Source organism: Heterocephalus glaber, unplaced genomic scaffold, assembly GCF_053883595.1.
Source record: "Heterocephalus glaber isolate CG9 unplaced genomic scaffold, H.glaber_assembly_v1.0 deba00001472, whole genome shotgun sequence".
NCBI lineage: Eukaryota > Metazoa > Chordata > Mammalia > Rodentia > Bathyergidae > Heterocephalus > Heterocephalus glaber.
In genome coordinates, this window is record NW_028258315.1 from 4,294,835 (window position 1) to 4,366,608 (window position 71,774).

Below are 71,774 nucleotides of genomic sequence, written 5' to 3' on the forward strand. Positions count from 1 at the left end.
AGATATTGCACACTGTTACATACTCATCAAATTGTAATATTTGACATTTATTAAGTACTGATTATGTATAAAGGCACTGGGCAATGCATTATTACATGCATTATTATTCTCTTAGCAATCCTGTGAGCACAAGCTTATGCCCATTTTATAGACTAGGAAACTAAATTTTAGGTTGTTACACATCTGAGGTCATTGGGAGCCATGACTTTAACTTGAGTTGCATTGGCCCACAAATGAGAATACCAAGCCACCCTGTAAGATAAGATGCACAAATACCAAGGCCAAAGAAAGGAGACAGGGAGTGTCAGGTGAAGGAAGAATTCATCTGTTTTTTTCTGAGAGAAATGCCAGTAAAAATACTAACTTCATGGGTACTAGAAAGAGATGCCTGGTAACCTAAATTATTGTGTTAAATGGAGAATGCAATCTTCCCTCAGTGTCTGTGGAAGACGGTAGGCAGCCCCAACCATGGACAGCAGAGCCCTTAGCTGCTCAATTACCTGTTGTAAAACAGCACAACAGAACCTACGCACATCCTCCTGTATACCTTAAATCATCTCTAGGTTATTTATAATCCCTAACACCATGTAAATACTGTGTAAAAAGTCCAGCAGAAACATTATTTCTTTCTTGATATTTTCCATCTTTGGTTGGTTGAATCGATTCAGGAGAATCCGTATATGTACCCATATATACACGGAGGGCAGATGCTTGAGAGAAAGGGAAATGTTTCAGTTAAACAAAATGGACCTTACCCACTTTGAACCTCAATAGTTCTTGGTCTAGGTCTTCGTCTAGGTGGCAGTTCTCGTTTTCCCTTTCTTCTAGCTAACAGCTGAGGAGGGGGAATGGGGCCCCTATTGAGGTGGCAAAGCTCAGGGATCTCAGGGATACCATGGTTTATCAGCCAGGTCAGGTGGCTTGGGGACCTGAGGCCCATCTGTCGGAAAGACTATGGTGATGCTTTGTGTTTAACCAGCTGAGAATTGCACAGCAAAAATTTTGTACAAGGAAAAGGGACATGGACCGAGAAGATCTCCATCGGCATCCAAGCAATTGAGGGCTGGAGTAGGACTAGTCAAAACACATGTTTTGGTAAGCAATAGCATTGTTGTTTGAATATGGTTTGTCTCCACCAAAATTCACATTGAGGCTTCATTCCTCAGTGTGACACTACTGGGAGCGGGAGGTGCTTGGCTCATGGTGGTGGACCCCTCATGAGAAGTTAATGTCGTCCTGAAGGTGAGTGAGTTCTCACTTTCCCAGGAATGGATTAGTTGCCTTGACAGCATGTGGGTCTGAAACAAGGTCACCCCTTGTCCTGTGTCATCCACCTATGTCTGCTTCCCTCCCTCTTTTAGGCCATGCTTGGAGCAGCACAAGGCCCTCATCAAAAGCTCAGTAGGGGCAGCTGCCCAAACTTGGAGACTCCAGCCTTCAGACTGTGAGTAAAACAAATCTCTGTTCTTCATAAATTACCTTGTCTCAGGTATTCTGTTTTAGCAACAGAGAATAGATTAAGACAAGGAGGAATCCATAGAAGGATGCTACAGAGTGTAGTGGCAGGAGCCTAGGATTTGGAGACAAGAGATTCTTTTAGATCCACTGCTACAATTTGGACCTTGAATGGCAATGGCTCAGGTCAGGCCTGTGGCTCTACTAGGAGAAGATGAAACTTTTTAATGGGTGGTGTCTCATTGGAGGAAGTTATGTCATTGCATGAGACCCCAGGCACTTCTCTGTCTCTGCTTCCTAGCCTCCATGAGGTGTACAGGCTTCCTTCACCTTGTGCTCAAGCCATGACATCCTGTACTACTACAGGCCCAAGGAAACAGGGCCCAGTGACTGTGGACTGAAACCTCTAAAACCCATGAGCCAAAATAAACCTTTCCTCTTAAGTTGATTGTCTCATATATTTTGTCACAGTAATGGAAACAAACGCACCATATTTTATTTTTATTTTAATGAACATAGTAATTATCCCCAAATTTTCCTTAGGCCCTCTGTAATTTCTTCTGCTTTCTAACCTCCTTCCTAGATAACCACTGATCTACTTTCTGTTATTATAGTCTAGTTTGCCTTTCTAAAATTGTATATTGATGAACTTTCACAGCATGTAATTTTTTGTATGATTTCTTCCACTCAACACAGTTATTTTAAGATTCATTTATGTAGTGTGCATTAATAATTCACTCCTTGTTATTAACACTTGAGAAATAAACAAAGGGGCAATTAGATGATACAAAGACTCCATCCAGGAAAGTTACTTCCAAAGCCTGGTGTAAGCTCAGCAGAGATTCAATCTGTGCCTTCTGCTGTCCCTGGATTGGGTCACACAGTGGCAATCAAGTCAACAACTCAGGACGCAGTTATTGGGCATAAGTGCTGTACCTGACATAGGACTGGCTCTAGGATTACAGGGGTGAAGAAGTAAGGTCCATTTTCAAGGAGCCATTAGTCTGGTGGGTGTAGCAAGGGATTGCATTCCTAGTTGGGAACCTCAGACTTTGTGAGATGAGGATTTACCTTATATAATTTTAATTTTATTAATTTAAAATTTTAATTTTATTAATTTTTAAATTTTATTATTTTATAATATCTTCTTCTAATGAAATGGTATATTGGCTATCTATTGTTGCCTAACAAATTATCCCAAAATATAGCAGCTTTAAAAAAAACATGTAATATCTTACGCTCTGTGGGCTAGGAATCCAGGAGCATGTATTGGGTGGTTCTGGCTCCATGGATGGAAGATCTGCTGCCAAGCTCACTTGCATTGTTGATGCATTGAGTACTGCCTGGAGATCTCAATTCCCTCTCACATTAGCCTCTCACTGACTGCTTGAGAGTCCTCCTACAGCACCTGGCTTCCCACAGAGACTGATCTGAGAAATGGAAGCCACAGTCTTTTAATAACATAATATTGAAAGTGACATTTCAACACTAATGCTGCATTGCATCAGTCTGTTACAAAGACCAACCCTGGTAACATGAGCAAGGAGACTACATGGAAGTGTGACTAGCAGGACGGGGCCGCCTTGGAAGCCAGAGCTAATGTGAGAGATAACTATAAACAGATATGCTTACTTCACCACGGTACTTGACTCTGGGGTGCTTTCTGTATACACAGAAGCTTCAGGCAATTAAATATGCCAAGATCTTTTAAAATATCACAATGGCTTTTAATATGAGAAATTGCTGGTAAGAGATAAGATGGATATAGTCACTATACATCACATTCACCCTCATTTATTTACTTACAAGTCATGGATTTGTTCTGCTAAGCTAGCTCCCTCAGTTACCATGACAACAACTCAGAGGTAAAATTCCTTCAAGCACAAATGCAACGTGAGAAATAAAATTAAATTGCTTCTCGGCCTTTTGGCTAAGATCAAGTGAAATAAAATTAAGACTTGGAACAAAGAGCAGAAAAAACTGTCTTTATTTTCATAAATGGACCTGAGAAATTTAAAATTATGCAACAAGGTCCAACGAGAGAGCCTCAAAAAAGAGATTATGCATGGTTTCATTTCAAAAAATTATAATAGAAATATTTTTTTAAATGGGGACCATGAGAGGAAATTCTAACATCTACAATACATTATCACCCGGAGACTGGAATGTGAAGCCGGTGGGGCACTTGGGGAGCCCAGGAGGACTGGGGTGGTGCTGAGTAGGGTCAGGGTGAGGAGACATGGAAGGAACCATTCCCAGACCAGCTAAATCCACAAATCCCTCAACCACTGGCCCAGGCTTTGGTTACTGCTGTGGATTGTGCTCTCGGCTGCATCAATTAACCTCTCAGAGTCGTAGACATCTGCCCTCTAACTCCTCCCCAAAGCTGCTTAAGTAACCCTAACCTGGCATTTTCACGCTCTCAAGTGAAAGACATGGTACCAGTGGAAGACATCTGAGATCTCTGAGCACACCTCTGTCTTTCTCTCCTTGTTCTGTCCTGGTGATTCAAGAAAAAGGATCAAGACAATCCATGTAAAACAGGTTCACTTGGGAAACACTCTTGCCATGCATAACCCTAGAAGAATGTGTCGCTGAAAATCTATGGAGGACTCTAAATGCCAGCCCAAGGCCTTGCTGGAACAATTTGTTCTCTTAATCCCTCTGAATGAAGTTCCGTTAGAAAGTAAGAAAGACGGTAACTGACACATTCATTAAAACTTCCAGCATCATTTGGAGATTGTTGATTCCCCCTTGTACAGTAATTCTATCTATTTTTCGTTGTATATACTTTTAGGCTATGTTTTACAGGTATACAAATTCACCACTTTTACAACATCTTATTGTTTCTTTGATCATTAATTAATGACCTTTTAATCCCACTGATGCTCTTATTATAGTCTATTTGTTAGGTATTAATTTTGGTATATCACCCTTTATTTAGTCAATAATAGCCTTTTTGGATTGTTGAGTTTTAGGAGTGTTTCTGGCAAACATTGAAATTTTTTTTAATTTAACTTAAGAGTTTCTAATTGAGTCAGATGAGTTTAACCCACTTATATTTACTGTATTATTGATATATTTAGACTCATTTTGTCATCTTCTTTTATAGTTTTGATTTACCATGACTTTTTTCTTTTCTTCTTTTGTTCTTCTTTTCTGCCTTGTATTGGATCAAGTCATCTTTATTCCCATATTCTATAATATTCAAAGTTAAACATTTAATCTCTATTCTTTTATGGTTACCACATTTCTCATTTTTATAACTTACCTTTTAAATAAAACAAAAGCTAATTAATGCTTATCTTAGTCATCAAAACAACAAGGACATATAACTCCTTTCTACTTTCGTTGACTTCACTATTTTTTTAACTTTCCTTCCAGAATGAGTTAAAATTAAACTTCTAAGAGCCAATTTTAGATAAATCTACCAGCAGATCAATTGGGTTGTTCACTTCTTGATAAATTACTTCCTTTAGTAGTTCTTTGAGCAAGAGATCTTTAGTCTGATCTCTTAGATTTTAATCATCTACAACACATTATTTTTACCCTCTTTCTTGGATGATACTAACTAGTTATGGAAGTCTAGGTTTTCAAGTATTCTCCTTTATCACTTTGAAGATATTGTTTTGTTTTGTTCTGACATTTATCACTGCTTATGAAGAATTTGTCATTTTTCTTAGCAATTTTTCTCAGTAATTTTTTCTTCAGTAGTGTTTAAGATATTTTGTTTTCTTTGGCTTTCCGTAAATGCACCTGTGTTGTTTGTTAGGTTATTTCATGGAATTTAGTTTCTGTCTTTAGCTCTAAAATCTCGGCTGTTTTCAATTTGAACATTGGACCTCCCATTTATCTTTCTCCTTTTTTAGTGTTAAAGTGCATTTTTTATTAGTCCATGGACATAATGTTTCCATTCCTTGTGTGGAGTTAGTGCCTGTACGTAACACATCTTCGTTCCTTTTCTCATTCCCCTTCCCTTCCCCTTCCTCCGATCTCCCCCCATCTGTCTCTTGAACCCCTTCCCATTTGTTCCATTTGAGAAAGCTCTATCTCCTTACTGCCTACTATTTTTTTCTCTTTGGGTATTTATCTCTGTTTTTATTTCCTAGAACTCTTGTAGATAGCTATGTTGGGCTTCCCATTCTATCCTCCATATCTTTTGTCTACATTTCTGTACTTTATCTCTCTTATCACAAGTGTGCTCTCTTCTGGACAGTTTCTTCAGTCATCCCTTCCGGTTAATCATTCTATCTTCAGCTTAGCATAAGCTATTGCTCAACTTTTCTATTTAAGATTGTTTCAATGACCGGTTTCCTTTTACAGAATTTCTATTTGGCTAGTTTGCAAGTCAATGCTTTTTTTCTTTTTAAAAATAAAATCCTATTCTTGCTTTATATACCCTATTCCTTCCTTGTTTAAAAGTTACGTTCAGATTTCTCTGTTCTCCACTGTTCCTTATATGCACTTGTTTCCTCACTTGCTGTGCCGCCTAGTCAGTAGTACTGTACCAATGTTTGATCAAAATTCCTTATCTGCCTTGTAATTTCTGTCTGTGAGGTCATCTCCAGAGGAACCTCTGTTGCAAAGGTTTTATATATACCCTGGGTTGCTGAAAACTTCCTGTGGGAATGTTTGCCCGGTGGCTCTGGAACTATTCCAGGACCAGAATAGTCTTCTGTTAGGGATTTCGACCCTGCACAGGTAGTTGTAAGCATTCTAGCTACACATCAACATTCAGGAGAAGTTATGGCTTCCAGTTTCTCACAACTGATTTTATCTCCATCCACAGGCCAGGGCCAGAGATCTGTATCCTGGTCATATTATAATTCATGGACAGAGTTTTCCTAGTCTCAATTCATGTACAGAGTAACACTTTGCTGATTCCAGGCCTCATGAAATAGCTGAGTTCTAGGTATTCCTAAAACTTTGATCTCATCTCTAGCATTAAAATCAAAGTCCCTATAATGCATTGCCAGTTTAGTTCCCTTCATGTGTCATTCAAGTTTTTATTTACTTTAGCCTTAAAATTTTGGAAAGATAAATTTATAGAGTCAAAAGAGAGGCTTTCTACTGTAGTTTATTCTACCATCTTCAGTTTGAATCCCAAGAACACTATTTTTCCTTAGAAACCGTATTTTTCTGGGCTGGTTTTGAGAGGTCACAAGAGGGATTTAAAGTCTCAGCAAATTATAGCTCAGTGCTGTAGCTGTTGGTAGCTTATGTAAGAATGAAAAGAACAGATCAGAGAACTGAGACCTGAAGGGCAGAGGATACATGAAGGATATCCGGGAAGAGAACAGGGCCGGGATGGAAAGGGCATCTGAATTGCTCTGCCCTGCCGAGGCCTTCCCTGGCCGTGGGGCATCTGCCCGTTCTGTGGGCAAGGCCACTCCTGCAGGCCTCCTCCTCCAGGGAGGGAGCCAAGCCTGCCATCATCTTGTATTCCATGGACTGCTGTGAAACTGACTCTCGCCTGCTTCCCCCACTCCCAGTGAGGGACAGCCCATGCCTTCTTCGGGTCTCCATGCCATGGACTGAGCTCGCCTGAACTCCTCTGGCTGAGACCAGAGACCAGGCTCACCCCCACCCCATCCCTGGGGCCACCCGCCCCCCCATCTGGGAACAGCAGGAACACCCCTGGGCCCCTGCCTGGGGATTTTCCTGAATTGGAGACCCAGATCCCAGTGACGCACCTGCTGAGTGTGTACGTGTGCATCTGTGTGTCTGCATGTGAAAGTGTTCTGGGTCTGTGTGTGTCTGCATATATCTGTGTGACAGTGTGTTTGAGTGTGTACAGTCAAATACTTTACCCTTCTATTAAATGAAGTCCCTAGAGCGGTCAAGCCCACAGGGACAGAGAGCACAATGGTGGCTGCCAGGGCCTGGGAAGGAGAGGGAATGGCTGTGTAATGGGCACAGGGTTCCCGCTCAGAAAGATGAAGAAGGGTTGCATGGTAGCAATGGTTGCACAGCACTGCGAATGTACTTGGTGCCACTAATTTACACACTTCAATATGGCTAGGGAGGTAAGTGCACATGGTACATGTACAAAAGTTCTTGACTTACAATGGGTTATGTCCCAGGAAATCCACGGCAAGTTGAAACTGGTATAAATCAACTACTGGTGTAAACACACCACAGCTAACCCACCACGCCCCAGCTGAGCAGCACAGCCCACTGGGTGCTCGTTGGTACCCCGGTGATCACGAGGCTGACAGGGGCCTGCAGCTCACCATCCTGCCCAGAACTGTGGTGGGGAAGCACCAGCCTGGGAAGGGATCCAAGTTCAAAATCCCAACGGCAGTTTCTACTGGATGCGCCTCACCTTTGCCTCACTGTGAAGTAAAGTCCCAAGCTGAAGCACGGTAAGCCAGGGCCTCTTTATATACACACGTAACCCATGGCTGCAGGCCGGTGTGGGCGCAGTTAGGGTCAGTAAGGAAGTGAGCTAGAAGGAGCAGGACGCTGCAGCCTGAGGGCGCCGAGTTTGGTTTTCTTACCTTGGAGGCTGCGCACTTTCCTCCCGGAGTCCTGGGTGTGGCGTGGGAGTGGGTGGCCCAGACCAGCAGAAAACAACGTCCCTGAGGGTAAGAGAGCGAGGAGCTGAGAGCCCACTGTCCGCAGACCTGTGGATGGCGAGGGCGAGGGCGAGGGCGACACCAGGGCCCAGGAGGACCAGCAGGGGGCGCGTGGAGGAGCAGCGCGAGCCTCGGAATTGGCAGCCTTTGCCCAGGGAGAGCGCTGCGCTGTGGTCTGCAGGGGTAATGGCCAAGCTCACAGCACGGGGCTGCAGGAAATGAGCAGCCTGCCTGGAAAGGGGTGCAAGGACAGTGGGGTCCTGGGAGACAGCCAGGGCCCTGCTAGGGTGCGAGGGAAGGGGGCAGAGGGCCCCAAGAAGCTGCTCCAGTCACCAGGGGGACATCGCCGTGTGTGCACATCCTCCTTGAGTCTGGGCTCCCTCTCCGGACCTCCAGAGTTCAATGTCCTGCACTCCACACTGGACAGAATTGCTTCACGGCCGCTCAGAAGCATGCTTCATCACAACCATCGGATGCAAACACTGCGGGAATCTTGGCAGAGCTGGAATCAGGGTGAGAGCCACGTGGTCTGGCCCAGAAGCCACAGCTAGCCGTGTGCCTCCTCCTGGTGCAGGAGGGACGAAAGGAGATCACTCCTGGGGCCTGCAAAGAGTGTGGCCCTGGAGATAGAGCGAGAGTCAGGACTGACCCAGTCGATCATTTGGGGCAGCAGTTCCCGCCTCTTATACCAAACGCTATTCCCATGAGCTCCTATTTTGCCGGTAAACCCACACTTCCCACAGTAATTTGTCCACTTGAATAATTAACCCAGGCCACGTGAGTTGTTAAAGTTCACTGAGACCTATAGCTGTGAAATCCTACAGTTGCTTGGGTTTTGCATGCTGTGTGAAGGCAGGAAGCGAAATCACCTGGATTTCAGAGCACTCACCCCGTGAGGATGGCAAACTGTGCGAGGGCCTAAATAATAAGAAGGTGAGCATTCGTGGGCCTTGGGAAAAGAGGTTACCGTATCCCAGCACTGGCCGAGGCAGCCCTTGCTCGCTGTTCATTTCCTTTAAGTCATTCTTCTTGAACACTTTTGTGGGGGTGCTAGTCATACCCAGGATGGAGCTCTTCCTTGCCTTGGGGCCTTTGCACGTGCTCTCCTCTCTCTTCAGGGCACCCTACCTCTCACTTGTCCCTCTCTACAATTCAGCTCAAGGATCATGCACTCAGGAAAGCCCCGAAGGCCCTCGGTCACATCAGCTCTTCTGTGGTGTGTGTCCCAGCTGTGAACAAATACCTCGGTGTGTGTTAGCTACACAGTAAGGTCCCTCGGGACCAGGGCGCCCTTCTGCCTCCCAGCATAACCGCAGGTCCCCGCCCAGAGCAGCTGCCCTACACCCACAGCACCTGGGGGAAGAATGAGCCAAGGTGGGCCGGAATGTGGATGTAAACGCACAACTCCAGAGCCCAGTGCTTTTCACTACAGCAAACCGCCAGGGAAGGAAGAGAGGAGGAAGAGGGCCCAGGAGTGGAGGGCTCGTGAGGTCAGGACTGCAGCCCTAGGGTGGCTAGATATCCGCTAAAGCATCAGTGGCCCCTGAAGCCCTGAGGAAGCTGCGCTCCGCTCCGAGTGGTGTGGCGAGCAGCGAGGGCTTTCTCGTGCGCTGCTTTCCTGTGGGCAGGTGCCATCGTGGAGGAAACTGGTTTCCCACAAGTCCGCTCAGTCCCGAGCCGGATCCTAGCAATTCGTCACAGCTGGCTCAGACGCTCAGGGCCTGTCTCAGCACTGCAGCTCAGGGGCCCTTCTGGGAGTGGCAAGGCACTGCCCTTTCTCATGGCTTCAAATGCCCACCTTCCCCAAGTCCCCCCGTTGGAGATTCTGCCCTCTGCTCTGAGCTTCCCGTGGGAGCAGAGCTTTCAGCCTTCGGGGAAGGGGTGATTCTTTCTGCTTTCCTCGGCTTTGGTGCCTTCAAGGAAGCGCAGTGTTCCTGCAGGTTTCCCAGAGACAAAAGGAAACAGGGGCCTGGGGGTGAGAGCATGAGTGCCGGGCAGGGAGGACTCGAGGGTCAGGCAGCCTCTCGCGCACCGTCCCAGACGAGTGAGTGACACAGCCAGCACCTACCAACGGAGCTGCAAGTGCAGGCGTGCCGGGGGCCTTCTTCCGGGAGTCTGAACCACGATGCACCGCAGCTGGTTAAGCTCAGAATGAACTTGCCTTCACCAGCCACTCTTTCACTGTTCCGCTCGGCCCTGTTCCTTGGGTTCGTTGCTCAGATACCTGCTGAGTGTTTTCATCTTCCTCAGCCACAAAGAGCTAAGTCTGCCCAAGGATCCCCCCAGCTCAGGGTCACCAGCAAGGCCCAGCTGTCCTTGGGGAACAGGGTGTGTCCCAGCCACAAACAGAGACTATTCTGGGGCCCAGCTTTTCAGCTGCCCTCTGAAACCAGCTCAGATACGTGAACTGTGGATTGTTCTAATCCTTGTCATTCTCACGTAGAAACAAATTGTATTTTTAAATATGAACAGCTTGCTTCATTTTTAAGTACACAAAATATAAGTTGTACCAGACAAAACTCCAATGCACACTGCCAAAAATAGAAATCTAATAACAGAATCTATCATTTGTGGACCACATTTTCTCCACACTTTGTTGAGCTTTATTTATTTCTTTTAATTCTCATGACAACACTGATAAGTATTGTTATCCTCAGTTTGGATTAAGTAAATTGAGGCCATTTCATTGGCTCATAAAGGTCATGTGAGTGGCTCAGAGTTACAGGGCTGTTTAGTGGTGTAGCCAGGATTTGTATCAGGTCAATCTAACTTCAAAGACTTTACAACCTCTGTGCATTACTGTTGCCTTTGTAATTTATCACAGCAACGGTGACACTAATATATACATATAAGAGAAAATATCATAGTAATAACTACTCATTACTAAAATATTATTGTAACAATTATTCACAATAAAGAACAGTAAAACAGTACTGGAACTCATTTTAGTTAAGACAATCAGGAAAGAGTGAAAGTAGTGAATTAGGGTTTCTAAGAGCAGGTTTAGGAACTGTGTAGAGAAGGGAGAAAGCCAGGCTCCAGAAAGATTGGCAGTCACCCCTCACATCCCCCTCAACCAACATAAGCTAGCCACTGCTCAGTGTCAGCGTTTCAAATCAATTATCATGAAGACAGCAGAGTACACAGGACAAAGTCTTATCTAGCCCATGAGATGTTAATGAATGACTGGTGAAAACAGAACTTCCCATGGGTGTTCCAGTCAATTAATCTCCAAAGCTGGCTTCTACTTCACTGGGACAGAGTTGACCACACAGAAGGGTGGATAAGCTGCATGTGTATATGTGTGATTATGTATGTGAGAGAGAGGAAAAAAGGGAGATATACATACATACACACAGATAGAGGGTAGAGGTTGCAGAGGAAACAAAACTCAAAGTAAGATGGGAGACTGAGGCAGGAGGATCGGGAGCGTGTGGCTAGCCTGGGTGTTATGGCTTATCCAGATGTTCCCCCAAAGCCTCATGTGCTCATGGTGGGAGGGACTGGATCATAGGTGTGTGATACTCAATCATGAGTGTGTGATAGTGGGTTAGTCCACTGATTCATTTAGCATAGTTCTGGCTGGGGGTGACAGTTTTACTGAAGATGGAAAATGCAGCCTGGGTATGGGTGGCACCAACTAATAGGCTTGTAGTCTGGATGAAATAAAAAGGGAAGGCAGAAGGAAGGCTGCTCTGCTTCCTGCCTGCCCTGCCACAGACTGTTTCTCCTCAGTGATCCCCTCTGCCAGGCCACCCTGCCTTGGAGCCAGACGACTATGGACTGAAACCTTTACAAACTGTGAGGTAAAATAAATCTTTCTTCCTTTAACTTGTGGGTAGCGAGTATTTTGTCCAAGCAATAACAAAGTACCTAAGACACTGGACTACATAGTGAGTTCCAGGTCAATCTGGACTACGTAGCAAGTGTCCCAACATCAGGCTTCCTCTCTCAGCAATGCTGTAGATGACAGGGCATTAGTTCTGTACACCCTGAGGTTGGAAAGGGCCTGGCAGGGGAAAGGCAGGGGTCAGGGCTCCACTCAGAACAAGATGCACTGAGGAAAGGCCACTCATTGGGTGCCCAGGTGCCCCAGCAAGCCAAGCCTGGTGTCCTGACATCCAACCATCCCCGTGAGCCAGTGTGGCAGAGTCTAGAGCAGAGCCAGGCAGTCCTGGCGTGTGGGCTCGAAGCCCGAGGGTGAGGAGGAGCACCTGCTGCAACCCCCTGGACAACCTGGGACCTTCTGAACCTCAAGGGCCCAGGTCAGTGATGCTCCTTTCACAGATTGGCAGGACCCACAGGGTGGATGGGGCACTTGCTTGATGTTCTTTCTTGTTTTCTCTCTGATGTGTGGGAAATTCTTTCTGGTGAGCAGAGGTAAAAACCCCCAGGGACTGCTGAAGATCAGGTTGGACCAGAGTCCCAGAGAAAATGAAGACTTCTCAGGGACACTGCAGGTGCCTTGGGAGGTGTTAAGCTGCTCAGGCCAAGTGACATGCTTGCCCAACACATGGCTGCTCGGTGTCCCTAGTCGGTGAGGCATCTCTCCAGGGGCTGGAAGGAGGGTGGTGAGCAAGACACACTGGGGCCCCGATCCCACCTCATCAGGTCCGAGGGGCCAGGAGTCCTGGAACTCTCAAGTTGCCTGGCTCTCTGGATGCCCATCACACACCAAAGGAGCGGAGCTCGAACGTTTCGATCTGGGCTTGGAGTGCAGACCAGACACACAGATGAGGTCCACACAGGCTGGTGGATCTTGCCCCACAGGGAGGAGCAGATGAAATGCTCAGGCTGTGAGTTTAGAGTTATTGTGAGGCTAAGCAGATACCGAAATAGAGACTTCGCACAACGGCTAAAGCAACCCTCTAAATGCCCCTCCCGGTAGCTCTCATTTGTACAACTTCTCACTGTCCTGATTTTACTGAAGTTACATGTATCCCTTCTCTATTTCCTCCAACCCCTCTTCCTCCTTCGCACTAGGCTTTTGTAGGGATTTTTTAGCTTAACTGAAGCCTGTTCAGGACTGAGACAGCACCTTATGCGTCTCTCTTCTCAGTGCCTTGAAATACAGGCTGTGTTCAAAAGCCCCTTTTCTTTCTCCTCTCTTCCGGTTCTCTGTCAAGGGCCTCCCTGGGTTTCCAGGCCTAGAAGTGGACGACAACAGTCACATCGCAGCAGTAGCCCTGCCTCAGGAGCCACAAAGTCACAGTCACCTAAACTCTCTGCCTAAACTCTCAAAGGACTGATTTCATGGATTTTATCGTAGACTTTTCTCTCTAAGTCAGTAGGCTCTGGAGCTGACTCAGTCAAGTCAACTCCACCCATGAAACAAAAATAAATAAATTGCATGGGGGATAAGGGTGAAGAACATTATTTTCAATGAGTCCAAATTTCAAGTCACTGTAGAGTGTTCAATGCAAGCACCCACTATTCCATGCATTTCTGCAAGTCCTGCTTGGTGTGTGTTTCCACTGAAGCACATTAGAGCTGAAATCAGCAAAGAACAAACCTGCTCTGATGGGCTTGTGGAATGCTGGAGGGATACCTGGCCATTAGGCTCCTTTTGAGTGGAAAAAATAAGCAAAATCCTTTGGAAAATAAAGATCTGTGGTTGCCTTACACGTAGCACCCACAGGCTATGGTACCATTGTCAGCATTGTCTCCCTTCCGAAGACAGCAGCTTCCTGGGGAGAAGCACACATTCCAGAGCTGCGACTCTTGTGATGAGCTCCAGTCCTGGCACAGTGTCTTGCTTGCCCAGTAAAGGGAAAGAGAGCAGTAACTCAAAATAATTACAATGGATTGGGCCTTGGTGGGCTGTCATGGGTTGATTGTAAGAATGGCTCCAGTTCATTCTTATCTCCCTGAATCCATGCTCGTGGGTAAGGTCCTACCACACTGATGCTGGACTTGGCCAGGTGATTTGATCAAGCCAATGAGGTGGTAACAAAAGAGATGCAAACAGAGACTTGGAAAGCACATGTACATGGAATTTGTCCTTTAACCGCTCTTGGAAACATGAGTTGCCTTGTGGAAAAAACCTAGGCTAGCCAGAAAGAGGATGAGAGATCACATGGGGCAGAAAGGATGAACCACTGTGGTAGCCCTGTCCACGAGGCTGCCCCTCAGGGAACCCAGCCAAGATCTGCCAAACACGGCCCCAGACAGCAGATCCACCAGTTCATTTAAGTCCACACACTGTGCCCACAAAGCTGGGAGCTATAAACAAACAGCTGTTCAGCCATCAAATTTGGAGCATGTGTTACACAGCAAATACTGGCTGATACAAGGGTTCACTTCCTTCATATATAGAGTTCCTACTTATCTTTTTGAAAGAATCCCTAAAAATCAATAAGGGGCTTTACAAATACATTCTCACTCATGAGAAATTTTGTATATTTAGGTGTAGCATTTTCTTATTTTGCAATGGTGAAATATTTGAAAGAATCTTACTTTCTATCCACACAGACCTAACCATACTAACCATACATGACCCCTCTTAAAGGCAATTTGGCAATGTCTACTATATTATAAAATTTAGTAATCTATTCTTTGACACAGAAATCCACTTTGGAGGTTATTTTTCTACAGATATGCCTACATCTTTATTGTGAAAAGACCATTCACCAAAATATTGTTGGAACAATCAAGCAATAATAAAACATTTGAAACAGCTCATGTGTCCATCAACAGCAGACTGGTCAGGTATATCCTCAGTGAAGCATTGTGTAGATATCAACCAAGGATAAGGAAGCTTTTAAAGAACAGATAGATAAAAGATCTCAGAATAACTTACAGTAAAATAGCTAGATAAAGAGAAGTGTGTATAGTGTGCTGACTTATGTTAAACAGTGAAGGATAAGAATGTATATTCTCATGTTATGCTTATTTTGCATAAAAATTCTTATTCTATGAATCAAAAATTACTAACAGTAACTGCCTAGGTGAGGTGAGAGATTCTAAGAAAGGGGCAGATGATTGAAAGAGCAGGAAGGAGAATTGTTACTATGTGTCTTTCATTCCAAGCATGTCTTTCCCCTCATCATTACACCAACAATGCTCTCACCAAGGTCAATGGTGACTTCAACTGAGCTCAGATCCAATGTTTTCTCCTCCATCTTCACTGTACGTTATTATCAGCAGCAACTGACCCATTGATTTTCTGCTCCTTCAAACACTTCTTTCATTCAGCTTGCAGCTTCCAGGACTCCACATTCCCTTGGCTTTCCTCTTACTCCCTGGCTTTTCTCCTTCTTTTTTGTGTGAATCAAAAAAATTCCTTGGGAATTTGGATCACTTCTTTGTAGGAGTTCTTTGTATATGAAGAAAGTGAGCCCATGTATCAGTCAGCTTCTACTGTGTAACAAGTTCACGTTCTTTTCACACTCCCGCGCTGGTATCTCTTATGTTCGAGTCTCAGGGCTCAGTCTTCAGAAGTCTTTTCTATCTGTTCCCTCTCTCACGGTGAGCAAGTCCAGCCTCCTACCTTTACATATTTTCTCTTTAGTTATGGTTCCTCTCAAACCTCCACCTTCATATTTGCTTTCTTCTGAACTCCAAACCCCAGCGGTAATTAATAATAACAGTCATCTCAAATGTAACACAAGCAAAGCAGAATTTCTACTCTGCCTTTTGAAAGCTGCTTCCCTTCTGGCATTGTAGTTAAAGCAAATGGAAGGATTCAGTGCTCATACCATGAATCTTATAGTCACCCATGAGTCTACTTTTTTAAATCCATGCCCAACCAAACACAGCTTAAAATTCCTGATGTTACCACCCTTGTGAAGAGGATTAGTTCCCTTACAAAAGAAGCTTCACAGAGGCTTTTGTCTCTTCTGTGATACATAAAAGTTGCCATCCATGAGGAATGGTCCCTCACCAGACATCAAATCTGCTGATACCTTTGATCTTGGGCTTCCCAGCCTCATGAGCTATGCACAGTAAATTTCAGTTGTTTAAAGTGACCCTGTTTGAGGCATTTTGTGGTAGCAGCCCAAATGGATGAAGACACTTGTGTCCCCGCTCCCACCTCAACCCTCAAATCTGTTCTCCACCCAGCAGCCACAGCGATCCTCCTACATCTCTTCTCCCGTTATTCCTCTGGACAAAGTCCTCTAGTGGGTCCCATCTCATTCAGAATAAAGCCAAAGCCTTAGGGTGGACTTCAGGCCCTCGTGCGGCCATCCCCAGGCAGCCACATGGCTTCCTCCCTTACCTATTGATCTTTGTCCAAATATTGCCTCCCCGGGTGAAGTGCCTGCTCACCATACTGATAATTGCAACAACCACCCTCAAACTCTATACTCCTGCTTATTTTTCTCCAGGTTCTCCAGTTCACCCTCAAATATTCTACATACACAGTCTACCTACTTGTCTATTTCCACCACCACCCTCCCCTCGCCTGCTAGAAGTCAGCTCGGGTGTTCATTGTGACCTCCCTAGCACACATAACAGCATCTAGCATGCAGTGGGCACTCAGCATTTCTTCAATGAATTGTGAGTTAGTGGACTGATATTTTTAAATATGTTACTGGTTATGGATAAAAAGAAACAAGATTTTCATGAGGAAATAAAAAAATTAGCTTAGCTAAATTAATACACTTAGGTTAAAAAAAGAGAAAGAGAGAGAAAAGAATCAGAGAGCTTCATAAATAATCTCCAACCAATTCGCTAAGTGAAAAAACAGGTACACGAAAGAGTATTCTACATTTTCAAAAATTATGTTTCTGGAGTTTTACCCAGGAAACTAGTAATAATCCTTGTCCCTAAATAAAGGGGCTAGATGACTCAGAAACAGAGGTAGGTAGGATTTGATTTCCAATGAGCAACATTTTGCACGTTTGAATTTTGTACTATGTGCAAACAGAATCTGTTCAAAAGAGAAAATAAAATAATAATAAAAGATTAGAATAATAAATGACTAGCACTTGAGTTACACGCCAAAGCTTAACATTCAGTTGTTTAGAAATGAGATGTACAAATTCTCTTTGAACAGGAAGAATGGGTCCCAAGATTTGAATGAAAGACCTGTCTACGTGCACAGGAAAGACTCTATCTGGGGGGAGGGAGGTCAGCCACAGTCGCTTTGCCCATCAAACACCATCTGTGAGAGAAGAAAGCTTGGCCACCCAACCAGCATTTAGTGTCTGATCCAGCAGACAGTCACACTCGTTCCATCCCAGAGGACATGGCATGGGTAAAGCATGGAGACCCAAGTGCTCATCCTCCCACTAACGTGGAGCTCCTGGGGAAGCATCTCCCTGCTGAGCAAGGCTGCTTCAGGACTGAGAAGGGTCCTCCTTCACATCCCCCATCTGAACAGTTCAGACACAACTGCCGACAGGAGAGGGAGGTGTCACAGCTCCCATTCCCATTGGAGAAGTCATCCGTATTGTCTCTTTGTTCAACTCAGGGGTGTCCAATACATTCACTGCTTGTCTAGGTCAACTTTGCACTTGCCCACAGAAAAATGAGAAATGCACAGTATACGTGATCACCTTTTACACTGCTAGTTTATTAAGTTTTGGGTGTGTGGAAATGTCTTCCATGAAACCTCCAAAGACTCAGTACCAGCGATATTTCCAGGGCTGTTAATCCAATGAATTCCAATTTCTACATTGACAGAGGCAGCTTTAGGTTATTACTTGACTTTTCCCAATTGCAGGGAAAGCGAAGGTACTGGCCAGCCATGATTTCTAAGCATTGTGGCTCCTGCGTCAGTTGTTTCTAGTGTAAATAAATAACGGGAAGCCATTATGACACTTGGACATCTTCCTCAAGATTTCTTAACCTAAGTGTGTCCACAGGAGCGAAATCTGCTCCCAAATTCACCGTATGTACCACCAAGAAGTAGCCTGCAGCAGACTCCCCATCCTGTACCGCCTCCCACTGCCCTATCCTCACTCCGACCCCCCAAACAGGAGCAAATAACAGCAAGTCTAGCTTTACCTGGAAATTCAATAAAATTGAACATTTCTAAAATATGAGGTGCTATGCATCAACCAAGCCCTGAAACCATCCAGACCTTTTGATTAGAAATAAAAGTTATCAAGTTTGAGCACATTATCTATTGATGAAATGCATATACAGAATGCTTCTAGATATCTATCTAGATAGATGCACAGCACATCTAGATAGATGATGCATAGCACATCATATCTTAGAAATGCTTAGCTTTACTGAACATATATAATATATATTATGTATATGATTGATGACTATACTAGAAAATAATCAATGTTGGTGGGTGCTAGGTAGGGGACAGGAATGGAGAGATACTTTCTGCTGAAACCTTTAAAATCACTCTGATTTTATGGACCATGGGAAAGTATCACCCATTCACATAAGAAAAAGCAATGTTTATACCTCTTTGGAGCCTTGTTTCTGATGGAAGATTTTGTTGCATGAAGCACACAGATGCACCACAGTTTGGGTTTTCTCTGTGTCTCCAGCAGGAGATAAACTCAGACCCCTCCACAGAGCAGGAGTTCACAGGCATAAGAATGTCTGATAGCCCTGCATTCCAGTTTCTGTATTTGATGTTTTAACATCCTGGAGCCACGCTGCCACTGGACTGCCCCTCCCTGATTTAACCAATTCCTAGAGATAACAAAGGACTCAGATCCTACCTCTCCTTTCCCATGCAAACCAGTGATCCAGAATCCACCCCCCAAGACCTCCTGCCCCAGCTTCTCACAATCCGGGTCACTATCCACCTCCCCTAATCAGTGCAGGGAAGGGTCAGGTTCCAGAAAACTAGGGACAGGGACAGCACCATACTCCAGAACCCTCTGAAATTGTTTAACCTGGCTGGTTCTAAGCCTGCTCACCCTCCTGGCCTGGTACTTCCCAAGAAACTACAATGAAGGCTCTTGCTACACTTTCCCTTCACTCCCTCTGCCTTTGGACCCAATGTGGTGCTTCCTGGCACAGCTCCCCAAGGCCCAGCGTGACCCCTCCTCTTGGGATGTGTGAAGATAACACTGCCTTTCCGATGGCAGACATCTCCTGATCTGTAGGCTGGATGTGCCCCCAAATAATAAAATCAACATTTTAAAATAGACTGAGCCCAGGATAGAATCCTAGTCTGCAGGAGGTATATTAACATCATGGACATGGGACAGAGATTTCAGCTGCAGTTTAAAAAAAAAAAAAAAAATAGAAGTACTGTGATTTGACAGAATGCCCTCTTAAATGAAGCCAAGAATGTGCCCTAGCCCTACGAGAAGTGGTGAAGGTTAGGACACATTGCTCAGGGCAATTTGGCAGCCATCACCCCTGCATATATTTCTATTAATAAGTGTTCTACCCGTGAGAAACACATTTATTAATGAGCCCAGAATTGGTTCAATTACCAGGCAACTCATGCTTGTTTGTTACCCCAGGAAGAGGGCCCCTGCTAGACTGTGTGTTGATTCTGCAACAATCATCAGAGGCTGGACCGAGTTCACATTCACAATGTGCATTTTTTACTTTACACCCACTTCATGTGTGAAAACCAGCATTTATATGCAAAAGAGACAAAGACAGGATGATTCCTCTGCCTATAAATAGCATCTGCTGAAGGTTCTGGTCATATAGGAAATTCAGGTGACTTAAATGATTTCATTCACCAAAAAGAATTTATTTTAACTGCACACTATGCAGGACCCTGTCTGGTGTAGTCAGCAAGGCTCAAGACCCTCACACAATTGTCAGAAGCAAAGAGGGTGTGCTGGCCACTACTGCCAAGGGGCCCTTGGTTGCCAGAGTAACAGGCAATGTGGTCAAGGAACACCGGAGAGGAGCAGTCCCCGGACGAGGGGCATCCAAGAGTGCAAATTCAGACTCGACTCTGAACTCCTTAGGTGCTGTTCCCAGAACTGATGCTTCAGAGGCGGAAAACTCACTGTTCTTTCGTTTGGCCAAGCTTCTTGTGATTGTTTTTCTGCTCCTTGTCAATGCTTTAAGATTGGGATATTCTGCATGCAAAGTCAGATTTTTACCCTCTACTGAAAAGCTGGGGGATCTGGCCACACACAGCCCACACGTCTAGGTGACACTGTGGGTGAAGCGAGGTGGTGGGAGCGACTACTCACTTGTGCGGTGCATGAGCTCGCTACGCGCTGCAGTCCCGCCACTCCCACTGTCCTCCCACGGCGACACTGAGTGCTAGTAACCACGTCTCACTGCACTTAAGGGAATCTTCATTCAAACTTACAGCTCTCGCCGGTGTGGGGACATAAAGAGTGGGCTTAGAAGACCAAAGTTTTCCAGGGGAAAAAAGGAACTCAGAGAACGCTCTGATGTTGTGAAAGGACAACAAATCCCACCTCAGAGGCTGCATTCTGCAGGGAGTGGAGGCAGTGAAGCTTCTTCAGGGAAGCCCAGAGGAAGGTTTAGGGAGGCAAACTTGGGTCCTGAAAGACAAACGCAGTCTGAGTAAGGGGGTGAGTGGAGCGGGTGCCGTCATAGTGCCGAGTGGCTGCAAAGAAGCGCCTTGTGAAACACAGAGGATGAGTTCATCCAGGCACCAATCCCTGAAGGTTGGACTGGGATGAACTGAACATGCTGACTGATTCTACTGTTAATTAGGCCCAAGGCTCTATCTCTATATGGAAACCAGTTTGGCTGTTAGAAAAAAGAGGCAACTGGTCAACCCCAGTCAGCTGCTTCATATAGTATATTTGAAAATGAGGATGCATTAAGATGAACATAGCTAGGAGGCACAGGAAATGGAAAATTCACAGAAATAGCGTATGTATTGCAGCTGGGTCGCCCAAGAGGTCTACCGTGCCTGCCAAAGGGGAAAGCCCCAACACAAAAAGGGAAAAATTAAAACCCCAAGCTGTTTGTTCACTTTGCAGTTTGGACAGATCACTCCCTAGAGGAAGAACAGAACACATTTCCTAAACAACAACGTGACCAGGACAGCACTGGGCCCAGGCCCGATGGAGTCAACGTTTAGTTCCCAACTCGCCCCTGGGCAGGGGATACAATGAACCACACCTTTCTACACAAACATCTTAAATAGATGAGAGTAGCAGATTTTATTTAATTAAAATAGATTAAAAACAGGCTGTGTAAAAGAATTAGAATTCTCAATAATTTACTGTTATTTACATTACCAAATGCTGGTCGTTAGTAGACACTGTGTGGGGGCCGAGAGCCTACATTTGCTGTGGCCGCCCAGCCTTGAGCTTCCTCCCCATCCCAGCCCCTCAGATTGCCATGGCCAGGACGTCACTGGGCACACGAGAGGGCAGCTCCGGACGCCCTGGTCACAGCATTGTGCCCTGCACTGCAGGGCCGAGAAGCTCACGGCCAAGAAGGGATTCTTACCCTCAGGCCGAGGGCACAGGCACACCTGGTCTTCGGTGAGTTCTCCTTTCGGTCCAGTCCTCCCCACGTGCCTGTGACCCCCGGAAACGCTCCTCTGGGGAGACCCAAACCTAGATTCCGGAGAGACCATGTGAACCCAAAACAAAGCCATGCATGTTGGCTCCCGGGGAGATCCTGAGCTCCCAGACATCCCCTACGTTGTCTAGAACTTGGCAACATGTGCCTCTGCTGTGTGAGGGAGTGGTGGGGATCAGAGGGACTGGGTGGCCCGGACACTTGCCCGAGCGGGGCACTCCTTCAAAGATGCAGTGCCAGTGGGAGGGGGCCCAGCAGAGCCCATGCCCTGCAGGCTCCAAGCGTGGGCAGTGAGCGAGTCCCAGGAGCGGAGAGGCAGGCTGTGGCATCGAGAGGACAGAGAAGACCCCTCAGAAGAGCAGGCGGAGTGGCCTACTGAGTCAGGACCCCAGGTGGATGGAGGGGCCAGGGTTGCTGATCCCTGTGCCCAGCCTGTAGCCAGTGGGAGCCCTGTGGCTCCGCTGGCAGGACACCCAGGCTTCACAGCAATGGGCCTGGGACCCCAGGAGGTCAAGGGCTGAGCAGCAGCTGTGATCGCCAGAGCCACGCGGTGGACAGCACCACCATGTGCAGTCAAGGGCAGAGGCGGGGAGGCCTGATGGAGAGGCTCAGTCCAAAATGTCCGTCTCGAAGGGCACCAGGTGGTAATAGGACAGGTTGGTGACATAAGCTGCTGGGTCATCACCATCCTCCAGCTCCAGAGTGAACTCGCCACCATTCTCAAACCTGAAACAGGTGAAGCCAGCAGTGAGGCCTGGCTCACTGAGTCCCAGAGGGGGGGAAGAAAGGGCAGTAGTGGCCCCTGGAAGGCACCGAGGTGTCGCCACTCTGTGAAAGGGGTCAAGGGACCAACACTGAGGTCTTAGGAGGCGTAGAAAGAGCCAAGATTGCAAATTAGTTGGGCGAAGCAGGTTCCACTCTACAGACCTCCAGAGCTACGTTTGTTTAAGCAAAAGTCACTGAGGTCTTCGTTCCTTCCTTCCCTCTCAGTCAGCTCCAGGTCCCTTGTAGCTCTGGGGACCACAGTGGACAAGACAGGCAGGGCCTGGCCTCAGGAAGCAGGAGCCTGCTAAGGAGACCGGGGCAGGGGCAGTGAGGAGGCCAGGGAGGTCACACGGCAAGGGTCCTTGTAGGCCGGAAACCTGAATTGGGGTGGTGTTGATTCGGGCCCTGAAGGATGAGGGGGATCTGGACGTGCAGGGAAGGGGGTGAATGAGGGAAGAAGGGTCCGGGTCACATGGAGAGGAGGCCAACTCTCGAACTTTGTCCTGGGGCCTTGTCAAGGCCCCGACAGCCTGCTGTCACCTCTCAGCTCAGAGGACAACATGAGACAGGGAGAGAAGGGGACTTCGGAGGCCAGGGGACAGTGTGTCACCGGCTCAAGGCCCGGCCCCCAGCAGAGCTGCCTCGGCCCTGGGTGATGGCCCAGGAGCCTGGTAGCCCCTTCCGCCTCTGGACAGCCACTGGTTCCATCCCACGGGGCCCGGAGCACGGTCGCTCTCTGTCCCCAGCATGCCACCTGCCCACCTCAAGCCAGAGCCTGGGCTGCCAGCTGGGGCTCCACCGAGAGACGAGGGACCTGTGGCAGGCTGGCAGCAACAACTCATGGGCTGGGGCCACTCAGAGCCTGCAGTGCCACCTGACAGCCCCCGATGGCCCAAACAGATGGCTCCTGAGGGACGGCCGCAGCCAGGCCTGGCAGCCCCAGGCCAGGGAGGAAGGAGACCAGGGAGCGAGCCAGGATCTCCCTGCAAATGCTCCCAGCCGCTCCAAGGCTGTCCCGGACCTGACCACAAAGCTCTGCCCTTGACCTCTCCCCAAGAAAATGGCGGGCCTCGTCCCACAGTGCTCTGGAGAAGGGAGGGGTCCCTAGAACACTGCGGATTCGAGCTCAGCCCCTGCCCCAGCCAGAGGCAAGGAAGGGGCTCCCCCTGTCTTCTCCACCTTGGTGTTCCCTGGCCAGTGACTCCTCTCAAGAAGCTAAGGACTCTCCTCCCATCCTCCACGAATCCGCATCCACCACGAACCTCCTCAGACCCAGCCCTGTCCGCACACGGGAGCATGTGGGGCGCACACAGTGGGTACAGGGCCAGGGTATCCTCCGCACCAACACCTCAGGCTCTGCCGGGAGCCCCCGAGGCGAGGCCAACACTGAGCCCTGAAAGCAGCCCCTTTGAGCACAGAGGTGCATGGCCCTCCCACCCCAAGACAGTGGACCCTGGACCTGGCGATTTCTCCCAAAGCCCCTACATAATCACTGATTCGGTCTCCCCCAAAGGCACCAAATCAACTTCTCACCAGACTCCAGGAAAGACAAACTTTTAAAATAAGCATTCACACATGCAGAGGGCCCAGGGCTGGCTGCCTCCGGCCACATCCATGCTTTCTGTAGAGCCTGGCCCGGGTGATGGCAAGGGGACCCCTTTATAAAGCCATGTGCAAGTCAGTGTACTCACAAGTGCTCTGCGGGATCCACGGCCTGGTGCTGGTCTTTTCCATTTGATATACTGTGGTCAATGACTATCGTTTCCGTGTTTGCCAAGCAAAATCCGTTGGATCTCATGATTTCTGAAAACCAAAGCAACAGGTGAGTTTGCAGCAGGGATCTGAGTTGAGGTTTTTCAGTTCTTTGCTTTCCCCTCCACCTACTGTCCCTCATCTTCCACACAGCACCCAAGGCCCATTCCAGACTCTGCCAGACTGAAGGCGCTGACTGAGCCAGAGCAGCCCCGCCCGCTGGCCCCATCTCTCCCTGGAGACAGACGCTCTGGCAGCCTGCACACCTCCAGGCCCCCTTCCCCATGGGGTCAAAGCTGGGGTGGAGAGGCTGGGCTCACTCTGTGACTCGGGTTTGAGACCAGATCTCCCACACAGTGGTGTGTGACCTCTCACAGGTGACCCAAGCTTTCTGAGCCCCCATTGAGCTAAGACAGGGCCGACAGCATCGACCAGCCAGGTTGCTTCAAGGATCTAAAGAGACAGGTTTGTTTTAAGCCAGAGGTGACTTGCACATTTTAGCTCCATACAATTCTACTCAGGTGTTGATGTTTTCTTCCCCCAGTAAGCACAGATGTTAGTAATTCAGAAACGCCACCAAAGAAAACGACATCTCATGTCTACGACAGCTGTATGGCATAGATTGTGAGGGCAGAGTTCTGAGGCTTGTCCAAGGCTGGAAGAGCTGGCATGGAGAATGTGTGGCAGTGAGTTCCAGGGCCCTGGGACTCGTTTTCCCACTGGAGTTTCAAAGTGGTCCTAGCTCATCTTCAGGATCGCTAACTCTAAAACATTGTGAACTGTGGACCCACCCAGTCCACGTAGGAACAGTGGTCCTTTGGTGTCCACGGGGCTTTGTTCCAGGACGCCCAGGGCACCCACTTTGCAGGTGCCCAAGTCCTTCTGTAAAATACCACAGAACCTGCACACACCCTCCCATATGTGCTAATTCACTTCTGGTAGCTTCTACTACCCAAGGCCGTGTAAGTGCTACATCCATAGTTGTCGTACGTCTTGCATTGCTTCGGGCATGGTGGGATTTTTTTCCATAAAGTTTATTGGTACATTTTAGGTATGAAATACAGTTGCATTCATCATTGGGATCTTGTACCATTACATGAGTCTCTTGGTTCTTTTTTTTTTCCCCCTTCTCCTGCCCTCCCTTCACCCCTTCCACCCTCCCTATTTGCAAAGACTTTGTTTCCGTTTTTTTCCTTTTCTCATATTTTTTCTTTTCCCTTCTTTCCTTTCCCCTACCCCCCCCAATTCCCCTGCTCCTTTAGACCTTTACATCCGATTACACAATATCTATTATACATTTTTTAAATTACAATATCAAGATCTAGGAGACATTACCACAGATTTTACAGAATTTAAAAGGATATAGAAAGTATATTTCAAAAATCTGTTTTGAAATAAATTTGACAACTTCTAAGAAGTACCTTGGAAGACAAATTAATGAAACTAACTCCGGAGGAAATATAAAATTTGAGTAGCACCTATTAAAAAAAGTATATTCCTAGCTTGAAAACCTACCTATAGGACAACAACAGGCTCATATACATTTTAAATGATAAATTATATCAAATAATTAAAGCAGAAAAAAAAAATAAATGAACACTTCTCCCCTCATTTTAGGAACTCAACATTGTGCTAATCCCAAAACTGGATAAAGATAATAGACAAAAACAGTATGAACATAGGTAGAAATTTGTTTAACAAAACAAACTATTAGAAGTCAGATCTGGCAGGATGTAGAAAGTGGTTTTGTTATAGGGATGGCAGTGTTGGTTCAGCATTGGAAGATCCACCCCCAAAAGTCATCATTTTAACAGAGGAAAGGAAAAAGCCATATGATCCTGTCATTAGTTGGAGAAAAAGTATTGGACCAAATTCTACAGCTGTTCACGGTAAAAGCTATCAGGAGACTAGAAGTAAAACAGAAACTTCTCAACAGATTTAAGACATGTACTCCATACTTCCAGCGAGAACGCCTTGTATGAATGGAGAAGATTACAATGCTTTCTCCTTAAGGTGGGGAACAAGGGCAGATATGCTTACGCTTTATCTGTCCATTAAACTTAGAAACATAGGCCCAAACCAAAACAGTCTGGCAATAAAGTGTCACAAGTAGGATAGGACTGCCAAGGTAGAAGCAAAATCTTTATATGTAGATGGAATGATCATCTACAGAGAAAATACTAAGAAATCTCTAGGAGCCCCAAGAACTTGTACTTGAATTTAGCAGGACTAGAAAACACAAGGTATATATAAAAATTCAGGTCTATGTATACTTGCTATAAATGAAGAATTGGATTTTGAGATTTAAAAGTTATGTAGGAGTACAAAGAACCTAGAAAAGGTAAAAAAAAAATAGAACAGTGTTGGAAGACATTTATTACCCATTTTAAGACTTCCTCTAAAGCTACAGTAATCAAGGCAGTGTTGGTGTAAGGAAAGACATACAGACCATTGGAATAAAACAGAGAATCTAGAAATAGAACCACACATATATGGTCCACTGAGTTTTGAAAGATTATTTAACATTAACATTTTATAGAATATAAACTCAATTCAAGAGCTGAGGAAAAGATAGTGTTTTCAGCAAATGGCACTAGAACACCTGGTATCCGTATTTAAAAAATTAACCTCAACTCTTTATTTCCATACATAAAAATAACTTGAAAGGATCTATGAACCTAAATATGAAAGACTAAAAGTATAAACCTTTAAAAAGAAATTGTAAGGGAAAATGTTTATGAATTTAGGGTAGGCAAGAACTTCCTAGGATACAAAAAACATGATGTATAAAAGAAAAAAATTGACAAATGAGATTCCATCAAAATTTAGAACTTTAAATGACATCATTAAAATGAAAAGTAGTCCTTAAACAGACCATATTTATAATGCATATAACCTATGGCCAGAATATATAAAGAACTCTTACAGCTCATTAATAGAGAACCCAATTAAAAAGCAGACACAAGAAGATGATAACTAGCCAGTACAGCAGGAGAAAAGGTGTGCAACAATAGAATCAGAAAAGTACTAATCATGAACAATAACAAGATTGAATTATACACTCATTAGGGAGATGAAGTCAAAAGTTTTAAAAGCCTTGTCATGACTTTTTCTTTTTGTTGGATTCTCCCCCTTTGCGTTTAATTTGTCACGCCCAACGGATTCATTCTGCTGGGCTTCCTGGGGTTGTGATCCTCATTGTCCTTTCCTAGGATATTGTCTAAAATTTTCTGGAGTGCTGGTTTGGTATTCATGAAGTTCCTAAGGTGCTCTTTATCATGAAAGTATCTTATTTCTCCATCAATTTTGAAAGACAGTTTTGCAGGATACATCAATCTGGGTTGGAGGCTGTTTTCCTTTAGGGCTTGAAATACATCACTCCAAGGTCTTCTTGCCTTGAGGGTTTGCATTGAGAAGTCTGCTGTGATTCTGATGGGCTTTCCTTTGTATGTGATTCGTTTCTTTTTTCTAACTGCTTGTACAACTTTGTTCTTCTGTTGGGTTTCTGGAATCCTAACTATTATATGCCTATGTGTAGAGTTTTTTTGATCAAGGCTAGCTGGAGCCTCACTTATCTGTATGTCAAGTTCTTGTCCCCTGCTTGGGAAGTTTTCTGCCATTACTTTTGTGAACAGCTTTTTTATGTCATCTGCACTCTCTCTTGTTTCTTCATTGACTCCAATCAGTCTTGTTATTCTTCTTTGCATCATCTAGCAGCTGCTAGATTGATTTCTCATGGTCCCTTACAATTCTCAAGCAATTTTTCTTTTCCTGTTCACTAACTGCAATCTTACCTTCTATATCTGAAATTCTGTCCTCACATTGGTTCATTCTGCTGTGCAGACTTTCGATGGAATTTTTAATCTCCTGGAAATCTGTTTGAATCTGTTTTATGGATTCCACCATGTTCCTCAGATCCTCTATTTTTTTTATCTGTGTCCTCTCTAGATTTATTAATCATATCTTGCACTATGGGCACAATCTTTGCTGTTATCTGAGAAATTATTTCTGATTTCATTTTTTCCAGATACTCTTTTGTTGCCAGTTCAGGGAGTCCAGGTGATTTAGGATCAGATTGTTCCATCTTGTTTCCCTTTGGGGTTGCTGTAGGTGATCTGGAAATCTGTTTTTGAGGCTTGTTTACATGTCTTCTCATTTCCACGGGGTGGGGGGGGGTGCTTCTGGCGCCCACGCGGCTCACTTTCTCTGCTCTAGGAGCCTGGAATGGGGGCGGGGGAGCCTCTTTCTGGGTGCTGGGATTGGCTCACCTTCTCTGCCCTAGGAGCATGGAACGGCGGCGGGGGAGGCTCTTCCCAGGGCTTTGGGGATAGTGTTAAGGAAAGACTCTGTCCATCTTCAGTACAGAAGCAATTTTTTCCAGTATTTTTGACCTGTGGTTGGTTGAATTCAGTGGATTCTGAACCCACCCACATGGAATGCCAACTTAAGGAGACACAAGGGTGGCCAGGTGTGCTACTGTGTGCCTGTCGCCCCAGTTGCTTGGGAGTATGAGGCAGGAAAGTTGCTTGAGCCCAGGAATTCCAGGACAGAATGGACAACATGGCAAGACACCCCCCATCCTTAATGTAGCTCGACTCTCTTCTTTCTCCCAGCTGCTGTAGGCTTTATTTGCATTTCCCATGGGACACATTTCCATCCCTTCCCTCAGTAGATGAACACATCTGGCAGCCACTGCCTGCTCTCCTTGGCCTTGAAGTCCTGCTTGCCCAAGTTGTTGACTTACACTCCACATTCCCAGTCTGTTCTCCGGTCCAGGGGTCACCATTCTCCCTCTGGAGCCAGATGTTGCGGAGGGATGAGCAGCTCCAATCACCGCCCTCTCAGGCCTGGCTCGCCCAGCAAGAGCATCATTTACCACTTGCCCTGTTAGTGGCAGCTGATGCCCTGTTGTTGGCAGCGGGATTTCCTTTCCTTTCTTTCCCCTCATATATTACCACCATGATCTAAATTAATTTATTCTTGAAAAGAGATTTGCTATTTCATTTCTGAAATTATCATCATCTTTCTAGGGATCCATTTTTCTTTTTCTTTCTTGTGGTACTGGGGATTGAACTCCGGGCCTTGACACCGAGCTACAGCCCCAGCCCTTTCTAGTTTTTATTCTAAGCCAGGGTCGAAGTCACAATGTTGCCCATCATGAGCTCAGACTTGCATCTCTCCTTCCTCAGCCCCTCAGCGCTGGATTACACATGTGTACCACCATGCCTGGCATATTTGGATTTGTTTGGGGTTTTTTTGGTACCAGGGATCAAACTCGGGACCTTGCGCTTTCGAGGCAGGCGCTGGAACCACTGAGCTAAATCCCTGGCCCTATTTGGTTTATTTTTTAATCGTTCTACATTTTAGATTCTCAGTTCTTTGAAATTCACTCCGTATGCATAGAATTAGGGACTATACAAAAACAAAAAATAGAAAAAAAAAATAGGAAATTTCCCCTTCTCCACAATAAGGTCAGAAGGAGGATGCATCCAACAGATTTGGAATTGCTGGGATTTATGCCTGGCTTTCTGGAAAAGGGGTCACTCCGGGGTCTCCTGCAGCCCCATCCCAGGCAGTCACACTCAGGGGTCCTTGCGCCAGCACAACCCTGCCTCTCTTCCTGCTCCACGTCCTGGGAGCTGAAGCTCAGGGAGCTCTGCAAGCCAGGGAGGAGGCGGGCTGGGAACTGGGGCCCACTGAACACATCTTCAGGCACAAGGAGGGGGAGAGGAAGTCGCAGGGTTTAGCAGAGCCGGCAGATCTCAAAATCGCTCAATCTCAACCAGACAGATTCAGGTCCTCCCGCTTCTCAGTTGAAGAGGCGTGGCAGCACAGAGCCCTTTCTTATTGTTTTTATTAACTTTGACCCAAATCTGTCTGAGGAAGCACTTAAAGCCTAGGAGCAGTCTTGTCTCCTTCCTGCCACCCCTTTGCCAAGGGAAGGTGGGGGGGTGGGGGTGGCTAGGAGCTCCAACAGTAGTCATCACTGCAGATCCTCTCTGCATGCAGTCCTGAAGGTACCCTGCACACCTAATCTTTCTTACAGATGAACACTGGAGTTTCAGAAAATGGAATCTTCACCAGCTCCTCCAAAATAGGCTTACAACAAGGCATTCCTCAGTTTCTACAACAAAAAGCCTCCGTGCACATAAATGTGGCTTAATGGCTTGCAAGGCCGGCTGGGTCTCCAGGACACCATGTGTGTCTCTGTTGTGCTTGAAGGCCTCCAGCTCAGGCCACGGTGGTGCCTTGCTAGGTCCCTGAGGAGCTCTGGTTCCCTCCTGGACCCTCATCCACTCTCTGCCAGCCCCAGGATCTTGAGCAACTCCAGGGTAACCCCAGCTTTGTAGCTGGAGAGTTTGCAACAACCTTCAGAACGTATGCTCCAGACTCTGGTTTGCTTATTGAAAAGCAAATTATCTTCTAATACATAAACAGCTATCAGACCACAGCCAACTTAAAACCCAGTGAAATGTACAGGGGTTTGTGTGCTTGTGCTAGTTGAAAGTGGAGCCTAGCTTCTCCAATAGCTTGTATTTTTACTTATTCTGTCACTTAAATAAAAAGTCTTACAAAGAATTGTATGAATCAAGTGTTTATCCAAAGTTTAACAAGACAACAAAAGCATTTAGCTCAAGCTTTTCAATACGGAAATGAAAATATCAATATCCTTCCTATACGCACAGATACATATTCAGTGAGATGATGGGTGTAAAGATTTTAACAAATGTTGGAAACACAAAGGAATACTAATTATTATCATTACTGTGGGTAATGTCATTCTACCTGTTGTGACACACGCAAAAAACTGAAGAAAATGTTGTAAAGAAAAATTATAGCACCTGAAACTTCTCTTCAAACATCTTTAAATGTGAATTTCTTAGATGTCAGCTTCATATCTCTCACAAAAAAAAAAATTCATCAATTTAATTCCTCAATCACATACATGACTGCCTCCATGAAATTGTTCATTTTCAAGCTACCTATTTATGTATTTGGAATTAATTTTAGAATTACAGAAAGTCACAAAGATATTGAGAGACAGTTCTCATCTTTCCCTCTGCAGCTTTTATTTTATTTTAATTATTTTACATAACCCTGGCGCACTGGGCAAACGTGGGACATTAGCACAGCGACAGTCCTGCCGACCACAGACCTCTGTCACTCAAGCTTCACCCCTTTCCCACTGACGTCCCTTTGTCAGCCCCAGATCTGATCCAGGACCCCTTGCTGCATGAGCACTTGAGTCTGGGTCTCCCACAGCCTGATGGGTCCCTCGTCTTTCCTGGTCTCCCCTGACAGCTACGTTTCTGAAGGGCATGGGTGACTTGCTTGATGGAGCATCTCCAACTTAGGTTTCAAGGGACTAGATCAAGGTGAAGCCCTCGGTGAGGAGCCCCACAGGAGCAATGCTGTGTCCTCAGTGCGGGACCGTGTGTGTGTGTGTGTGTGTGTGTGTGTGTGTGTGTGTGATGTCCTGGTCCTGTCCCTGGGGACGCTGGCCTGAATCACTTACAGCAGGGTTCTGCCAAGTGTCTCCAAAGCACGGCTATGCTCTTGCGCTCTGTCCTTAATAAACATCTCGAGGGACAAGGCTGGAGACCATGCAAACCCTGGTTCTTGTCACCCACTAACCTTAGCATCTCCCCATCATGGATATCTTTGTAACAACTGCTGCTGCTACTGTGTGTGTCCTCCTAATGGGGCTTTTCTATTTCTTCACTGCATCTTAGTTTGCCTCCCCACCCCATGCCACCACCCTTCATTGTGTGAACTATTCCTTCTCTTCCTTTTCAAGAAGATGTTTATTCTCATCCTTAGCAGCATTCATAGTACAGCTGTCCTCCCTTGCAAATCCCAGCACATCTTTAAGGCACTCTAGCAACAGAACAAAACCCAAAGCAACACTGTTTTTTATTAACTGGCTAACTGGGCCATCCCTGGGTAGTAAAAATTAAGATGGAGACTGTACAAGAAGGGGAGGAGGACATTACGAGAATGAAGATGCGTTATGCACATGTACCAACCGGCCCCCACAATGGGTGTAATCATTATGGACTTCAGATACATGCTAATAAAAATAGAAATTTACAAAACAGATTGCACAGAGATTAATTTCATTTAGAGATTAGTGAAAACTAAAATTATCTTTTTTTCAGGCCCCTCAAACCTGGCTGATCAGATCTTGCGACTGAACTCCATCAGTGCAACTGGCCATAGCCCCAGGTAAAGGCTGAGGTCTATGTTTCCGTTTATGCCGCCAGCCAGTGCCGCACTGCAGAACCCGTTTTTCCTGTCTTGGATTCCGTAAGCATTTGGATCAGCACGGGGCAAAGAATGCCGAAGGCCACCTTGGCTGCAGCCCCAGGATAGAAGAGGTTCTCCCGAAGACAGGCGACTGGCGCCATCTAGTGGAGCCCTGACCACCAAACCGTCTCAAAAGACAAGTCTGTTCAGAGCACAGCTGCTACCTATCATAATCAGAGGCCGGCGTCCTCGCCTGCGGGACAACCCTCAATGCCACTTTAGCTCCAGAAGGCACTAAGACATCCCGAGAGGAGGGAGGGGCAGGGTAAGTGCAGATCGCAGCATGGAGGGCACTTCCCAAATGAATGGAATACCCACGGGGCAGAGGACAGGCAGGGTTTGCCAGGAGCCTGACAGAGGCCCGTGGTGGAGGCCTAGGCTCAGGAAAGGAGGCAACAACATCAGAAGCCCCTGGACCAGGCTCTGCCAAGGCTGGCATGACAAGGGGCTCCAGCTTAATCCCGCACGCGCTGCTGAGGTCCTCTTGTGTTCCCGCATCTCCTCACTTGAACAGTGAAGCATCAAGCGGGGGCCTCGCTGCCCCGAACTGATTCATACCAGGAAGCTGTGCACAGACAGAGAGGCCTGCTGGTACGAGAGCCAAGATGGGACGGTAGGGAGGCCCAAGGGGAAGAGCAGGAAACACCCAGCAGGCTGGGGACCTTTCCCTGACCCCAGCTCACACAGCAGCACCCCGGCCGCCCCCCAATCCAGGCTTTCCATGGAGCCTGCAGACCCCGAGTGCCGGGAAGAATTCTGTGCCAGCAAAGCTGTCCACAGCTACTCTCACCCTTGGCCCACGCTAGCCCCTTTCCCAGGAGGCCTGTGCACACCTGAGGCTCAGGTCCTCTTCCTCCCCTCTCCCCACCCCCAGCCCCTTCTCTGGATGCAGTGGTTTTTCTGTGACGTCCCCGGGGCTGGGCATGACAACCGCATGGTCTGGAGTCTCACCTTGCACTAGGAGCTCAAGACCCCTCCCTCCCTAGACCTGGATGCTGCAGCCTGTTCACGCATGAAGACCACAAGGGGGCTCTTGAACAGCAGAGGGCAGAAACCTGACCTTGGTGCTTGCAGAAAAGCAGGAAGAATGTGCCTGGCATCCCAACATCGGTTGCTTTTCATCACTTTTCATTTCATCTCATTCCCTTCAGCTCTTCAGGACAGACAGCACCCATGAGCGCATCTTTGTCACTGACTAACATGGGACAGGAAGACAGAGGCAGGGACATTCTGGGCTGTTGTTCCCAAGGACTTACTCTCCAGAGAGTTCCATGCAGCCCATCTGTCCCCTCAACTCAGGGGCCTCTGGGTCACCCTGAAGCAACGGCCCAGGTTCTCCAGAACACAAGGTCCTCTCTGCTCTCTCGTTTGCTCAAAGTAGAGCAAAATAAAGCAAAACAGACACTAGGACTTGGCATGAGGACCCACTCCACTCAGAGTAAAGGACAGGCGCTTCCTTCCCCACGTCCGGGGGCACGGACTACAGATCCCGCTGGGGACTCAGCCTGGATGAGCCCTTGAGGTGCACAGGCCCCAACCCCCGCCACTTTCCCTGTGCTGTGAAGAGGTTCCAGAGTCCAGGTGCCAGCTGAGGAGAGGCCTCTACACTGCCTGCTGTCTCCTTGGGACCCGGATGCTGTCACCAGCATGACACCATCCTTAAGCAAGTTCCAAAGGATCTCCCAAATATAGCCCTTTGGAAGCCGGAAGAGCGTGAACTGGCAGCCGATATAGATTGAAAACACGGTGTAATGAAAACCAGGAACACCTTCTAACCAGCTTTCACAGTTCTGATAGTCTCCCTGTGGCCCCAGCGTGGACAGTGTGACGCACCATGGAAAGAACGCACTGCAGGGGCCTGGCTCCCAGCAGCAGGACCTGAGCTCAACGCCCTCACTGCAGCTCTTACCTGATATTTTGATTGGACTTTGAAAGCTGGGTTGAATTTTATGTACATTATCGTTTTTTAACACCTGGTCCAGGGGAGATCTTTCAAAGAAAGTGAGCACCACTTCCGACCTAGAATACTGGGAAGAAACACGGTAATTACTAAAACTGAGAAGCTCCGGAAGTCGGCCCATCTCTGCCTGGTGAGGACGCCACCGCTGCGCCTCTCAGAGAATGACCCCAGTGCTTTCCACCCTGATGCGGGACCGCAGCACCGGCTTAAGTCACTTCGGGCCTTAGTCACTGCCACCTCTTGTTTATTTACGGCCCCAGGCAAGGCTGCAGGGATGGAATGGGGTTTAAGGAAACAGCGGCTCCTACTTCTTCAGGAACCCAGAGCTGCATCCACTCTCCCCAATTCCCAGATACAAAAACAGAAGCTGAAAGGCTTTTCATCACTGCTTAGCCCAGATATTTAGTCAAGGGAGCCACGGCCAAGCAATGCCCCCGCCCAAAGTGCCCTCCAGCCAGCAGGACAAAAAGGAATTCCCGAAGTTAAATTTTCTCTTTAGCAACTCAAGCTTTCTCCAGGCTTCCTCGGGCCTAGCCCATAAACCAGCACCCTCTCCTCTCCCAGTCCAGATGAGTGGGCAGAACGGGCAGATGCGGCACCCGGAAGTCAAGACAGTTTCCATTCCACAGGGAAGAGAGGGACAGGTCGGTCCAGGAAGGCATGGAACAAGTCTGGACGTGTCTGTTGTCACAGCAGTGCCCTGGGTATGAAAGACCCTGACACACCTGCATGGGGTGAGATGGGGCTTGGGCTTGTGAGCAGAGGTGAGAAAGGAGACCACTGCAGCCCGCAGAAGTCTTCCCTTCCCCTGATCATGTCTGTCACTTCCCTGTCGCCCACAAGGCTGAGTGACATGCAGTATGTAGGTCCACTCTTTGGGAGGATGGAAGCCTGTGAAATCTGGAAGTGGATGGCCCCACCCCTGCCAGGCCCGCCCCCTGCCAGGCCCCGCCCCCACCAGGCCCCGCCCCAGGTACTGACTTTACAGGGCATGCTGATGATCATCTTGAGCAACTTCTCCACTTCGTTGAGCCTGGTCTCTATGTCGTGTGCATTCTTTATGGCAACCAATCCTAGAACAGACACAGAAATGCTCAAAGTCAAAAAGCACAGGTACTCCTAAGTAAATTCACTACAGGCACCCCAAGACAAGGACACCACTTGGGTGTCCTCTTCCATAAGATGTCCGGGAGTACTGGGCTCCCCCTTATCTGAGAGGGATACCTTTCAGGGAAGTGTGGAGAGCGAAGGGTTGAAACAACCCTGAAAGACTCCTAAGCCCCTTGAGATTCTTGAGTCAGATAAGAACATAATGATCCAGGATATGAAACTGGTACAAAAACAAGGATGTTGACTTTTAAAGAAAACAACGAATATAGAAAGGATTTGAATGTTTGCTGGACAAGAAAGTAACATTCCCGGAATTGTAAAGATATATTTGACCTTTTCTCTGTAAAAATAATTAGTCACAAGATCATGAAGGGAGGAAGGGAGGGAGGCTGTGGGTGATGAAGGAGGATATATAAACGGCTCAATAAAGTGGGAAGGAGAAGGCCCTCGCTCTCTCCTCCCTTTCCTTTCTCTCAAGTTTGTGTTGTTTTTCTTAATCCTCACCCCTCTCCTCAGGTACTGTTCGTCTAGTGACGGCTGGCTCTGTCAGGGAAGCAGCAAAACAAGCATGAATTTCCTTTTCCTTCTTCACAAGTTTAAGATAGCCAGTTCCCCTTTACCACCCATTTTAGCAAATTCAGCATATGATTTTTTTTTTCCTTATTTGAGAACGGCCACCTTTTCACTTAAAGGAGGCCCTTCATGACTTCTTGACATATCTAGATTGCCAGCCTCACTACTCTTGCATTTGAGGTCAATTATTAAGTAAAATAAGCATTACTCGAACGTAAGCAGTGTGACAGCATGACAGCCAAACACCGAAACAGCTACAAGGACTAATGGAGAGGGTAGCATATATAGCACAGAAACACTGGACAAAGATGATTCATATCCAGGCAGGTTCACAATCTCATCATGCTATTCAAAATGCTGTGCCATTTAAAACTTATGAATTGTTTAGTTCTCTAATTTACGATTGAATGCTTTCAGAAAATGGGTTGAGCATGGGTGACTAAAACAGTAGAAAGCAGAACTTCAGACTGGGCTACGGTACTCACTTAGCCTTGGTGTGTGAAGGTATATTCTAAAAGTCCTGCTCTAAACCGCCTTGAAAGTTTCATCAACCCAAAGAATGATTTATGTTCTCGCTGAGGTCGAAGCCATACATACAAAAAGAGGGTGCTTGAGAACAGCAGAGAGGTGTGAGAGCCCCTGGGTGGGGCATCTGGCCTACTCTACGCACACTCTAGACAAGACCTGAGCTTCACCCAGCACCACTCGGCCCCTGATGGAGCAGTGGCTGCAGTGAGGGGTGCCTGGCCCTGGACCCACCACCCTCAAAGACACAGGGAAGAGACCACTCTGATGACCAAGCTGTCCTGACCACAAGGCTGTACAAACAGAACCCACATTCAGACAAGCCGTGTAAATGCTGTGTCTGGAAGGAAAAATAAGTCAGATCTTTGCCCAGAGAAAAACACTGTGGGCATGACTCATGCACTTTCTAGGAATCCAACCATCTGTGCTTATTGTGGTCACCAGAGGCCCCGGGAGGCTATTAGGCAGTGTGGTAATTTATTTTTAAGACACTATATCTCAGCAGGTATGGTGGACGAGGCCTGTAATCCCAGCCCTCTGGGAGGCTGAGGCAGGCGGGGAGCAAGTCCAAGCCCAGCCTGGACAAGTTGATGATTTAGCAAGACCCTGTTCTGAAATAAAAAGTTAAAAAAAAAAAAAAAAGATCCCAGATGTAACCCAGTGCAAAGGCCCTATGTTCAACTCCCAGTGCTGCAAAGGACGTAGGGGAATCAAACATGGTGGGAAGAGCTGACAGGAAAACTAGAAACTACAGAGAAACTGGAGGAATTAAAGACAACTCAGAAAAGAACAAGTCAGCCTAGAATGCTAATGCAACTCCAGGGAGGAAGTCAGGTCTTAGCAAACACAAGCTCATCTTGTTCTCTCTCAGTGGTGCTGTGGGTCAAGCTCCCAGGAGAAGGCTGGACACTAAGAAGGCCCCGAAAGAGTACACTGAATAGGTTGAGAGGGGTGTAAACACCAAAACATAACCAAACCCAAGGACACATCACAGGGAGACAGAACCTAACTAAAGAGATCACGGTGGTGACAGTTTCTACACCCTGACTCATCTTCCACCCACAGCGCAAAAACAGTAGAAACATGAGCAAGCACAGAAGCAGGATGCCACCCAAACGTCTGGCTCCCCAAAAGCTGATCTAAGACACAGAAGCAGAGGAAGCAACAGGCCAAGAACTCAAAAACTAAATGGTCAAAATGTTTGAAGATATGAAACAAGAAACATAAACAAATGCCTAAGATATTTAACAAGCTCAAAGAGGATGGAATTAAACAGGTAAAAGATTCTACCAGTAAAATGTTCAAGAAGCCTAAAGAAGAGACAAACAATAGACTACCGAGTTAAGCAAGACAATACAAGATGTGAATGACGACTTCAGAAAAGAATTAGGAAATATGAAAAGAAAGCAAGCAGAGATAGATGACATGAAAAAATCCAAAGGAATCCATGGGTAGCAGACTGGACCAAGGTGAGGACAGAGTGTCAAAAATAGATGACAAGGTGAATGTAGTAGATAATGAACTCAACAGGACCCTAAAAATGACAAGAGACTGCAAACTGGATCCAATAGCTGCTAGGTGACTCAAAGAAACTAACCGCAGAATTACAGGAATAAAGAAAAAATTAGAAGATAACTCAAAAGGTATTCACTGAAATCAGAGCAGAAATTTTTCCAAACCTAAAGGAAAGATTCACTATTCAGGTAAATGAGGCACATAGAACCCCAAACAACCATGATCAGAAAAGAACGTTTCCAGGACACGTCATAGTCAAAATATCAGAAATTCAGCACAAGGAGAGGATACTAAAAGCTCTCAGAGAAAATCACCTAGTAATCTATAAAGGTGAACTCATTAGAATAACAGCAGATTTCTCAGCACAACCCTTAAATAAAGGCCAAGAGTCTGGAGAGAAGCTTTTTAAGTCCTAAAAGAAAACAACTGTCGACCCAGACTTCTTTATCCTGCAAAATTAGCCTAAAAATCTATAGAGAAGTAGAAACTTTTTGAGACAAAGAAATAAAAAAGACATTCATGATTACTAAACCAGAATTGCAGAAGATATTTAAGAGAATTGTAGACAGAGACAAAATGGCCACCAGCACCACAGAGCCCTAAAGAAAACACACATCTATTTGGATTAGAACAGTAGTTAAATGAAAGGAAAAAAATAAATGATTCAACACTGGAAAAACAATGGGATGGCAGGATTCAATAAACACCTTAAAGTAATAACTCTCAATGTCAATGGTCCCAAATTACCAATCAAAAGACATAAACTAGCAGATTGGATAAAAAACAAAACCCAACAATATATTGCCTAAAGGAGACACACCTCATCCAAAAATAAGTACACAGACCTAAAGTAGAAGGGTGAAAAGTGATATATTCCATTCAACTGGAGCCTGAAAACAAGCGGAGGAGCTCTCTTATTTTCAGAAACAGTAGACTTAAAGCCAAAACTGATCAGAAGAGACAAAGATGGCCACCACATACTAGTAAAGGGAACAATTCAACAGGAAGAGATACCAAGTGTAAATATTTATGCACTTAAAGTCAGTGCACCTAATTTCATAAAACAAAAACTACTGGACTTAAAAGGACAGATTGACACCACTAAAAGCATAGTGGTGAGGGACTTCAATACCCCACTATCACAAGTAGACAGGTCAACCAGACAAAAACAATCAACAAAGAAATAGCATTAAACCACACCACTGAACACATGGACTTAGCATATATCTACAGAATGTTTCATCTTTTCTCAACAGCACACAAAACTTTTTCCAAAACAGACCATATCTTAGGTCATAAAGCATGCCTGAATACATGCAAAAGAATTTAAATAATCCCTTGCACACTAGACTATCAGATCATAGCAGGATGAGGCTAGAAATTAACAGCAAAAAATGTCACAGAAACTATGCAAACACATGGAGATTAAGTAATACATTACTGAGTAATCAGTGAATCACAGAAGAAATCAGGGAAGAAATAAAAAAGTTCCTAGACTCAAATGGCAATGGAAACACAACACAGCAAAACCCTATGGGACACAACGAAAGCGGTCCTAAGAGGGCAGTGAATAGCCATGAATTCACACATTAAAATAATTAAGTGATCTCAAATACATAACCTAATGATGCATCTCAAGGTCCTAGAGAGATAATAATGATCCAAATCTGAAACTAAGAAAATAAATTATAAACATCAGAGTGGAAATTAATGAAATTGATACTAAAACAAACAATACAAGGAATCAATGAATCGGAGTTGTTGTTCTCAAAGGATGGGGGAGACAGACAGGAGAGGAGGGAAACGGGAAGGGAAAGGGATCGAAAGTGATATACGTGTGTACGAATTCTCAACCATGAATGTATTTATTATGTATTACAAGAATATACTAATAGAAATTGAAAAAAAATAGCTCAAAGCATGGCGATTTGGGGTGCTCTTCTGTCTCCCCATGAGTGAGCGATACAAATGAAAGATTTCCCAAGATTACTTTTTCTGTCCATCAGAGAGAGAATCTAATTTCTAGCCCTAGGGCACTGGACTCTCCTCACACTGTGTGAGCTAAGGCAGTGGTGGCAAACCTATGCCACACGTGTTGGCACGTGTGTTACTGTGTTTTTCTTTTAAGACAAAAGATGTTAATGTAGAGCTGTTTTTTTCTAAACTTGAACCTCAGTATTCAGGTTTAATTGCAGTGTTGGTGCTTTGTGATAAATAAGTGGGTTTGGGGTTACAGTTTAGCATTTGGTCTCTAAAAGGTCCGCCATCGCTGACCCAAGAAGTCACTATGCCTGTGAGAAGAAATCAAACCACAGAGCACAAATCCCAGAATTTTGACCAGTTACTGAATCTAAATTTTCCAGAAGTACTGGTTTGGTTTTGTTTTACAAACAAGAAAAGCTTTGTTCAGTTTTCAACCCACTCAGTGCCTAGGTCTACAAAAGAGGAAAGTTTTTAAATCTGATTGAAAATAAGAGGCTCTAGAACATATGGCCCCTGGGAGCTCCCACCAGGGCCCAAGCAGAGCAATACTGAAAGCCTGAGCCCTAGCAGGGTTTCCTTCCCAACTGGAGACCAGGCCAGTAACCGCACCCTCCACTCCTTAAAGCCAGGAGACCTCCGCCCGGCCCACCTGTGCTCAGGCCCTCCCCGCTGCTGTCCATGGGGCTGTCTGACCCTGCCCCGGCCTGCCCTCAGCCTCACAGGCCCCCAAAGCCAGAAGCAGACTACCACAGGGCTTCATCCCTACTGCCCTGCCTGGACCCGAGTATGACACCCCAGTCATGCACCAGCAGAGGAAGGGGCCAGACCACTCACTCTCCCCCTCCTCCCTGCAGGCCCCCACGCCCCACCCTGCATGTTGGGGGAAGCAGGGGAAAGAAAGAGAAAGAGAAATTACCAGAGTGCCAGACCTGCAGATGTGCCCCCAGCCCCAACTTCCTTGCATAGAATTTCAAGTATCTATGGACTCCAGCACACACACACACACACACACACACACACACACACACAAGTCACGCGCTACATAAGAACATTTCAGTCAGTGGTGTTGCATATACAACAGTAGATGACATCACCTCATGAAGCCGCAGCCGGCTTACTTGGTATAAATACACTTTATGATGTTCCCACAATGACAACATCACCTAATGACACATGTCTCAAAACATCCCTGTTATCAAGCAAAGTATGGCTTGTGGTGTGTGTGTGTAAATGCTGCTCTTCTACACAAAAATGCTTTGATCCTCTCCTTGCTCCAGAGACATATACAGAAGAAAAGAAAACCAATTCAAAATTCTCTGAAAAGTTGTTTTTTAAAGGGAGAACAGTTATGTAACTCACTCCTACAAAGGGCGTCTTCACTCTAGGAGGCAAAACCCCTTTCATCCTTCATCTGTTATGGCAGCTACAACACTGGTTTTGCAGTTCATCAAAGTGATGACACAGTAGTTTTACTTTTATGTTCTGAAGGTCCAATTTACAGGGAGAAGATCTTCTTGTATAACCAATATATACGGCATGTTTATGCTGACTATATAAAAAATAAAACATTCTTGAACAATTCCAAGGTATCCCTGAGTCTTACAATTCCTACAGGCGTCCTTTGATGACGTATCTGTGCTTACGTCTTCGGTTTAGTTCAATCACCGGTCCTGTTTTATTTTGAGACACGGTCTTGCTAAGTTGCTGAGTTGCCCAGGGTGGGCTTGAACCTGTGACCCTCCTGCCTCAGTTTCTCAGAGTGCTGGAATTACAGGTGTGCCCCACCACACCCAGCCAGCTGGGTACCTTTATCACTTAATTCCCCACCCCACTCCTGGTGACAGGCAAGCCGGCAAGTGGGATCAGTTTTGCTGAGGGCACCCTCCTTTCTCCGGGGAGCCCCCACCTGAGTGATGGCGAGCACTAGCCCCTTCCCCGGGGCAGGTCACAGCTGGTCACAAGGCAATGGATTCCACTACATCTGCTGAGACTCGCGAATGAACAGCACCACAACAGGGCTGCCACTGCTTCCGCACAAGCAGCAGGACAACGCTCCTCTTTAACTGCTTTAAAATGTTTTCCAGCAAAGGGATGGGTGTATTCAACGTGGAAGGGAAGCCTTAAAGAAGCCTGTCCTCTAGGGTCCGGGGCAGACATGAAACACATCTTCCTTCTGAACTTTCTAACTACTTCACAGCTGGTGGGAACCCCCGCCACCTGCTGTCAGTGCCCCAAATTACCGGGCTCCAAAAGCTGGGATTCTGGGTGGACCCACATTTGAGATGCTGCCTTACTATTTCTTTCAAGGACAGACAGCAAGAATGCTGAGTCCAATAAGCACAGCTACCCCCAAAGAGCAGTGGTATGCATTTGGTCTTTCCACCGCATCTGCTGTACCTTTCCCTCGGGACTCGAGTCCTTTGGCTCTTAACGACTAGCGTGGCTTGGCCAACTCTCACTTGTTCATTGCAAGCACTATTTAAAACTCTCATTTTCAAAACTCTGTTCAAATACAATCATTTAGGATCATTTACAACTTTTAGATTTATATTCCAAATATTGTTAATGTCATTAAACTTCTGAGGCTCTTGCCTAACACAGCAAACGCTTAGAAGGGTAAGGCGGCTGAGAATTTGCACAGGGGAAAGAACGCTAAAAGGAATTCCAGGCCATCCATTAGGAGGCTGTTGTTCCAATGGCTGCCAGCAGGGGGCAGAAGTACTCTGTGGAAGCCGGAGAATTTGGCGCCCGGAAGCTCACTCGCCACAGGATTCACTGTCCACCACCTAAGGAAGTCGACTTTCTGGCCCTTGGAAATTTTCTAATTTCTGATAAAGTATAATCAGTAATATAACCCCAATTTTTGTTTCACAGCGCTCAGTTTGACATGAGAATTGTAACCCAGTTTAACCTCAACAATTAAGAATTTGAAACGGGAATTATTAACTCTCGTTTATCAATTTCAATGGGCCAATTACACACATATTGGACTCAACACTGGACAGCGGTCTGACAGCCAGAGGAAACATAAACAAATGCAGTCTCCTGATGACAGAATTTGGGCACAGAGCCCCAGTTTCTGGAGTAGGGGCTTGGGGCTCCACACTTGACAGCCGCCCCAGCTCTGTCCAAGGAGGGAGGAGCACCCCAGTCTGACCTGAGTCCTCCCTGCAGCTGGAACTGTGGAAGCCAGGGCTGCCTGGGTCCTCCTGGGAGGGAAAGGAAGCCTCAGGATGGAGAGATGAACACAGGCCCGGGCAGCTTCCTTCCAGGGGACTTTCAGACCGGGTCAGGGAACAAATGGCACTGAGATGGTTCCTCTTCCCCTGAACAAACGTGGCGTGAAGGCACCAGGCAGAACACACTGCTCTGGGGAGCGCTGAGTCGACACCTCCTGCTCCACAGAGCTCTGTCTTGGGGCTGGGGCTCAGCTCAGGGGTCCAGGGCATCCTTAGCCTGAGGCGGCGTCGGCTCAGCCCTCAGCCCGGTGCTGGGGATGGAACCCAGGGGAGACCAGCATCCGCCGGCACTGTACACCCAGCCCGGATGTACATTCTAGGAAGGCTGAATATAATGCACATGTTTGAAGCAGCACATTTTAAATTTTTAGGGAAAACGTAAACACGAAGTCTGTTTTCTTTTTCAGTATCAGGGATGGACTGGACCACAGGGCCTTGAACATGCTAGACGAATGCTCCCATGAGTCACATCCTGAGCCCTAATTTCTCACTGAGCAGTCAGTGCTGGAGAAGGCCAGCGAGGTCTGCGGAGCTCCCTGCTCTGCACAGCGAGGCCCCGGAGGTGGCAGCCCACGCATTCTGGAAAACGCCGGTCACACTGCCCCATGGGAGTCTCCCAGGCCATGTCTGGGCTGTCTCCGGTGCCACTGCAGGGCCGAGCGTGCGCCTCGCTGTGCGGACACCAGGACAGGGCAGTGCCGGGCCCTCGCGTGTTCCCTGTGACTCGAAGGGGACCCCGCGGTGGCTCCCCTCCCTCCACTGCCCCTGCACAGCGATGCGCACGGATCTGCAGTCCCTTCTGCTTCCGAGGACCACGAGCTTCCCGAGCAGGAGGAAGGGACAGGAGAGGTGGGGTGGAATGGAGCTCCCAAAGACCCCAGAGAGGGAGCAGCCCGTCCTTCCTGCCCTGGAGCGACTGAGTAAGTCATTTTCTCCCAGTGAGGAAACACCACGTGGGACTTGACACTTTCTGAATTTTGCTGTCTTCTTCCCTCAGTCTTTCTCTCCTCTCTGGGCCTCTTCATGACTCTCCCCACTAAAAGCAAAATTACCCTTTCCAAACTTCAGGGCTCACATTTGTAAAAGGCCGTGCACAAGGCCGGCCTGTGTACTGGCTCCCCCACCCCACCCCACCCCTGGCCCCGACAGCAGGAAGGAAGCGCTGTTCATCTCTCTCCTGGAAGCTCCAGGCCAGGTGCTGGGATACAGCAGCCAGCAGGAAGGCAGGGTCCCCACCTGCCCTGCACACTGTGCCAGTCAGGAGGGGAGCAGGAGGCACCCGAGGGCCACGCAGAGTCACCTGGAAGGCAGAGCCGGCTGCCAGGACGACAGAGCAGGGCCTCACCCACTCCAGGAGGAGGCTGGAAGTGAGGGGTGGGGGCCGGGGAGCCTCAGTGATGCCAGGTGCAGAGACTGAGAGGGGGCCCCGACAGCTGACCGCTGGTAGGGAGCACTGAGACAGGAAAACAAAGCCCGGTAAAGGGTGTGCACCAGAAGGGTGAGGGGCCATGGCTCCCCCTGCAGGTTGCGGCCACAAGAACTCCAGGCACTTAACAATGCTGTATCTTAGGTGATGTGCACAGTGTGATAAAAGAAATACAGTGAGTGTTTAACTAAAAGAAGTGTTACAGTAAAAGACACAGTGCCATCATCTCCCTAAAAATCTCTCCCTTCCTTCACACATCCGTCGTTCTTGACACTTTCTGAAGCACTTCTGGAAGTCCTCTTTTGTGTCTTTTTCTGGCTGCCCCAATGTCCTGAATTGATTTAAAACATTTACTTTTCAAGGTCATTTTGACTCTGGGGAAGAGCCAGAAGCCACACCCCACACCCGGTGCCAGATCTGGTGGACAGGGTGGGTGAGGACACACTGTCGTGTTGTTTGACAGAGACGGTGTGAACATGTTTAATCAAGTCAGGACACTGAGGCAGCCAGGACAGCACAACTAATGACCCTCAGGAAAGAGGACTTCCAGAGCTGCTTCAGAAAGTGGCAAGGACAGTGGGATCAGTGCATTCAAGTGACAGGGAGTATTCTGAGGGCGATGCATGACAATGTGTCTTTTACTGAAACAAATGTTTTCATTTAAACACACACCATATATTTTGATCACACTATGTCGACACTGGCCCCAGGATTCCACAGTAGCGCAAGCCTGGCCCACACTAAGCACCAAATTTTACCTTCTGGACCAACAAAGCCACAGGGACAGTCCACAGAGGGCCCCTGAGGTGGGGTGGGACCCTCCATCCTGCAGGGAGCAGGGGCGGACACGGGCCTGCGTCAGAATGACAGGGCTCGCTCTCCCCTTGCAGCCTGGCCCCTCACTCAGGGGACCTGCATGTGCTGGGCGAGGGGCAGCCAGTGGAGTGCGAGCCAGCAGCTCCTTTGCGTCCAGCGCCTGCTGGGCACCCCTTGCTGTCACTGCTCAGTGGGGCTCACAACCCCGCACACAGGCAGGATTGCTGCTACTCTGTCCACAGAGCCTGGCTGAGGCCACAGGGCAGCCAGCAGGTGACAGAGCTGATGTCAGAATCCTCACCTGCTGGCCTCTCCGTGGTCCCCTGGCTGTGTCCCCTGGTTTGTCACCCAATTCCACAGCCCCGATTTCCTCACGCAGGAGGCAGGGAAGGTGACAGGCAGGACAAGAGGCCTGAGGCAAACATTCCTTCCCTCTTCCTACTTTCCCCCTCCAAGTGCTGCTCGTCCTGTTTCTCCTACTTGACTCAAAATTACAGGTCAGCAAAGGATAATTGAGAATCGTTCCTAAATGAATGGGAAGGAACGCTTACGAGTGCACATTAGCCAAGAGTGGTGGGATTTGTCCACAGCCATCGCCGGACCTGGGGGCAGAAGGGGGCTTGGCTGGTGGCGTCTGTGTGGAGTATGGTCTAGCATGTGCCCCGCGATGACGTGGCTCCTTCGAGGGCCAGGGCAGAAGGGAGCTCAGAACCCGCTGTGGTCAGATCCCTCCGGGCCCCTCACATCACTGGGGAGACTCCAGGCTGAGGACACTCCCGGGATTCCCGGGCCTGGTGGCAAGCGAGCAATCTTTGCACGGTGACAAGAAAAGCACCCAGTGCCACGCACCGCAGCCCAAGGAGCCCAAGGCGAAGCAGTCAGCCAGACTGGACTGGCTGGGCTGTGGCTCGGGGTGCAGTGTGCGCTTGGCATGCAGGAGACCCTGGGTCCTGCACCCAGTGCCACAGAGGAGAAGTCCCATGCCACGGCAGTGCCAGCCGGTGACAGTGGCTGCCCGGGGCCACGCGGCCCACAGCGGGAGTCCGGACCTGCCCATCTGTTACTGACCCCACTCGGACTCAATACGTGCTGGGCTCACGCTCCCGCTGTCGCTCTGCTGCCCCCGGGTCCCAGCCCGTGAGCACCGGCCACCCCCTAGCTTTACTGGGGCGAAAGACAGCTGGCGTCCACTCCATGGGCCCCTGGCGTGTTGGCTCTGCCCGTATCCCCACCACTTACCCCACATCCTCTGCCTCTGAAAAACAGCAGAGGGAGATCAGGCCTGGAGCTGCTCTTCAAAGGCACGGGTCCCCACGTCCTGGCTGGGGGACAGCCGAGGACAGCGGCGCTGCCAGCAGCTTCTCAGCGATCTCCAGTGCACGGAGAGCAGAAGCAACTTTCTCCTCTGACACTGGGGGACGCAACAGTGACCTGGACTCAAGCTACCAAACCTCTGGGGGGTGACTCTGGGACCCCAGGGGTCTGGCGCAGTGTGAGATCTGTGAGCACAAGATCAGGGAACCGGAATCCAAGCCCGGCCAAGAGGGCATCGATGGAGAAGGAAAAGGGACAAGGACGTCAGGGTGCAGCCTGGGTGGGCAGCTGGGGGCAGACGCGGGGACAAAGAGCAGAAGGGAGAGCAGAGTGGGCTGCGTGGAGGTGGACACCACACCAGACCTCTGGCCCTGCTGTTTGTCCCATCTCCTTCACAAGAAGGCAGACACCGTGACCGCAGCTGGCCCTCCGCCGGGGACTGTCCTCCCCCGCGTCCCCTAACAGCGTGGGCACAGGGCCACGGCCCCTGGAGCTGTCAGGCGCGGGCCGACTGGGTGGACTGGGTGGTCTCATCGTGTCCTGTCTCCGAGTCCGGGAGGATGGCCCACAGCAGGCAGGGGCACCATCCCCGGAAGGAAGGTGGGTAGAGATCGCAACAGGAGCCCAGCACGCCCAGCGCGCAGGTCCGCACCACTGCCCTGCTTAGAGAGGACATCACGGGACACGCCCGGAGGCTGGCCCGCTCCGGCTGCCTCCGCCCCCAGACAGCTCCTCGGAGCCAGCGGCCCCACTCCCATGGCAACCCCGCCTCTCAGGACGGAAACCCGCTCAGCGGGCGTCCTCGTCCCACACCGCCACTGACCTTGCCCTACCAGGCCCACCGTGCTCTGCCCCATCTCTCCGGGCTCCTCTACCTCCGCCCCGGCCCCTCCACCTAGGCTCTTCCGCGCTCCTCCCTCTTCTGCTCTGGCCTATCTCACACCACAGCCCGATCAAACCAATCTTCGGCTCAGAGCCCCCCCGTGATGACAGGCACTTCTGAACAGCAGCCCAAGACTCAGATCTATCGGCCTCTGACCTTAACTGCCTGGCCCGCGTTCTCCACTCCTGCCCCGTGGCCTCCTCGATACTCAAACCCATCAGGTACAGGCAGCCCCAGGGCCTCTGCACTGCATTCATCGGGTTGCTCCATCCTCAAAGGTCACCATCCTCCAGGTCAAAGGTCACGTGTGCAGGAGATGCCCCCGACCATCCTGTCTACAAGCTGCCCCTCCCTACTCTAAAAGCACAGCTCCTTCTTGGCTTAGTTTTCTTCTGAACATTTATTACTATCGACCGTACTCCATCATTTGCCAGTCTTGCTTCTGACTGGATTTCTCCCACCCAGAACGTATGAATCACGAAGGACAGACAGATTGACTGACTGACTGACTGACAGTGGTAGAGGTCTGCTCCTGCAGTGTCCCTAACCGCGCACCAGGAGGGTGCTCAGCACAGTGCAGGCGCACAGCAATATTCGATTGAATGCTGGCTTCGCAGCCCAGGAACCAAAGCTCACCTGAGCCTGCAGCACTGTGACCCAGCCAGCCCTGACATCACAGGCTTGGAAGAGGGACTGCTGGAAAAAGAATGAGAAGAATCCAAAAGCCCGTGCAGTCAGGAGGACTCTGCATGTTTTCCTAGATGCAAGAGATCTAAACAGGAGGAGACCTCGGTCAGGGCAGGAGGGTTTAAAATCCACACAGGACCCCAGCGGGGCCGCAGTGGAGAGCGCCAGAGGGAACACCTTGACAACCCGTCGGTGTCTTCCCCAGGAAACAGTGACCTCCCTCCCTGGGGCTGGGGACAGGAAAGGAAGAGGTGTGTGTGTCTAGCTACGTCCGGGTCTACAAGAGGGTCCAGTGAGAGGACAAGATTCCAAGAGCAGAAGAGCAGGACAGGAGCAAGACAAGTCCTGAGACCAGCTGTGCACCAGCACCAGGCAAGAGACAGGCGCGCTGGTGGGCACTGTGCCCTACCCCAGGCAGGGGCTTAAATATCCCTGCGGATACGTCATCCGGACACGCATACGGCCCATGGCGAGCTGCTAAGCCACACCACGCCAGGTGTGCAGCAAGAGGAGGTGAGATCCTCTCCGGGCAAACCTCTCCGGCGATACGCTGTATTTAGGGACCGAGAAAAAGGACTCATGTCCCGCTATTTGTTCACGGATTCAAAGACGCAAGGCGGGTGCTGAGGATCCCACACCCAAGTGTGCAGCTAGACACCAAAGGCTGCTGCCAGCCCGCTGCCTGAAGACTCAGAGCCCAGATTTCCTCCCAAAGCTTTTGAGTGAAACCAGACAGCACAAATTTAACCCAGCCCAGAAATTTTAATAAATACAGATGAGGGAATCTGATGGGAAATCACACTGAGGAAAGCTGGCATTACCATCACAACACGATGTCTGTTTGCAAATCCAGACAGTCTCTCTACGCAAATAATAAATCTACGTGGAAATAAGGTGGGAGCTTCCCTGTTACTATGGTGCAGTTTGCTTATCAAATGATTTCCTTGGACTTAGAAGGATCTGAGGAAGAAAAAAGCTTTCCTTGGGCTTCACAGGGGAAGGGCCCACCACCCTGCAAGCAGAGGTAAAGGGCAGAATGGAGACAGGGCTGGCGGTCAGCCCCTCTGGGCCAGGACCCCCTTCCACCTCTGCAGGGGGCACCCGGCCGCAGTGACTCCCCAGCCAAGGCCCTGCCCTGTCTTCACCCCGCAGCCCCAGCCCGGATGCCCATTTCTGAGGTGCTTTCCTCTAGATATCCGAAGAAGGCTGGCCTATTTCTCACTCTCCTTCCCCATGATAAATCACGACTTCCTAAATATCTCTTCCTTCGCTCTTCCGGGACACTCAGCGTGTTCACACAAGGCACAGCCCTGGAATGGACCCCAGCATCATGAGCACCAATGCCAAAGAGGCCGGCTGGGGACTCGGCCAGGCAAGGCACGTTCCTCCTCTCACTGCTCTGCTCCAGGAAGGTGGAACCACACACGTTCCCTCCACATCTGGGCAGCCGCAAGGAGCAGCAGCTAACGCTGGCGGCTGGCGGTAGCTTTCTGTTGTCAGACCCTCTCCCAGCACGTCAACCTCGCAAAGACACAGCCAATAGGTTCCATGTCCCAGGTGAGGAACTGGACTGCAGCAGGCCCGCCTCGGGTCATGCCAGAGCCCAGACATAGTCAGAGGGGGGCTTGGGAAGTCCAGTTTGTTTATGTTCTGCCTTGTTTCAGAAAAGGCCACCGAATAAGCTCCTGTTCCTTCACTATGCTTTCCTGATTTGGGGGATTATTGGTTGAATTAAAAATATACACCCTGGTAGGCTGAGAAGGAGGATCACAAGTTTGAGCCCAGCCTGGGCAACTTAGCAAGTTAGCAAGACCCTGTCTCAAAATAAAAAATAAAAATAAAAGGGGTGGGGGGTTGACTCAGTGCAAAAGTCTTGGTTCAACTCCCATCCCTGCAAGTAATAATACTAACGATGATAAGTAGCTTCCATGCATGAAATAAAACTCAACTACTTTGAGTTTCGCGGTACCCTGCTGCCAAGAGAATCCTGGGCATGGACGCACTCTCAGGGCCTCGCACTTGCTGGCTTCGGGAGCCTTTCCAGAGGAGACACCCATATGCCTCACAGGGCTGGGCGCCGCGGGGAGAGGTTACGGGACGCCGCGGACAGGCTCTGCCGGGCAGCCCCCACCGTCTCGGCCTGAGGACGATGACAGAAAGCAAGGGGTAGGGGCCGAGTGTCCCTCACACGGGAGGACCCCACTCAACTCTGTCCTCCTGTCCCGCGTCCCCACCCTCAACTTTCCAGTCTCAGCTTCTGCTCCTCCGTCGGGCTCCCTCCCCGCCTGCAGCCCCCTCCCCAGCTGGAAAAGAAGCCCCTGCAGCCTGTGGAAACGAGTCCCGGCCAGGGAACAGGCAGCTGCACCTAACCAGGTCGGATGCGAACTCACCCCTGGGGCGGGACCCCGGGCGGCACCAGGGCGCCGTGCGTCCCGCCGGCCGGGTCCAGGAGGACGAGGTGGGCGCTCCGCCCGCCCGAGCCCGGAGCCTGTGCCGACCTCAAGCGGACGCCCCAGCTGTCCCTGGCCGATGCCCGCGCTCCCGCCCGAGCCCGGCTGCTCCGCACCCCGCGCCGGCCGCACCTTGCCGCAGGGGCCCGCGCGCCAGCTCCGGCCGGTCCTCGGGGAAGGCGTCGCGCAGCCGCTGCCACAGGCGGCCCAGGTCGGCGAGGCTGCGGTGCAGGTAGAGCACGCTGCGGTCCGACCACTCGGTGCGGATCTCGAAGAACTCCTCCTCGTCGCCGCGCCGGCTGACGATGAGCCTGCGGATGCCGTTCACCCAGCAGCCGCGCACGAACATGTTCACCAGCGACGTGCCCTCAAACACCGCCGAGGCCATGCCGCGGGCCGCGCATGCCCTCGCCGCCGGGGGGCGCCCTCGCCCCGCCGCCCGCCGCCCGCACAAGGGAGGCGCGGGGCCAGGCGTCCTGCGGCCGGGGGCCGGGGCTGATCCTGGGGCCCGGCGAGGCTCGGGGTCCGTCGGGGGTCCCGCTCCGTCCCGAGCTAGGTCCGCCCGGGGCCCGCGTCCCTGCGCCTCCGTCGCGGTCCCGGCTTCTCGATCCCCGGGCTGCGTGCGCCCGCGCTGGGCGGCGCCGGGAGACTCGGCGGGCGGCGGGCGGGCGCGGCTTTATAAGGCGCTTCCCAGGGCCGACCGACCGCCTCCCCGAGGAGGGGTGGCCAGGTCCGCGCGGCCGCACCCCGCCCTCCTCTCCGGAACGCGCGCCCCCGCCCCGCACGCGGACGAGAAACAGGGGAGGGGGGCCGCCTCCGGGCCGCCGAGGAGACTTCCTCCTACTCCGTTTCTCGAGTCTCCGGACCTGCAGGTCGGGGAGCTGCGCGCCCCCACCCGGCCCGCGAAGGGATGGAAGCCGCGCGAGGTGGGGCCGGGCCCGGCTGTGTCCCCGCGTCCGCGCGCCGCCCTGTGCTCCCGGGGCTGGACCTGGCCGGACCTCGGGCTGCCCCGCCCCGTGTCCTCCCGCGCATTCCGGGCGTGCCTCGGCCGGGCCTAGGCCGCGGGACGTGGCGGGACCGAGACCGACGGAGGGGAAGGGCGGGGGTCCCTCCCGAAAGGGGGTGGCGCAAAACGCCCGGGGAAAGGGGCCCCCTAAGAAAGTGTCCGGGCAGGCTGGCTGGCGCCTCTGGAGGGCCTGCAGATTTCGGAAGCGGAGGGCAGTTCCTCATCGCGCGACACTGTCCGGCGAAACTTGAAACTTGAAGTCGGTGCTGGGAGAGACTTGGGCGAAGTGGGACAGCAGAGAGCCCCGCAGCCTTTGCAGAGCTCTGGGCCTCCGAAGCCAGGCGCACCTTGTAGAACCGTCAGGGGCCGCAGGCGGCCGGGTCTCTGGGCCGATCCGGACCCACAGGTGGCACCTCTGATCAGACTGCTCGGGGGACTCCAGGATGCGGTATCCCCAGAGCTCATCGTATGGACCTACTCTGCCCTTTACCTTGTGAGATGGGAAAAAAAGATGTTTTCCACAACCCAAAGCCTATATTCGAGGCCCCTTTGCGGTGCATCGCTTGGCCAGCAACAACCCGGCCTTCGTTCCCGGGTTGCCTGGGAGGCTGACTTCGCAGAGAGTCCGGCGCTCTTGGTCACCAAGAAAGTGTTTCCCTATGACTAATGCTTAGGGAGACCTGGAGCCAGCAAAAACTAGACGGCCGGGTAAAAATAGCAAGTGCGGAAAAGTCACAGATTAATCACAACCAGAGGCCATTTTTAATCCACTAAATTGACACATTTCCTTTTTATTTTGAGAAGATTTACCCCAAATCTGGAAGTTTGGCAAGGGGATTGTCATCCTTTCAATGCCATGTTGAAGCATCATTTAAAAGCCCAAGTATTAATTTCCTAAGACAATATATCATCATTTAACGTTGCTGTTTATTATTAGCAAAGGGCTAAGACTCTGTGAAGTTATATATTAATGTGTGCATTTGTGCCTGGCAGAGATCCAAATAATTTGTATCCCAAAGAAAGAATGACCTTAAAGGTTATCTTTTGTTGCCCTGTAAGACCATTTAAAAAAAAATACCATAGCAATCTTAACACTTTTTTAAAAATTCTATAAACCCAGTCCCTCAAATGGTCTTTGAATCAGCTTTTTCATTTTATAAATTTCCTCATTAATGAGAATAACTTTTGATGCTTGTGTGTTCCATATTTGTAGAAATATTTGAGCATCATATTTCTGACCTGTGAAATTTTTACAGGGACAAGTTTACCAGAAGCAATAGTTTTGCTAGAGTGTGGAGAGGTGCCTACCTTTGTAGAGTGATAACACCACTTAAGTTAGGACCGGTATACTAGAAGGAGGACTTGTTAAAACTAAAAATGTGTGTAACTCATGTTCCAGCAATTCCCTCTTCTAGGATTCAGTCCTAGAGAAACACTCCTACATATGGCCTAAGAGGACATTCTTTGTTTCACTGTTTGCTGAAGTGGGAAATTGGAAATGACTTAACTGTTCATCCAAAGGGAAATAAATAAATTACTGACCTATCAGCATGATGGACTACCATGTACACAGCTGTAGAAAATGAATCAGTTATAAAAGTATAGGCAGATTTCAAGTGCAAAATGTCAGTGGAAAAGGCTGATTATATATACATAACAAAACAATATATATACATATATATGTTTATATATATAACAAATCAATAGTAAATTTAGAAAGAGACCTACCAAATTCACACTTTTTGGTGCTTTTCGGGGGGAGGTAAGTCAAGGTGGGACAGTCAGGAGGGACTTTGCTTTTGCTTTAGTGTTCTTATATTCCTTAATTAAGCAAATGCACTTATTACTGTATAATTTTTATAGGAATCTGGAGGCTGAAAGTGACTGGAAATAGCCAGAGTGTTAGTCCTTGGCCCTGGGCCGTGAGAATGTTTTCTTCTTTGTATCTTTGTGTTGCTTGGACTTTTTCTGATGATGACCAGGACAATGATGATGATCGTGATGATGATGATGATGATACAAAATGCTTGGATCCAGAAGTATTTCAGATTTTAGAGTTTTTTTGGATTTTGGAATATTTGCACAGACTTTACCAGATTGCACACCCCTATGCTAAAAAATCTGAAATCCAGAATGCCCCCAAATCTGGAACTTTTTGAGCATCATTTCAAATTAAATTGGGAACTTAAAACCAAAATAAATGGCCTCGACTGTGGGGAGGGACAATAAAAGCTATACAGCAGGAAGGGTGCTGTGAACACCTTTGAGGACCTGAGTTATGTGAACCTCAGTAGCCGATACGGGCGAGGTGGAGCGGTTTCAGGTTGTAAAGCAAGCTGATCAGCTATCTCATTGCCTAGGTCTACATAGCAGACTGTGAAAACAGAGAACAAATGGGAGCTCTCGGGTCACCTGTCCCACATGCAGCCCAGTCTAGAATTACAAAAGTGCAGCTGAGGAGGAGCCCTGCTTGTAGGTAAGAGTTCTGGAAACCAGATACTTCAACCCGATTAATAAGAGTAAATAATGGGAATAAAAGACGATGAAATTCAAGGCCTCTGCTTTGCAGAGGATGCTTGGCTGTCCTGTTTATTTTGCTTCTGTGGTTATTTTCTTTTCACTGAGTTTGTTTTGTTTTGTTTTAAGCCCTATCTTCTCTCTCTAGCTTTCAAAGTTAGGAGGAAGACAGCACAAAGGTTGGGGTCTTCCCCCAGGACACCCTCTGTGCCCCTCGAATTTGACATCTGACAACACAGCAGCAGCGGAGTGAGATCCGGTAGGGTGGGATCGGAGATGCCGGCCTGGGGGCCCTCACCCCACAGGCTCCACTGCTTGGAACCATCCCACCCCCGTGCACCCCGCTATGCACAGCTGGAGCCAAGGACTGCCTTTGTTCATCTCTGCCTGTGCTCCAGAGAGTTCGGAGGCCCACGGAATCAAGAAGCTCCTCAGAGGAGCACCGTGGTCACATTGACTTCTGGCTCCCTTGTTTGTGATACAGGGAGGTAACTCACTGAGCAGCCTGCAAGCACAGTGTCCGTTTCTCTTCAAAACAACAGTCGCGGGACCTCACAGTTGTGAACAGTTTTTCGGGTGCGTTCACTGATCTGATTGTACTGCGGCCCAAGGGAACAGGGAGGAAAAACCCACTGCTCCTTGGTAGTTGAAGAACTGGAAGGCTGCAGGGAGCATCTAGGTTGTCCTGACAGAGGGCTGGCCCCAACCAGCACCTCCAAGGCCCTCCCTGATGCCAACCCTACAGACCCACCCCTCTCCCTCCCCCACTGTGGGCTCAGCACACTGCCCCCCTTCACTGCCCTGAGCACCAAGCACCTTCCCACCCAGAGCCACACACAAGCCTGCCAGGCCCTCAGCATGGAATGGCTCTCCTGGACCACTGATTTCCCCTCTTCCCTCTGACCAGCATGTCCGACCCTAACATGCCTGTCAGTCCCCTGGATGGCCTCACAAAGCGGAGTGAGCCAGGTGGTGGGGCCGCCGAGCCTCCGCATGTCTCACGCCTCTTAGAGCAGGTGCGTTATCTGTCTGCAGGCCGCTCTGAGACAGGGCTGACCCTAGCGTGAAGTTCACTTGGTCCATAAAGGGTCGAGAGGCACTGTGGTCTGATCTCACAGTGCCCGAGCTTCTCCGTACTTATCATGATGCATCCACAACATTTTCCCGGCTAGAATGCAATCTCCAAGGGGAAGACGCTCACTGTCTCTCATCCGTGTTTGCATTGCCAGTGCGCAGCGCTGGGCCCCTGGCAAGTGCATTCATGTAGTGAATGGCATGCTTGGAGTAAGATAGTCCCAGGATTGAAGGCCCAGAGGCGATGCTGGTCTTCCTGTAGACACAATGGAACCCTGCTATTTCCTATAATTGGACATTTGGGGAAATTTCACAGCCCACCATCAACTCCAGCTTTCACTGCAGACCCAAATTCCAGGCACTAGACCATCTTTCCAGGGGACAGACCCAGATATTCGCAGTGATTGTCTCTCAAGAATGTGATTCCAGACCATTCCTTTCCTTTGGGCACCTGTGGTGTCTTCCAAATGAAATGCAACGAGCCAGCATTATGATAACTGGAAAGTTTAGTGAAGGAAAGTCTTTGCTCCACATGATCGCTTCTCCTCCGTCTGTGCAGAGGGTCAGCTTGCTGTGCAGCTATGGTTAACCCTTGTGCCCCCTCTGTCTCAGTGCCCTCAACTACTGTGTTAGTCAGCTTCCCATCCCTGGCACAAAACCCTTGAGACAAATCAATTTAAAGGAGGGAAGGTTTGCTTTGGCTCATAGGTTTGGTCAATAGTTACTTGGTCCCATTGCCTTGGGCCTGTACTGAGGCAGGACAAGATGGCAGTGCACATGGTAGAGGATGCCTCTGCCTCACAGAGCTTCAGAAGCAAAGAGGGAGAAGAAAAGGCTGGGGTACCAATATTCCCCCAATGGCATACCCTCAGTTATCTAGCTTCCTCCTACCAGGTTGCATCTCCTACTAAAGATTCCACCCCTTCTCAATAGCGCCACAAATTGGTGACCAAGCCTTTAGCATACAACTCTTTAGGGGACACTTGAGGTCCAAACCATAACACCTGCAAAATGAGGCTGGGCTATGGAGGACCACCAGATGTGCTCTGTGTGAATTCTCCACCAATCTGTCTTTTCATCTATGCATTGTATTTCAGCTCAGTTTTGCTGCTGCCAAAGCAAAGCATCCCAACCCTACTGCCAGCTTAGCTCATTTCTGCACACTCCTGCCATCCCATCTATTGTTTTATGATGTCCCTTTCCTAGGATAGAATTTTTGACTTAAGGTATAGCTTTGTTCACTCCAGTGACTTCGGTACAACATAAGTCATCATTCTTGAATGTGGAAACTCAATGAAAACCTAATACTATTTTATGATGATCAGTATTAGTCACAGCACCAAATAATCCCACCAGGAAGGGACCCTGGAATTTTACACTCTTTCTATACTGGCATTCCAGTAAGCATTCTCAAAATAAATATATAACCCACTATTCAGCAACAGCCTATGGACAGAAAGCATTTGTATCTCTTCCCCCCACCCATTCTATAGATCCCAATGACAGAGATGCATGTATATAGTACATGATTGAATGTTATTGTTTGGACTGAAGCTAAGCTTTCTTTTCATATTTATTAGCTCACTGAAACAGCTGCGTAACCTACTTTCCAAGGGATGCCAGGAGCAGAGTTCCTGAACTTGTTTGTGGAAACTCTGCAGAAAAATCTAAAGTTCAAATGTGAGATATTTATCAATCAGCATTGTGACTTCAGACATAGTGCTTACCCATAATATTTATACTAGGACTGTCTATTTTATTAGGACTAACGTTGTGTCTCTTTGTATCATGAAATTAAACAAGAGATCATTGTTACTCCTGGGATTTTGTATTTCCTTATATTCTGCATAAAAATAAATTTTTCCATTCATGAATTTCCTTCTTACATGTTTTGAGCATCATGTTAAACAGCAGTGCTAATTCAAAACAAGTCACAAAACTTTTAACTTTTTACCCTTTAGTTAGATTGCTGGAGATTTAGACCAGACATAAATATAAACATAGAGCTCTGTCATGTGGAATTTAAGATGAATTGCCAAAATATATGCACAATAGAAATGCATAAATTGAAATTTAAGACATAAGAAAATGTAGGAAAATAAGGAGATAAGGAAAATTAGTACAGAGACAAATAGGCCACAAAAGCCTATTCAATTACTAAGTGTGGTTTCAAATGGCTTTCCTCCAGTGACTTCCCGTGTCACAGCTAAACTCCTAAATGTTAGCCTTGCCTACCAGATGCCTGCATGCCTTCCTACCTCACTATCTCCTGCCTTCCATCTTGTCCCCTGAAACTCTCACCCCTGGTGGGCTTCTTAGGTACGCTAGGCAGGCTCCACCTCAGGGTTCTGTGCTTTGTGCTCACCAAATGCTCTGCCCTGTGTCAGGTCCCTGCCTGACCACTGCTCAAATCCATTACCTTAACACCTGCCTGAAAGAGCACGTCCCTGTCCACTATCCTTTCTGCTTTATGTCTTTTTCCGTTTCCTGTTACTGTAACAGAATACCTGAGAATGAATTCTTTACAAAGAAGAGAGAATTGTATTAGAGTTCTGTAGGTTGGGTGGTCCTGAAGTATCGTATGGCATCTGGTGAGACCTTCTTGCTCTGTCATAACAAGGCAGGCGGAATCACATGGCAAGGAAGCAAGATCATACAAGCTCAGGCCTCTCTTCTTATGCAGCCGCAAATCCTGCCATGGGGGCCTACTCGCATGACCTCATCCTGTCAAAACAACCTTCTAAGGGCGCACTGCCAAATTCCATGAACATACGAATTTGAGGATTAGGTTTTCCACCCGTGTACCTGGGGAGGACACATCCAAACAGTGGTTTATGTTTCTTCGGAATGCACATTATGCATCTGGCTGTGATCCGTCCCCTAATTAGCGTGTAAGCCTCATGAGAGGAGGGCTTTTCTGGCTTGTAAATTGCTGTGTCCCTGAGCACCAAATGGGTAATGTTCTCTGGGCAGAAGCAGAGTGCAAGGATTCTGTTTTGTTGATTGAGGCCACCTGCATGTGCTTTTTAAAATGCTGACTGAACACATTGATTGCAGGGTAGACATCTTTTCAGTGAAAATTCCTGCTTGAATCTGATGAATCCTCACAACAATGTCAGAAGAGTCTCTCGGTGAGGGGCGAGAGGGTCACTTGAAGTTCCTGTGGGCTGGAGGTGCCCTAATGCATGGACCACAGGACCAGTGCTGTTGTCTCCTGGCGAATTGGGCCTGGGGACATCTCAAAGTACATTTATTTCCCACTACATGTCTATACATATAAGCAGATAACGAACATAGAGCTCCTGTGCTTCCACCAGATTGACTTTGTTATCAAACAAAATCTACCTCCAGGTAACTACGCTTAGTGCTACAAATGATGATTCTGTTATTAGGAGAATCCCCTGAGCTTTCTGATAACAGAATGACCCCAGAGTTGATAAGTCATTGGTACTATGAAAAAACCATATTATGAGCATAAAGACTAATCCTTAGATCAAAGGGGAAATTTAAATATAAAGAGGACAGTAGATGATGCTTCAGTTGTGTTTATTTTCCTAAGCATATTAACAGTACCTGGTAGTAGAAATGTCCCTTTTTAGGCTTTATATGCTGAAGTACTTGCACTAAAACTACCTTCAGCTGCTCTACAATAAGTAAATAAAGCAATAATTGCAGATCAATGGGTAGACAGACATATGAAGTATAAATAGCAAAAATGTTCATAATTATATCTAAGAGAAAGGAATTCAGAACTTTATTTTACTATTCTATTCGCTCAGTTTTTCTGAATATATGAAGATTTTCACGAAAAAGTCAGGGAAGGAGGATAATGTATTTCACCTCTTTATATTATCCATAAATATGACTTCACATCAAGAAAATATAAACTAAAAAGGAGAGAAAAATGCTTCCTGCTTTGAGAAACAATTTATTTCTGCTGATGATCTACAGTGATAATAAGGCTCAGATTCTGCATAAACATGAATGGCCATGGGATTTTGACAAATGCATTAAAATTAGTCTCAAACTGATGACGATGCATTGAGTTGAAAGTCACAGAAAAACAAAAAAATCAACACCACCTCTTGTACGTAATACAAGTCCATAGTGTACTCAGACTATGGAAGATAACTTTCACACAGCATGTAAACGGCCTCACAGAGACTCCATAGAACATGCAAAATAAATTCATAGAGTTCTTGCAGAGCACACAACACAATTTCATGCAATTTTTACTGGGTATGGGAGACAACTTCCTAGGGTACTCATACATGATGTGGCACAACTCCATTGAGTTATGCACAGGTGTAGAAGATAGACAGCAGCTATATCTAAAGCCTCCTTGTCCTGAGAATCTCAGGCTTGTCCCATATCTCCCTCAACAAAGGAAACAAGAGCCCCCAGTAAATTAAATCCAGAATATTGCATTTTACATCCAAATCCCCCAAGTTATATATTCAACTACACTTTAACAGAATCGTTTACCCTACTAGTTTAGCTGCATGTTGGTTGTAAAATTATTCATGCTCTGCAGAGCAGAGATATTGCTATGAAAGTATTAGTTATTTTACATAACATAGAGATTTCTGAGACTGGCACCCAGTAAGCATTGTAGTCTATGAATGAATGAAGGGGTTGGAGGTCCTCCAGGCTTATTTGAAGCTTTGTGGCTGGAGATTGGGGAATGACACTCATGACACGTGACACTTGCTCTCCTCTATGTGCCCAATATCTTGTCATGGTGTGCAGTCAATCTACTCACATGCTAAGCCACTTAGAACTCGGTGAACAAGAGCTCTTGGTGCAGAAGGCAAAGGCAGGATTCCAGTGGACCTCACCTTATGGAGTGGATAAGTCGCTGAAAAAATGTGGATAGACTAAGTTTCCAAACATTTATTAGAATGGACATGAATTTGTGATGAGTGGTGTATTTCACCACTGGAACTCACCCACCTGAATAAAGTGGCTTGGGGCGGGGATTCGTCCAGGTGTCTGCATAGTGTGGTGTTGTGAAGTGAGTGGGCAGGTGTTCACAGAGAGTCCTGCCTCAACATGGACAGGAAAAGTGGGTCCTTGTCACCTCCAGTGCATGAGAATGGCTTGGTTTCCATGCAGCAGTGCTTGCTGGCTGCCAATCAGTCCTCTTCCTTCTCAGTTCTCTTCCTTCTACCACCAAGGGCACACCTGTCCCAGTACCCTACCACACACCCCAGGTAACCAGGTGACTTCAGGCTCTTCCTTTCCTCTCCATCCAAGCCACAACTCTTGGTTCCTGACTTCCTGTAGTCTTTCTTTTGGAATCTCAAAAGCATCATACTTCAGAGGGAAAATCTGGTTTATTGCTCTTTGTATTCCTAGCACAATAATTCTAATTCTTTTTTGAAGGTTGGTCTAAGGAAATGAGGGGGATTACACCAAGATACTGTTTGAAGATATCTTACTACAATTCAAGAGAACTTTGTAGTGTTCCAGGTAACCTTTCTTTCTAAACATTCATAACCTCATTTCCCTTTTAGCTTTCATATAGAAAGTAGTACTCCCTTGTCTGTAGGGGATACATTCCAAGACCACCAGTGGCCAAACCCTCTATATGCTGTGTGTTTTCCTACATATATTTTAATTTATAAATTAGGCACAGTAAGAGTAAACAACAGTAAGTAATAATAAGATAGAATAGCTATAGCAGTAAACTGTAATAAACTTGCTAGCATCACTACTCTTGTGCTTTGGGACCTTTATTAAGTAAAACAAGGGTCACTTGAACACAAGCACTGTGACACCTCTTAAGGCAATCTGGGGACCCAGATGGCTAGAATGTGACTAATGGGTAGGCAGCATATACAGCATGGATACATTGAACAAAGACATAGTTCATATCTCAGGTGAGATGGTGTGAGAGTTCATCATGCTACTCAGAATGGTGTGCAATTTAAAACTTTAGAATATTTTTGGTTTTGGCGTTTCCCATTTAATCAGACCCATGGTTAACTGTGGGCAAGTAAAAGTCCAGAATGCAAAATTATAGATAAGTGGGGTGGTATTCTATTCATGTACCTATCTAGGTTGGCACAGTGCAGGCCATACAGTGAAAGCCTCTAATTACACCCTTCTGTCTTGCTGTTGAGTTGGCCTAAATACTTATTTCCAAGTATGGGCCCAAATTATTTACCTTAGTTGTCCACACAGTGCAAGTTTTTTGGCTAATTGTCAAATTCTGCTATCCATTATCCTGTGGCTTTGTATACCTTCCCAAATGGGTTTAACTTCTGCCCAGGCCAAAAGCATTCAGTAGAGTGAAACCAGAAAAAAGTTTAAGGTGACAGAACAAATGCCAATGTCTTGGTTCAAGAAGCTACGTTTATAGAATTGAGTCCATTTGTAGTAGTTGTTATGATGAATTGTCCTGATACTTATCCAGACAGGAAAATAATTGAAGTTTCTTTTCCCAGGGGCTCTGTAATTCAGACATCCAAAACAACCTGTCCTCAGTTAGCCCAGAACAGAAGTCAGAGGCCAAGATTGGAAAAACAAGTAACCAGTGCATAAAGAGACAGAGAAAGCACTGTCTTCGAAAACCAGTTTGAGCCAATGATGGAAGAGCAACTAAGAACGACTGGGGAATTTGCTTCCTCCTTATTTAATTTTTTAAATTGTTTAGAATGCTTATATTGGACCTCTGAGTGAGGGGAGTGTGTGTGTGTGTGTGTGTGTGTGTGTGTGTGTGTGTGTGTGTGTGTGTAACTTTGTGCTTCCAGGTCCTTATTGATTCTGTCCCCCAAAAATGTGTTTTCTAAAGATCAAATGCTACTTCTAGTGACCAACCTTAGCTAAACTACAGCTATGGTTTAGAAGCTAAGCAATTGCAGGCGGCTCCACAGGTTTTGCTTTGTGTTAATAACCTATTTTAAAGTTCAGCAGACTGGTATCTCTTTTGATTCTGATTATACTCCTTCTCAAACTCCGCTCCCAGTTCAGCATCAGCAAATCCCAGTCTCACAGTAAGTTAGATTGTTTTCTTGGTTTGTCGGTGGACTGAAGTGGAAAGGCAAACAACGTAAAAGTAGCTACCTTGACAGAGCCTACCCCACCCCTTCCAACCACACTGAAAGCTGGTTTTGCTTAAAGGCAAGCCCTCTGGACTGCTGGTCTACCTGGGGCTGCTGCACGGGCATGCTTTGGCAAACAGCCAAGGTCCATGTGTTTGCCTCATATCTCACACCCAATAACCACACCTATGTGTAGTTTAGGCCCTATCTTGTCTTCAGAGGCCTTTATGTAATTTTATACTCAACAATAATAACTCTTGTTGATGAACTTTGCTGCTTTGGGCCCCTTCTGGAGAAACTAGTTTTGACATGTAGACAGTATTTTTCAAATGAGAGAAAATGGAATTAAAGAAGGTGTTTTCAACCAAATTAATGCCAATGATTTTGAGTCTCATGTTAGAAGAAATTAATTCTTCCTAGAATGCAACTACATACATACTGTCTAATGGCAAGAGCCCCTTGGTATCCCAGGGAATTTGTTCCAAGGTAACACCAAGAGGCCAAAATCTGCAAATGCTCAAGTCCCTTCTATAAAATGGCTTAGCATTTGTGTAGAACCCAGGTATACCCTTTAGTTTACTTTAAATCATCTCTAGATGATTTCTAATAGCTTGTAAATCAGTTATACTATACTGCTCAGTTACAATGACAAGAAAAAAATCCATGTGTTCAGTACAGATGCAGTTTTTAAAAAATAATCTTGATCCTTAGGTGATTGAATCCTTAGAAAAAGAATTCTGGGATAGGAAACCATGGACTTGTACAATTGACCATATTTATAACTATTTCATTCTGAAAATGGCTTGAAGTAGCCTCCAAAACTGAGAAAAATTAATAGCTGGGGATATTGGGCAGACATTTCCCTGTTTCTGGGGCTCTTCGTATCATTTTGCAAGGTGAAGGAAATGAGGAAGGGCTGACTGGCCGGGGAGAATGACACGGAATCTGGGAATACCCTCATTCAAGGCAGAGACTCACAGGGAAACATGAATCTAGGCTGATTTTCATACCATTTAACTGTTTTATACAAATGCAGAATTGAAGCACTTTGATAAGGTGGATAGAACTATTTCCACACATCCAAAGCTGGATACTTCTCTTTGCATAAAGCTTGCACTGTCTTCCTGAAGCCATACCTGCCTTTACATCACATGGTTTATTCCTTAGCAGCTAAATTTTTCCTCTGCATTTTATTGGTTCTGAGCTATAAGGAGAAGTCAGTGTTTTCAAACAAAATCAAACAAAATGAATTTCCAATAATTCTTTTTTTTTTTTTTTTTTGCAATGCTGGAAATGGAACCCAGGTTCTTGTGTGTGCCAGCCTTTCTGAGAATTCTTATGTCCAAGGGAGGACACAGTTCTCTTGGCTGGGTGGAGCGGTAAGGAGAGAGAAGGAGATATGGGGAGTGTTTCATTTCCTCTCTTCTTGATCCAGTTCTTGGGGGTCTCCCAGGTTCTTCAGTGGAACAACAAAGTGGCTGGAAACCAACACTTTAAAGAAGTGTCTGTGACAAAGTGCTGTGACTACACACTTCCTAAGGAAATGAAATTCCTAAATGGCATTGTAACTTTATTGGTGATTTTGAGAGAAGTAGCCCTTTTTTTTCCCAGTTTGTTGGTTATAAGTCCAGATGCAAAATCTATGTCTGTTTCCCCAATTAATCAATGTTTTCCATGCATACATTTTTCATTTTTCCATTAATTTCTCTTAAAAATATAGTCATCTAGCACTATTTTCTCTCTCTGTAAAAGTCCCTCTTTGTTCACACTTTTTTCAACCCTTTACCATTCATTCACTCATTCAACAGATTTTTATTACTAGGTGGCAAATTAAATGAGAGCAGTATCCATATATGAATGGAGAAGTCTTCCAAATTGTTGGCTACTACTTAATAAAAAATAAACAATCACCCTATCTTAAGTAGGAACTAAGTAATCAAGGTTATTATTTACTATTTTAAGGTTTAGGTTTGTTAGCTGCTATAGTCTGAAACGTTGCCCCCAAAGTCTCCAAAGCTTGGTTCCCACTTTGCACTCTTGGGAGGTAGTGAACCTTTAAGAGGTGGAGCTTCACTGGGTGGTCTTCAGGTCATTGGGTGTGTATCTAGAAGAGGATTGTGCAATCCTGATCTCTTCCTCTCTCTCTTTTGTATGTCTTGGCTATGAGATGAGTAGCTTTGCTCTGCCATGTACTTCCACCATGACGTGCTGCCTTATTGAAGGCCCAAAGCAATGGGACCACCGAATCATGGATTGGAATGCCCCAAACTGCGAGCCAAAATAAACCTTTCCTCTTTATAAGTTGATTATCTCAGGTGTTTGTTATAGTGATGGAACACTCACTAACAAACTACCCTAAAAGGTCATGAATTATCCAGCTCTCTGAAGGAAAGGTGATATTCTAGAAACTCATCCTCTGGTGCCTCTGCTAAGTTCATATATCAATTTTTAATTCCACTGTGGTTGTTTTCATAGTTAAAAGTAACTTGTAGAACAATGTAAGCAATAATCACTGTAGACCTGACTGTAATCAATGTGAACTCTTTGAACGTTGCTTAATACTTTGTCAGTGGCCAAGCTCTCTTTTTTCTGGAAAATAAAGTCTGGAGCTTTTTCTTCAAACCCAGACATCAGATCTTTTCTTTCTAATTGGTTTTTGTTTAGTTGTTTGGTTTTGGTGCTGGGATGGGACCTGGGGTCCGCCACATGCTAAGCATTTGCTCTGTTACTGAGCTACACTCCAGCCAGTTCCCCACTCCCATTTTAGAGAATGCTGTCCGCATGATGATGAGCTTGCTTACAAATGAGTTCACAATCAGAGAGGCTCTCATTTTAGACCATTCTAGTAAATTTAGAATTGCCTTCAGATTTGTCATAGCAGACCTCTCATATCTCCTTATAAAATTCACTTACACATTCCTTTTCTTGGGTTTTAGTCTAAACACTAGAAGGCAAAAAACAAAATTAGCAAGGAGAGAAGCTACGGATATACAACTTATACACAGGAACATCCCAAACTTCCAATTCCATTTCTCTGATAAGAAGCATGTGTGGTGCACTTCTGCTGTCCACATTTCTGCTGAAATATGCTAATAATCTTAAGCAGTTAAGAGCATTGTGTCTGGAAGGAAGGTGGAGATAGGAAAACACAATCAGCTCTAACAAAGGGGTCAGAGTAACTGTGCCTAACCACAAGGGATAAAGAGGAAAATAATCATTTCATTCTTTCCCCTCCTTTTCACTTGATTGCTGCATCTCTGTTTGGATCTTCAGCACAGGGCAGGGGTTCATTTGCATGCGCCTTCCAGGGCTGCACTTGCATCCTTCTGTATCCTGCAGGCCCAGCCAGGATGGAGAGAGGTGGCATTTCCAAACCAGGCACATTCTTTCTTTAAGAAAAACAGAGGCCTTCAGATTACATTTTTTTTTCTGTATTTCATCACCTCCTGATTAATATATACCCACTGTATTTACAAAGTATCTACTTGGTAGCACCGAGAGCCCACCCTGGCTCCCAAAGGGCACTGGCGGGCATGTGAATATGTATTTTATTCTATGTGATGTCTGAGAGCTGAGCTTCTAATCTCATTACCAGCCTGGATGCTTCCTGTGAGTTATTCTAAGGTCTTTAGAACTGTACCTCCAATTTGTAAGCCAAACTAACAATTACATTTCCATCTAGGAAAGATGTTAAAAAGGAGAATGCTTTTGTTGAGAATTAAATCAAAGAGCTCAGCACGGGCAGCCACACCCAGCGTGGCTTCTTCACTTACTCCATACAGGGTGGTGTTGTAAGGCTCTCTTTCTCTAAAACACACTCCATCCATCTCCTGGGAAAATGACAGAAGCTATGTTAAAAACACAGCATTGATTCACCCCATTCACCGAGTGCTCTAATTTGACCACCCCAAGAATAATAACTTCCAGGCTTGGAGAGAGTATTTGAGTATTGAAGCACCAGCTGAGCGAGTTGTCAGGGATTTCCAGATGAATGAATTCCATCCCTAAAAGAATAAGTCAACAGAAAAGTTACAGTTCAGGGCTGGGGATTTAGCTCGGTGGTACCACTGCCTGTCTCACAAGTGCAGGGTCCCAAGTTCAAGCCCCGTTACCAAAAAAAAGAAAAGAAAAGTTACAGTTTAAAAAGCATATCCTATAATTTTGCTTAGATAAATCAAAGACCAAGTCAAAAATCACTCTTCAGAGCCATTCCCAGCTTCACTTCGGGTTCTCTTCTTACAGTTAGCATTTGGTTCTAAATGCTTTGCCGGGATGATTTTGTTTAATTCTTAACAATCCTAGGGGGATGATTTTTTTTTTTAATTGCCATTGTACTGTTGAGAAACCTGAAGCCAGTAACTTTCCCAGTGTCATATGGTAAGGGGCAGGTCTGAGGTGGACAATGGGCTGGCTGGTTGCAGTAGCTGCATCCTCAGGCCTCACCTAGCCCTTCCTCTGTCCCTTCAGACCAGCTTTGTAGAATCTCCCAAGGCAGAACCACACTCAGATCTGGCCTCTTTCTGCCAACCAACAAACCTGATTTTCCAGCTTCTTTTTATGCCGCGGGGACCTGCTTTCTGATATGACAGGTTCCCTGGCAGAATCATCCAGATGCTCATTAAAAACACGAGTGCCCAGCGGCTCTCTCAGAGACTGTTCCATGGACCTGGGTGGGCACCGGAGGCTCTTTGCTTAACAAGTATGTGTGTGAGTTTGATAAATATCAAATTAAGGGAAACATGTTATTTCCCAAAAGGGTCTTTTTCCTTCAAATTGTTTTTATTAGTGTATTTTGGTTAATCAGAGTCATGCTTTTCATTTTGGCAGGTTTATGCATACACATAACATATTTTAGCCACCCCCCCACACTTCAAAAGTTCTTGACTTATGTACTTCTCTTACATAATGTATCATCTGAAAAAATTTCAAAATAAAATTTATTTACACATGACGCTGACCAAATGCTATATCAATTTTAGATCAAAATTTTAGCAAAAGAGGTCTTAAAACTATATCTGATGTAATACTAATGATCATGATCTCATGCATTTTAACTAGTTCTAACTTAACAAGTGTGTTATTTAACAGACTCGAATCTTATATTTAAAAAAGCACAATTTTAAAATGATCTGTTGCATTTTGTTGGGTTTATGCAAACAAAAATGTTAAAATGCTACTTGAAATGAACCATGCTTAGGGCATCAGAAATAGACTATAGACTCATTTTCTATATCCTTTTATCGGTACATTTTAGGTGTAAAATATAATGACATTCATCATTGGAGATAGGCATCTTTACATAATCTCTCTTGGTTCTTCTTTCTTCCCCTTCCCCTGCCCTCCCTTCACCCCCTCCATCCCTCCCTGTTTACAAAGACTTTGTTTCCTTTTTTCATTTTCTCATATTAATTCCATTCCCTTCTTTCCTTTCCCCTACCCCTCCCACTTCCCCTCCCCTTTTCTTCCTATTTCACATTATCTATTATACCTTTTAGGCCTTATTTACACTTTCAGCTTCTCACACTAGAGAAACTATTCAGTATTTACACCTGTGTGTCCTGTTTATTTCACTTAAGAGTATCGCCTCAATGTGTATCCATTTAGCAATAAATGTCTCTAATTTCTCATTTTTGATGGCTGAGTAGTACTCCATTTTATTTTTTAAAACCCCACGTCTTCTTGATCAAGTCTGCAGTTGATGGGCATTTGGGCTGTTTCCAAGTTTTAGCTATTACAAATTGTGCTGCTATGAACATGGGTACACATATATCACTGTGGTATGATTCTTTTAATTCTTTGGGGAAGATACCCAGCAGGGGAATAGCTGGGTCAAATGGGACTTCCAGTCCTAGTTCTTCGAGGTATCTCCATACTGATTTCCACAGTGGTTGCACCAGTCTACACTCCCACCAGCAGTGGAGCAGGGTTCCTCTTTCCCCACAGCCCTGCCAGCATTTGTTATTGGTTGATTTCATGAGAGCAGCCATGCTTTCTGGAGTGAGGTGGAATCTCAGCGTTGTTTTCATTTGCATCTCCCAAATGACCAGTGAGGGTGAACATTTTTTCATGTATTTATTTGCTATTTCTACTTCTTTGTCTGAGACATGTCTGTTCATTTCAGGTGCCCATTTTTGGATTGGGTCTTCAAATTTGGGAGGTCTGATCTTTTTAAGTTCTTTATAGATTCAAGATAGTAGACCTTTGTATAGACTCATTTTTAAAAAAACTTTTCATATTTGGTTTTGAAATAATAATGGAGAGGATGTTTCTTTAAGTTTTATTTTCCATAAGAGGAAAAGCAACTGGATAAAATAGTCATTATATATTGTCTTTTAGACTACAGTGTTGAGGTATGAGAGACCTAGATTTTCTCAAAGAATTTTGATTCAATGTAATTGGTAGCATTTTTGAGGTTTAGTTGAGGAACGATTATTTTTTTCATATTCTTACACTTAAGTGGCGCTATTCCAAAAGCCTTGTTTATTGAACCAGTGGCCTTTGGTGGGTATGGATTAAAGCATGTGAAACTATGATTAATAAGGATATAAAACCCTGAGGCTGTCAGAAGCACCATGTCTAACTGAAGTAATTGGGTGATCTCCACACATACAGGGCACAGGCTCAAAGGGGGCAACCCACAGTAATGTATTTATTACTTTAAAATAAAGTAGAAGCAGGTACCGTTAGAGTCAGTGCTAGGGACTCTCTTGGAACAATCTTCTGAACCCCGACAGCGAACTGCAAGGAAGGACATGAGTGTGAGTCCCCAGGAGCCAAGGGGTGTTAGCCAGGGTTCTCAGCCCCAGTCATGAATTAGTCATCTGCAGAGCTTTTAAGAGACCGAGGCCCAGGTCTGGCTGCAGACACTGAGCCAGCACTTTGGAGGAAGCCTCAGGTTCAGGCCTGACCTCCCCAGGTGATGCTACCATGTCACCTGAGCCAGAACCACAGCTACAATCAAAGGGACAAATTCTGGACACCGTGACAAGCACAGTGGGGAAGATATTTGGGGGCAACTGTACTTTCTGAAGACCTCGAATCCCTTCACAGGATCCTGGCCATATCCCTACCCCTGCTCCTACCTTAGCATCTTCAGCGAGTCCACACTGGTGTGGATTTGGCTTAAGGAGTCCACACATACCCAAGACACATTTTGCATAAAGGATTATGGAGACTTACCTACAAATTTCTTTTAAAAACCATTTGCAAGTGCAGGCTTATGGAAGCCCACAGCTAAATCACGGCCCGCACCATCTGCTGCCACTGTCTCTCCCCCGTCCACACACAGAGCTGCTGGATCTTGGTTCAGTGTAGGAAATCACAGAGGACGAGTCTGCCACACCCTGTGTTGACCACCAACTACACATGGGTGAGGAAGATGTGGCCCCTGACCAAGGAGTCTGTGAACCGTCACAGGCGGGGAGAGCAGAGACCACAGCTGCTGGGCTGAGAGCAGTGAGCGAGTCGGTCGGCGTGGAGACCCTATGGGAAACACCCTTCTCCGCTTCGAGAGAACAAGTGCAGGGAGCTGTGCTTGAGCAATTTCCCCTTCTCCCTAAGTTCAAATCTATCATATTGCATGTGTGTGTATGTGAGTATGTGTTTTTGCTGTCTGAACAGATACAAAAGTGAAACATACCATAGAAAACTCCAAGTGATGCGTTTACTTCAAATATTCCCTAATTTGTCATCTTTGGAGCAGAGGCCAGAGGGAGGCACCACTAGAGAAGGAGCCAGAGCTCACCATGGGGAGCTTTGCATGGCTTGCTGGGGATGCTTGAGAAGTGTATTCTGAAGCAATAAGGAGCTTGTCACTGTGTGTGTGTGTGTGTATACACGTGTGTGTTGTGTATATTTGCTGGGCGTGTATCGACTGTATTGTTGGTGTGTGCTGGCTTTGTATATGTGTTGGGTATGTGTCTGTATTGGGTCCATATGTGTGTGTCCATTGTGGGGGGGTTGTGTGTATTGTGTGTGTTGTACATGTGGTAGCTGTATAGGTATGTTGAGTGTGTTTGTGTCAGGAGTGTGGGCTGAGGGTATATATGTTGATGAGTGTGTTGAGTGAGTTTGTTGTACCTTGAGTGTGCTGTGTGTGAGTGTCAGGTGTGTATGTGTATATACCTGTTTGGGGAAGGGTGAGAGGGGAGCAGACCAGTTCCAGGGGGCACGCGGCAGGGTGTGCAGGGTGCAGCTGGGGTCGGGAGAGCAGGTCGCTGCGTGCTCAGGAAGCCCCAGTGGAGACAGAAAGTGTGGGAAACGGGAGTGAGGAAAGGATGCGTCAGGATGGCCCGGGGAGGGTCCCAGGAGCTCACTTTTTGGCTCAGCTGAATTTGAGACGCTGAACTTTGAACTTTTTTTTTTTTCTGGTACCAGGGATCGAACTCGGGACCATGCACTTGAGAGGCAGGCGGCGAAACCACTGAGCTCAATCCCCGGCCCAACTTTGAACCTTTTTGATGAAGGGGATTTAATACTCAAGGCTTTATGTATTTCTGTTGCTCTAAATTATCCAAAAATGCTAGTTAAAAGGAAAGGTGGGGACAGTGCCTCCGTGGGCCAGGAAGGGGTGGACTGTGGCCCCAGGTGCGGTGCTTCCTCGGTCCGTGCAGCCCCCTGGGGCCCTGGGCCAAGCCCTCGAGCGGCACTGCACCCATCTCTCCACGGTGACACACTGAGGTCGCTGGCAGCCGCTTCTTCTCGGAGCCTGTGGGCCGGTGGCAGAGAGGCGGGGCCTCACGGCCTTCCTCTGGCAGGTTCCGCACGTCACGTTTGCTGCTTTGCTGCACGGCGCAGAGCTCCCAGGAGGTCTTTCGTGTCAGCTCTTTTCTGCTTCCAATAAATAGACCCTAAGCGACAAAGGGTAGGAAAGCAGGAGGAAACCGCTTGCCCGGACTCCCGCTGTGCCCTTTCTCCTCTGCAGGCTGCTTGAGAAAGCCACGCTCTGTTGTTTTCTTTTTCCCACCACTAATGTGGAATTTTCCTGCAACAGCTTGAGGTCCCTTCCAGGAAAACAAAACTCGGCAAAGTCAGCCTGCGAGGACACGCACGGCTAAAGAGTGCCAGAGAGGGAGTGAGCTCAGCTCCTCCGAGGCCGGCTGCTCATGTGGAAAATACAGGCCCTTCTTTACCAGAAGACCAGCATGTGTTTCAGTGAACCAAGTTCGGCTGACTGCAAGATAATTCCGGCTTTACTCCTTTATCATAACTGAAACCCCTGTCTGTTTTTGAAACCACGTTTGTGTTAATTCAGTGTGTTTATACAGTGTCGAGACATGTGCCTCTCATAGTGCACGCGCGCGCGCGCGTGTGTGTGTGTGTGTGTGCACTTTACACCTCATGCATCCACCTGTACTTTGTCCCTCCTGCTTCCCATGTGTGTGGACACCAACAGC

General features: G+C 47.2%; 1 protein-coding gene and 1 long non-coding RNA gene across 2 annotated transcripts; one reads left to right on the plus strand and one right to left on the minus strand.

Annotated features, from left to right (window-relative positions):
- Positions 1-7,791: 7,791 nt before the first annotated feature.
- On the plus strand, positions 7,792-18,193 carry LOC106009627 (uncharacterized). The gene is made up of 4 exons (XR_001183663.3): positions 7,792-8,966; positions 9,190-9,298; positions 11,769-11,839; positions 13,160-18,193. It is a non-coding gene; the product is annotated as an uncharacterized LOC106009627 (long non-coding RNA).
- A 2,847-nt stretch (positions 18,194-21,040) lies between these two features.
- On the minus strand, positions 21,041-51,402 carry Pxdc1 (PX domain containing 1). Its single transcript, XM_004847760.4, has 5 exons — positions 50,869-51,402; positions 35,197-35,288; positions 34,165-34,282; positions 23,888-23,999; positions 21,041-22,157 (listed from the first exon to the last, which is right to left on the minus strand). Exons 1-5 carry the CDS (start codon positions 51,122-51,124, stop codon positions 22,040-22,042), a joined length of 696 nt encoding a protein of 231 aa, XP_004847817.1. The 5' UTR covers positions 51,125-51,402; the 3' UTR covers positions 21,041-22,039.
- Between the last annotated feature and the right edge of the window lie 20,372 nt (positions 51,403-71,774).

Bases quoted from the DNA above. Each gene is read 5' to 3' on its own strand.
- Pxdc1 (XM_004847760.4), bottom strand. From the start codon at position 51,124: ATGGCCTCGGCGGTGTTTGAGGGCACGTCGCTGGTGAACATGTTCGTG. The intron at 35,289-50,868 runs GTGCGGCCGGCG...TGTCTGTTCTAG, and splicing joins GCGCGGGCCCCTGCGGCAAG to GATTGGTTGCCATAAAGAAT. The intron at 24,000-34,164 runs GTAAGAGCTGCA...TTTGGTTTTCAG, and splicing joins AAGTCCAATCAAAATATCAG to AAATCATGAGATCCAACGGA.